This window comes from Limanda limanda, chromosome 10 (assembly GCF_963576545.1).
Source record: "Limanda limanda chromosome 10, fLimLim1.1, whole genome shotgun sequence".
NCBI classification, from domain to species: domain Eukaryota; kingdom Metazoa; phylum Chordata; class Actinopteri; order Pleuronectiformes; family Pleuronectidae; genus Limanda; species Limanda limanda.
This window is the reverse complement of record NC_083645.1, coordinates 15,784,618-15,856,216: the sequence shown is the minus strand read 5'-3', so window position 1 is coordinate 15,856,216 and position 71,599 is coordinate 15,784,618. Positions and strand designations below refer to the sequence as shown.

Here is a 71,599-nt window from a genome sequence, read left to right as displayed (position 1 = left end):
ATATAAAACACCAGAAAAAATTATGTGGGGTTAATGTTACAAATAAATCCACTGTTTCATTCCCAAGATAATTAAGTGATGATTGCCGAATTATGTATAAATGAAGGGTTCCAGCACATGACATATATACACAACATATGTGACGTACTACATTCAAAACAATGTACTGATGTTACAGCATGTTATGATACACTACACAGAGTCGTACCATTCTGAACCTGGCGGGGGACTTTTAGGACAACGCCATCACTTCTCTCTCTCCCCACACCCCCCCATTGTTCTTCCCTTTCAACTGTCGACACTTCTGGTTAAAAAAAAAGTCTAACTACAGTGACATTTCACCGCTTGATGACGGAAAAGGCAGAAGCACAGGAAAACAGACACTGTACAAATTGCTTTTCTCTCAAATAACCAAGAATAAAGTGACAACTCAGAAGGAAACTTAAGGACTGCACAGCACCGAACATAATTTGGATTTTCTGACAAACTTATATCTGTGTCCCTCGAGCCTGAAACTCAACTTAAAAGATTGGATTTCTAGGAAGACATTTCATTTTATGGGAGAGATGAACAGAAACAGAAAATACTCAGGCTTTTGCAATTTAATTGGCTGATGCTTATGTTTGACTCCAGAAAATCTAAAATAATAATCGTAACATTCTAGATTTGTGTTTTAAAATGTGGACAATCTGAGATAATTTTTGACTGTTTTAGGGAATGTTAAATGAGGAATAAGATAATACAAGATTTTGTCAGAGCAATAAACCATGGAGCCCGAGTTTTTCTGATTCGGTTTTTAGTGAAAAGAACATTACATAAGGAAGAAGATATTTCAACATGCTTGTTAGAAGCAAAACATAAGACAGCATTGATATGCTCCTCCACTTGGAGCAGAATGCAAACCCAGCATGAGCATTTAGTTCATTTTGACTGTTGGGTGGGTTGAAACACTGTATGATATTTGGGATTTCTTTGTATCTGAGAAACACTTGTATTTTCCATTTCTATCTGTTCAGTTTTTAAAAAAGGAGTTTCATATCTGAAATAACTGTTCTCACATTCTAACGTTTGCCAAAAGAGACCTAACATTTTTTGCTGTAACATACAATAACCCATTTTAGGTGTGGTTGGATGCGTGGACCGATGGAGGGGGATTACAAAGGGATAGATGGAGTAAGTTGGGGGGAATTAGCATGCTTTCTTGCATTCTACGCCTCAGTGGAGCACTACGGGGCTTGTTGATGCCTCTAAGTGCTATGCAGTATTAAGCAGACAATCTCTAAGGAGGCCCAGTGGCATAGTGTATGTGTGTGCGCGTGTGCATGCGGACTGACCACTAACTGTGTACAGTTAAGTACAAAGCCCTAAATAACCTGTTTGGGGAACACAGAGAGGGAAGGGACTCGGCGAGATTCAGTAGAGAGCCAAACGGTGTCAGAAGAACAAGGCATTAAATTGCTCTCTGTGATGTGTTCCACCCCTCAGAGAGAGACAGACAGGAGCAGAGCAGAATACGATTAAAAAGGCAGCAAAAGGTCTCGGTACCTCCCGTCTTTTCTGACACATACTGTACACCGACAGAGAAAAGGGCACCGGGAACACACATGTTGATCACCTTTCCCTAAGAGCGGAAGCAGCGGCGTCTCCCCTGTGGAGAGCTCCACTGCAATCAGCCGGCAACCCATTAGATGTCACAGTGACCACCGTGACCACCTTCTCTACCCGGCTCTCTCGTTTTACCTTTCCTCACTCCCATGCTATCACATTCGACTTAACTCTCTCTCTCCTCATTTTACCTGCACCTCAATCCCCATCACTCTCGTTGCTTCATGTCTCTTCACCTTTTGATCATTTGTCATCCCTTCATTCCCTCCCTCAGTGCTGCCTTCAATCGTACACAGATCACTCCCTGCCGCCGTTCGTCCTTCTTCTAGCCTCATTCATTTTCTACCTCTCTCCTTCACTCTGCCCTCAATAACACCATCCGTCTTCTCATCTACTGAACCAAGATTAGTCTCCATCCATCTGCGCCTTTGACAATAAGCTCCAGTGCTTTTTTTTTTTCCTTTTCTTCAGTACATGCAGTTTTCCAAAGTCACATTAACGACTAGAACAAACCTGAGGAGAATTTAACACATAAACGGGATCAATACATAGGTGAAATCCTTAATGCTGAACCACACCATTTGCATATGCTGAATACTGATCGACTGGCTTCAGAATGAAAGTGTGAACCTGCCGTAACTGAAGGTTTTTGTTTTTCCTGAAAAACAGTGCACTAGCCTTCATGTTTGTTTCCTTCAACTGGCTTCAATCGAGCAGCATACTTCTTATCATCAATCCAGCGCCCCAAAAATGTGCACTTTGTGGCGGCAAGCTGTTATCTATCTTCGTCTATGCCCACAATCTTGTGAGAAGTTACTTCTTTAAAAAAAAAATGCTTAGAGCAAACCCACATTTTTCAGTCTGGAAAAAAGGGAAAGCAGCATGTTTGGAGTTGGACTGAGAAAGATTTACAGCCCTGAATATCCTTAAAACATAATAGCTAAACTGTTAAATGTAACTTTTTTTATTAAAATGAAATTTGATTGAAAAGAAAATTATTAGTTGGTTAATTATTGAAAAAAAAACTGCACTTTAACGCAAAAAAACCCGACATAAATTTCCTGTTTCATTGTATTATTATGAGTATTTTTTTTCTTTAATGCTGTTATGGTCTATTGCTCCTGCAGTATTAAACTGCAATCTTCTTTGATGCTCACAGCAGTGAGAGGGAGAAAAGCTTCAGAGCAAAAAAAAAAAATCAACATGAAACTTTGAAAGCACAAACTCTCTGGGTACATCAAAAACTTTCCAGAACAGACTTAAAAAGCCATTCTTGGAGAGATCTTTAGATATCTCTGGCATGTCACCCTCTTCACCCAAACAGACGGGAGTTGCTGCTGCATGCACAACAAGTCCTGAAAGGTTCGCTCTGCTCGCTGCACATCTACAGTGTAGCAGCTCCAACAGACAAAGCACTTCTAAGTACAATACACTAAAAACAAAAGGCAGAGACAGTCTCTAAGCCAAACACCTGACTCGCATTAGTTATAGGTACCGTGTGGTTAGTACACTGCAGCTTGTTATAGGTGTAATTTAGTCTTAGGTGAAATGGCTCTGACATCAGGACCGTACTTCTACACTGATGATTCATATTTATGTCCTAATGAAACTCCAACAGGAAGCTTTGGAGTCAGGCTGACGTGGTTTCTGCCTCTAAAAGTGGTCAAGGAAATGATTAAAGAATTCAGTAAGGTATTAGTCACTCCACAGGCTTTGTTCAAGCCAAGATGGAGTTTTTCTGGTGGAGTTGGACTCCAATTTTCTGGCGCAGTCAAGCTCTTCGGCCGCTCGGAAATGGTACAACTCCAAAGCCCACTCACTCAGATCAATACATAAAGTAGTAACTCCATCCGCACAATGACAAATTACTCATCTCCTTTCTTCCCTCTTTCTTTCAGTGTTAGTCCCTGACGCCCTGCAACCATCACCCTGCTTTGCCAGTCTCAGTTTCACCCTGCAGTTAATCTGCTGGGTGGAGTGATGTGCGCTCGGGGAACCGACAAGAGGGAGATGAAGGGGATGAAGGAAGAGGGGAATGAGAGGAGAGGGGAGGCGATGGGGAGATGGCCATGCATTATTGAGCGTACAGAGTGGAGTTTTTAGGGGATAAATGTGAAAGCGTGTTTAGGGACAACCTTTTCCTTTCCGCCTCCCCCGCCTTCTCCCTTCCTTCATTCCTTGCCCTCCCTCCAACTTTCTTTCCCCAAGAGGACAGCCACATGTCTTATTCAGTGGGGAGGTTAAAAATTCAAAACTAGGAGGGAGGAGGCGGAGGGGAGAAGGAAAGAGAGTACCTGGAAATGGTCAAAATGAAGGAATGTCTTTAGGGAGTTTTCTCCAGTGCTAATCTGGAGAGCTCCGTGCATTGATTAGACACGTGCGCGTGTGTGCGTGCGTGCGAGAGGTGGGTGGGTGGGTGTGCGGTGAGGGAAAATGAAGACGGGGGAGGTAGATGAATAGAAAGGGAAAGGAAACGGGCGCAGGAGAGGGAGTAGACACTTTCATGCAGCGCGGTGTAGTGTAGCACACAGCATGGTGAAAAATTAAGGTGCCTGCAGGGCGAAGCAGAGCCCACGTCTCACAGAACACGACACACGCAGATACTGAGTAATGGAGCCAGGGCTTCAGCATGCAAATACGCACAAACAGGCACAAAGACACAGGAGCAAACCAACTGTAATTGACCAGGTAGCATACACACACACAAAACAGAATTGTACTCACATAAACTATGCATACACATCTAAGTTCGTATGCCTACCCTACACATTCCTGACACACAAACACACTTTTTAGTACACACACAGTTACACGGTTACTAGTAGCAGATTAAGGTCAGAAAGTGGAGCATGGCCTGGTCCACCAAGCCCTGTAAATACCATCGGTGTCTGGTGTAAATGCCACTGGGTTATCCATATTACACACACAGCCTCACACACAGTTCGAGACCAGGGGCCTTGTTACACACGAGCAGCAATAAAAGCCAGGCAGGTTCCAAAACACTCACAAAGCTCACACACACACACACACACACTGATATAAACAACATAAAGTGCACCTTGAGAAAGTTGGTGCAAGTGTGTACAAAGTTGGGCTGAAATTGATAGTTTTAATATGTGTGGTTGTGTGAGAACCCTGAAGACACCGTCTGAGCCATCAGCATAATGGGGGAGATAGTCTAATAGCACCCTAATAACTCACTAGCTAGCCAATACAGCATCAGTCGCAGCTTAAGGCTACTGTTAAAAGATGCGAATGAGATAGAAGCTTTTGACTTCAAAAAGGCCACTTTCAGATGCCTCTGTTGCAACCATCTATCTTTCCTTTTCTCATTTCCCAGCATGCTTTATCTTAACCTCTCCACCGTTCTTATGCCCTTTTGCTGGTTCTAGCCCTTGTTCATTGTCTCTTTTCATAACAAGCCCTTTATCAGGGGAAGATAAGAGATGAGAGGTGAGGAAATCAGCAGAGGAGAGGAAGAGGAGAAGAAGGAAGGGGGGATGGGAAGGTTAATGCTCCTATCTTGTCAACTTCATCTTTGAAGTTGTTGCTCTTTAACGCTCCATTTTTTTTATGTATGCTATCAGTGACATCAAAGTGGGATAAGTCTCCTATGTGTGTCTTTGCATCTGTGTGTCTCTGCCCTCCGGGATAGGTAGCTAATATTGCAAAGAATAAACAGAGAGGGATTCGCTGCCTCAGGCATAACAGTCAATCTGCACTTTTAGCGGCACAACACTTCTCTCCTTATCTTTTTCTCCTAATTAACATGCTTTCTATGCATATCATAGACATGGTCTCAGTAGAACAACCCTTCCTCCAGAACAGATCAATAACAAAACTAAAACTGAACCTTCAAGAACACTCACGCTTCAGAAACATAGATCCTGCACATGGTAATACACACATACACACAAAGCATACATATGAAAAAACTGGACGAGGTGGGGGGGGGTATGCTGATGTGACCAAGAGAAGCTAAACGGAAAGGAGGAGTGGGTGTAAGGAGTGTAGGTGTGCAGAGATATATCCCTTCATCCCCTATCTCTCGTCATGTCTTTTCCCCTCATGGCCTGGGTGGAAAGAAAAAAAAAAATCTCACAAACAATGGGAATACTTAGCATCTGTAACAAGCTTTTGAGCTTATCGGCCAATCCCTCAATTAAACACACACAAACTCAAAGATTACGAATGTACTCACAGGCGCACACAGGCGCACACATACACACACCCAGAGGTTCTCTGAGCCCCTGCTCAGCTGTCATATCACTGGGAACATTTTAATGGTTATGGTGTTGGGATGAGAGATTGGAAAGCAGGCTGGCTGGCTGACCGACTGGCTGGCTGGTTGGAAGAGGAGCCAATTGAAGCGAAGAAGGCCTATTCCGTTTAAAAACAGGATAATCTCCGGGAGAGAAAAGGCAGCAAGGAGATTAGGCACACACAGCGGTAATGCTCCAGCATGAGTACACAGCTCATTTGCATGTAAAACAGAGGAGAGAGAGATGTAACGAGGGCGGGATGGAGGGAGAGATGGAATGAAGAGAGTGAGACAAAAGCATCCGTGTGTGTGTGTGTGGTGCTCATATGTACTCACATAAGTGTATGCTTCTGTTTGTGCATATGAGCTATGGCGGTTGGCAGGGAGAGCCACACAGATGTGTTTGAACCTGATAAGGCCTGATGAATGAGCGTCGTTTTGCGGCTGTTCCTCAACCATAAAGAGACTGTGAATGAGGAAACCCTGGCTATTGCTGCACTGAGAATACCCACCGAGGCTTAGAGAGCGAGCAAAGCCAACCTAATGCACCGCTACTGTTAAGGGCTTAAGAGGTATAGTTAGGATTTAAACTTAAGCAGTGGTACACATAAACACTTAAAATTGCACGTAAACACACAACCTATAACCATCAAACCTTCCATTTACAGGTTACTGAAAAGCGGGTCTATATATATGGGCCATAGGTGCTGTTCAGATTCATAGACACCACACACAGTACCACAGTCATCCAATAGTGGGGGGCATTTGTTGGGGGCAAAAGGTGCGGAGAGAAAATGGGGAATAGAGATGTTAGTGGAGAAACGGCTGCATCCAGGAATGAAATGGAAAATGGAGAAAAGAAGGGAAGAATAGCGCAATATTCTTTCCAGCTCTTTCTGCGGCATTAGTGACCCTTGCATTAACCTGCTTCTCCCTCTGCAGCCTGAAAAACTGCATGATTTATTAACAAAGCCGGCCACTGTAGGCTACACAAGTACAAATATACACGCAGGGGTGTACACACGCTCAAGGAGAACTCGACACATTATACACAAGATTTTCAAAGCCAATACTAATTCATCACCACAGCGCAAGCATGCACAAACACTCTTATGGCTTGATAACATGTGCCCATTCCTCATTTAGTCATGTAAGTGCTTTATTAGTGCACATTTTAAACAGTCCCAGGAGATGCCAGCTCTGAGTCTACACATTCCATAAACAGTTATCTGAAACCCTCTAATTATACACACACGCACATTGGAACCCGCAAATGTTTCTTGGCTGTGACCTACAGGGAAAGGGAACTAACAGTAGGAAAATAAACATGCTCTAGATGCGAGTTGTGGAGTAATTATCACACTGGGGTATGCGAGGAGAAGATGAAGAGGGAAGACAAGCTGAGGTAACTGAGGCTGCGTCCATACTACTGTGTTTGCTGTAATGATTGCTGTCCACATGAGCTTTTTTGGCTCTGAATCAGTTAAAATCCCCGTCCAACCTGTCATGCCAGAAAACACATGTCACGTGACCAACCATGTACACTGGGCAAGACTGAACTACATCGGTAGCTGAGGCTGATGCTGTAAAGTGGTCAAGTTACAGGAACCTGACGAAACCAGCGAAGGCTTCATCAAGACTGAAAGGGACACACTCTGCATGCGGTTGAGTCTACCTCACTATTTCAGAACCTCTCTGTATGTGCCTGTACAGACTAAATGCAGTCCTGCAGTTTTCAAACTAAAACACGAACAGGAGTGTTTCCAAACATCTATGTTTTAGGGTCTCTAAAATCCTGCAGTAGTGTGGACACCAGGCGTTTCCTCAGCAGAATAGATGTTTTTTTAAATGAAAGCATAGCAGTGTCTTCCACTTTCTCACCAAAACCAGAGTAAAAAAAGAACAAAACTTGAGGGTCATTTTGTATCAGTCACAGTAAAGAGCTTGAAGAGCAGGACTGGGCCTGATTTAATGCATTTGCATAGAAATTCTCCTTTGAATGGCAGTGACCTTGAATCAGTGCACTGTAACGCAAAGTCAAGACAAACAAGTCAACAAATGTTGTCAGCCCTGTAAAAGAGGTAATGTTAGTTTAACACTGCGCCATCATTCTCGGTGCCCCTTGGTCTTCCATTGGTAATATATTATATCTCATTGCTTTCACTGCGACGACTTGAGAGGCTCCAAGTAAGTGCACACACACACACGCACACACACGCACACAGTAGTTAGATGAAAGTCTGCAGCACAAATACACAAACATCCACGACCACACTCACATAAATACCTACAGAGAAGGAAATTGATTTTTTCAGAACATAGGGAGATCATTATTATAATTGGTTTGTAAATGTGGCTGTGCTCACCCACCCACTCTCCCAAGAACATAAGCAGCAGACAGACAAACATGCATTTATTTGCAATTAATTTGCCTAGATTTTACTGGAATCACGTGTGTTACCAGAGGGTGATGATGCATGTGCAGGTGTGCTACAAAGCGAAGCCCTGTGGCTGGTGTCACAAAATTCCTCCTCGGCATTTTGGGGGGGGGGAAAAAGAGAAACAAGGTCATCTCACTACAACAGACCACAGAAACACAGGAAAGGAGGGGGCTGAAACAGTTGGAGAATTGGGATATGAAAATTATCTTCCCATTATGAGGATTAATAATCATATATGCTCCTGGCAATTTTCTTTCTTTTCTCTCCCGAATCAAATTAATCACAGACGCTCCCTGTAGCCCAGTCTTTCCCTCTGCTCACTCTTGTTTTTTTCCACCTATACCTCCTCCTCCTCTGGCTCTCTCTCTCATTCTTTTGCTAATTGGCCTATCTGAGGTTCCAACTTCAATAGGTACCCGCTAGTCTAAAAAGGGAAAAAATATGAATGAAAAAGGGACAAATTCTAGCCTTGTCATTGCCGTCCTACACTTCCTAAACAACTGAGTAACTTTGAATGAAAACCATTTCTGTCCACCTATTTATATAACTATTATTATGACCAAAAGAAAGAAGAAAACATATCAAAAAGCAGAAAACAAACACACTGACTTAAAAGTGAGGAATTAAGAACCAGTGGCTTGAGAGAAAATGTTAGAATAAGCTTGCCGCCTGAACTACTTTACACCAACACATACTCGCTCATGTCTCTACTCTGTCTGCAATTGCAAGTAGTTATATCACATCGCTGATGCTAAGCCCTTACATTCACAATGATGGGGGGAAAAATAATAGCATGGTTTCTCCAGCACAAACAGTGCAGTGGAATTTGGAGTCACATTAACACATACATTGCTGTGAAGGCTCTGGATGGAGCCTTAAATAGATTTTTTTGTAATCAAATCAAACAGACATTCACAGATGTACAGCTTGCTATAATCTCAGACTGGGCATCAGTTCAACTTCATTCAAAAGCGTAGTTGTGTAATAAAAAGAAAAAAATCCATGCAGTCTTATTAATATATCATCACATATTTTATATTCAAAAGGCAGTGGTTTGGTAAAACTAAAACGCCCACCACCTAAAATGTAAATTAAACCTCAATATGCTTTATCAACATCACACGAATGGATACACTGACATGGAGAAAACTATCAGGCAGCCTGCCCCAACAGTGCATCTAAAATGAATATTTCTAATTTGATATCAGAGTTTTGTAGTTCAATCCGAGTGACTTAGATGTTCAGCAGCGCGGTGCAACTAACAGGGACCTTGACTTCAATGGTTGTTTGCCAGGTTGGTCGAGGAGTTCCAGAGGAGGAAAGGTGAAAAGTTTTGAGGTAAAGAAGGCTCGACTGGAATAAATCAGCAAAGGTGGAGCTTTTCTCCAATAGTTGATGTTATTGCTTTCCCTGACCTCAGAACTGGTAAAAACACGCAGCCAAGTAGGTTCAATGCCGAAATAGCTTAGTTTATTAGGCATGAGGTGAGTGTGTGTGTATGTGTTCACCTGTAGTCATATTTGTGAGGACCATTTTGAGCATAGACCTTATGGAGTGAAGACATTTTGGCCGGTCCTCACTTTTTCAAAGTCTTGTTTGAGGGTAAGAATTGGGCTTAGGTCAGGTTAGGTCCGAAGGGCTCAGGCACACAGGGAGGACTTGGTTCCCGGTACCGTCCAAGGAGCACGGGTAAGGCACTTAGTTGTGATGGTTGAGGTTAAGGTAAGGGGCTGGCAAATGCATAATGCCAATGAGTGTCTTCACTAAGATGTAAGTACAAGAATGTGCATGCGTGTGCATGTGCATGTTTGTGTGTACGAGAGCTAAAATTGTATAGATGTATACATATTAAATGAAGGATAGTAATAAAGAATAATTGACGTGTAAATTAACATAAACCAAATGCTAATAACTGATTGTAAATGTCAGGGGACTCAGGGGGATGTCGACTGTTAAATAGGATTTCACAAGCTCTGCTCGTGTTGTCGCAAAATCCATCCCAACATAAAAAAATATCACTTCAATTAATACAAGCGATAAATGTTATGATTACAATCTCTTCCATTTGATTGGATTGTGGGGAAATTTGACTAAGTAGCTGGAGAGTATCAGCAGCATAAAGGATAACTGGCCTGCGCTTTTTAACAGATACAGAGACTGAAAACGGAAATAACTACAGAGATAAAATGATTGAATATATGTGCAGTCTCTCAGTGTGTGTGTCAGAGTGTGTAATTTTGTCCATGAGAGCCATTTGCAGCCAGAGGGTGTGTCTCCCACCATCAGCTCTCTGCTCTTCCGCCGAGCCTCCGAGGTCAACACCCCTGACCCTGCTCTGAGCGTGCCACCCCTACCCGAAAGTGTGTTTTCTGTGTGGGTGTGTGTGTGTGCGACCCCAGCTGCGCTGCTGGGCAGGCGATGCAGAGGAGGCGGACGGGTCAGGGAGGGTCAGCGGAGACTCGGTTTGGTGTCGATCTGCTTTTGCTGGGTAACAAGGAATGGGAGGCGCAAGAGGAGGAGTAGGATGAGGAAGAGTCAAGCCAGGCTCCCAGAGGTGAGGGATAAGGAGATGATAAGGAGGTCAGAAGGAATGGATTAGGCCTTGAGCAGTGTGTTTAAGCAAGAGAAGGAAGGACGGGGGGTGAAGGGTCAACCTGCAGCTGGTAGCTTATTGGAAATATGCGCATGGGCTGCCACAGACACGCATGCATGTATACACACTATAGACACAGTGTGGATCAAACCACACAAGTATTCACAAACACACACGCACAACTTAAATGCATCCACAACCGCTAAACCAAATCCCAATACTGCTTCAATGTTTTAGTCCGAACTACCAGATTTCAACACATTCATAACACACACAGGAAATCAACCTCACACACACACACAGTAAAAAAACCTCGGCGAATCTCTCTCCCTCTCCTTCTCATTCAGTACAGCCACACGGGCAGACAAACAGACAGGTGTGGGGCTATGAAAAGGCCACAGTGTCTTTATAGTGAGCTCTCAGAAAAGGTTATTAGACATCAACTGCAACAGGCGGCTGTCTCGGCCAATAAAAGGAAAGCGTGGGTGAACAGGCCAAGGGGGCGGAGGGTCAAATTAGGGAGTGACAAGCGGAAGTAAGGACTTGCCATACAGGTGAATGCAGATGGGGCAGCTGCCAACACTGACATTTAGGTGACATCTACAGCTAGCATCAGCCATGTGTGCCTGCGTAGGCTGTTTATGTATATGACACAAGCTGTGTGTGTATGCGCAGGGAGACTAAATCTGAAGGTCAGACGGAATTATATACACACCCACGCGCACTGTCTGTCTGAGGGTTCCCAGCATCCTGGTTATGATATGAATATGGAGAGGTTGGAGCAGAAGGCTCAGTGACACCGGGACAAGGTGATAAGAGTGGACAGGTGTGCGCATGTGAGCGTATGCCCATGTGTCAGCGCTTTGTGCCAGGACAGCAGGTGGCTAGTCAAAGGACATCGGTGACCTTCTCCTTATCCCTCTATCCATCTCTCCCTCCGTCCCCCAAGTCCCAATTTATCTCACCCCGGTTGGGAGCGCACCGTCTCTGCACAACAAGTCATTGGGCACACTCGAGAAGATGAACACAGGTGTGGGTGGTTTATTCATGAACTCACGGGAGTGTCTGGTTTGACACAGAATTGCTGAATAATGTAAATATGCAGCGTGTCCTCCGAGCAGAGAGAGAGAAGGGTGAAAAGGGCTGGAGAAGATGTGTGAAAAAAACAAACTAAATGGAAGTGTGTGTGTGATATTCTTACCTTTAGTGGCTGATGGAAGCAACGGCAGGAGGATTGAAATAGATGTGGAGTTTGGGCGAGATGGGGAGGGAGGTGAGAGACAGAGGAAGACTTTGCTTATTACTGTGAAACTAAACATGAACCATAGAAGGTAAAAAAAAACAAAAAAAAACGCAAGCACTCACTTTTTGTCTGTGAGGAAAAGGTCAAGGTGAGTTTGGCAAAGAGCTCATTGCTTTCATATTTATCCTCTTTCGCGTTGGTCCAGAAACTGTTCTCAGAGAGGTCTTCAGGTCCGATCTGAGAGAGAAGACCAGTATACACAGAGAGGGGGGGGGAGAATGGAGAGGGTTAAAAGGGCAGATGTATTGTTTCTGCGAGGTGGCTGTATCATCAAAAGTGACAAATGTTCCAAAAATGGTGAGCTGTACGGCAAACAATGAGATGAGCAGATAAAGAAGTTGAGAGAACAAAAGAAACAACAGGCTGGTGTATGACGCCAGCAGTGTGGTAGTAGAGGGAGGGGATGAGGATGGAAGGACGTACAAAAGAAAAAAAGCAGGAAACAAGATGTAATTTCCTCTAATCTTCTTCACAGTGTTTCTACCACAAAGCATATTGAGCTTCAGAGCTTCACACACAGAAATGCAAAGATATAGAGGGGTTTCCACTCCCTTTCCTACCCATCTCATTTCTTCCTTCGCCCATTATCGGCTGCTCTCTCTGTAAACCTCTCCATGTCTTGGTGTTGCACTCGTTCTCTATTCTAGTCACAAGTCACAATTAACTTCATCTTCCCCCCCCCCCCTCCGCTTTCTGAGTGTTCTCATCGAAGGGAAAAGACAAAGAGAGAAAGTGAAACCGAGAGAGCGAATGAGAAAGCGGTGGTAGTAAATTTACAGATATCAGGCCTTTCATTATGGACAAAGCCTCAGGGGTGGGGACGTTGGACGGAAAAGACAGAGAGCATGGAAAGGAAATGTGATATTGGGATGAGCTGAAAGAGCAAGAAAGAAAGAAAGAGACCAGGCCATAAAAAAAAGTTAATTTAAATTACAAAAGAACACTGTCCTTTCTAGCAGCAATTTAATTATCTTTCAGTGGTGCAGTTAAAAGAAGAAGGCTTATTAAAAAGCAATTTCTGTGACATCCTCGTCAAACACTCACCAGCAAGAGAGGGAGGGAGAGAGGGGGAGAGAGAGAGAGTGGGAGAGAGAGAGTAAATGCTGATGAAGTCTGCTGAAGCCATTAAACAGTAGCTTTAGGCTAAAGAAAGACAGAGGGCAGTTTTGATGTTTTAACCATCACAGATGAGAGGGAGGGGAAGAACATGAAGCACATTGTCATGAGATACACGTATGCGTGCAAGTCACTTTAGTTCACCATCTCACTGTTAAAGATCCATCTCACACAAAAGCCCACCCTGAGCTATTTCATATTGCATCTTCAAACTTTGCCACGCAAACTTTAAATTAGGTTTGAATTATTTACCATAAAATCCTTATCTGTTTCAATGCGAGAGTTCCATTTGTGTGATAATGAGAAGCTGAAAAACACTATGATAAATCAGCTGAAAATGAGATTCATTTTCAACAATGGTGAGATTTTTGGCATTAAAAACGGACTTCGGGGTTTCTGCACGTTTCAAAATGTTAAATTTATGACTTCTTATGACATTTGTACAACCCTGGTTAATTAACTTTCAGACCTGTTGATAATGATAAATACAAAGGAATATCAGAGTCGCCCAATAATTTATTCTAAACTACCTACCTAAAAAACTTTAAGTGCATAATATTTGAATCCACTTAACCTACCCTATATATACAATTATTATTAAGGCCTAAAATTCATATTATTGAATTTTAGACTTTTTAAGAAACAGTTCGAGGGAGCTAGACACATTCCAAAGCGAAAGGTTAGTTGTATCCTATGACTAGGGTTGCAAAGGGGCGGAAAGTTTCCGGTAAATTTCCGGAAACTTTCCATAGGAGGTTAAGCTCAGGAATTTTGAAAAAAAAAAAAAAAAAAAGCAAATTAAACGCTGAGCAATAAAAACATCATTCAAAACTCTATTTTAATGATGTATGGAATGCAGCACACACTGCACGTTGAATTTCAACCCTCCACTGTGCATTCTTCCATCACATGCACAGATAATTCCCAGCATCCTTCACTCTACAGCAGGGCTATTGAGGCCTGCTGTAGTGTGCAGGACTAGTCAGGTAAGTTTCGATGATATTACTGGGGAAAATATATTAGCATGCTGATTGAGGATTGTTCATCTGTTCATCTAGCCTATTTCCATTCATTTATCCATCAATTGTAAAATATTTTTACAGACGATTCCAATTGTTTGGCTAACTATTTATATCTCTGGCATTGCATTAGTGTCATCTCATGTGTGGAGACATTTCACCCCATCAAATGTAGAAGGAAACGCTGTGTACATTAGCAAATACTGTACAAAGACCTATGTTAAGAATGACACAACGATGCAGAAGCATATTAACTCAAGTGCCCAAAGTTTCCTCCGGGTCTCAAATCAGCCTACGACAAAACAAAATGTTTATATTTATGTCTGTATATGACAAGGTAAATACAGTTAGTATAAATTACCTACAACATTTCCAGTTTATTCACGTTAATTCCCGTTATATTCCCGTTTATTCCCGTATACTCCCGTTAATTCCTGTTAATTCCCATGGAAAGTTTCCAAGCTGGAATATTGCCAGAATTTTGCAACCCTACATATGACCAATCAATACATAGAAGTAATCATGAAAGACCAATACATTTTCTACTTTTCCAATATTGGTGATCTATTCGAGCACTGACCTTGCTCCAGTTGGCTCTCTTCAGCTGAACCTCAGGCTTGTAATCCTTCTTCTGTTGGAGCCCAAAAGGAAGAGGAGGGGGAGCGGGCGCACCCCATCCTCCCATGCCAAATGGTGGTGGTGGAGGCATGCCTGGGCCCGGGGGTGGTGGAGGCATACCAGGAAACCCAGGTGGGGGCGGTGGTGGTGGAGGTCCCATCCCAGGTAAGGGTGGAGGAGGCGGCGGGCCTGCCATGCCAGGAAGGGGCGGGGGTGGTGGCGGTCCTGGCATGCCAGGCAAAGGAGGTGGTGGAGGAATATTGCCTTGACCAGGTAACGGAGGAGCCGGTGGGGGAAAAGGTATGGCTGCATAGCCTGGTAGAGGTGGAGGAGGGGGTGGAGGTGGAGGGGCCATACCGACATTCTGGCCAGGGAGGGGAGGGGCGGGCGGGGGAGGGGGCACACCAGGTGTTGGCACGGGAACGGTCACTGTGATAACTTTAGTCTTGGCCTCTTCCAGATCCTTAGACAGTGTTTCAATCTGTGGGGAAGTAAGGACACAATTAATTATCATAAATAATGATTAAAATCAACTTCTGTTCTACTGTATATGGTGAACAAAATACAATCATTTATCATACTAGCATGTCTTGACTGTTGGTTTCTGTTTATTTTTTGAAATGACATTAATTTTGTTTGGCAATTTCAAGCAGTGAACGGCCGAGCCAGCAGAGTGATTAGGTTTGAGAGGGAAAAAAAAGAACAAAGAGGTGGAAAAGAGGAAACAGTTAGAGGGATTAAAGTCTGGGCACTGGGTTTGGGGAGAGATGGGGAGAGAATGGAGAACAAGGCGTGGAGAGAAAAAAATAAAACACAGCAGGGGGGAATTAAGTCCACAGAGGAAGAAGAAGTTTTAAAGAGGAAGACAAATTTTTACATTAAAAGAGTGAGTGTGAAATAAAAAAATTATTTCAACATTGAAATACTGATTAAAGTATTTATATAAATTGTCGGGAAAACGGTCCAACTCAATTAAGTTAGTCAGCTAATATTTGGCTGTGAGAAAAGACGGAGAGTTGAGGGGGAATATTTTATATGTGATTTAAAGAGGATGTATAGAGAGGATGAAAATGTACCACTGTTCGCTGAAACGACTTCACTGCGAGTTTTATTTCAAGCGACCCACATGTTTGCCCGTATTTTCTTCAATTTTACTCAGCAAACCTAAAGAAGTGACTTCACAGTGAAGTGTGCAGTTGTTTCACTGAAGACGTTCCGACAACCAAACAGCACCTGATCACTAACACTGGTTAGTACGGCGAGTGCAGTGGATGTATGGAGAGGTGTATTTGCTGTATGTGTTCTTAGGTGTGTAACGTGTTGTTGCAAGTGTACACAGCAAAACAAACTGTGCCGCTTCCTCTAACTTTGAAAAAGAAGACAGTAACAGGCATGAAGGGCCTCGGAGGCAGGCTTTCTTAGTGAGGCGGCAGATGAAGAGCTGGGCACAGCATCACACAGCCAAACAGTGAGAGATCTCTACATGTGAAGAAATCTTCGATGGGCAGCGCCTCAAACACACAGAAAGTGAGCCATCTTAGAATGAGAAGCTTGTTTGATGCCTGCCTCGTGATGCTGTTGATGCTTTGGACAACTGCATGTGCATATGTGTCCGTGTGTGTGTGTGTGTGTGTGTGTGTGTGTGTGTGTGTGTGTGTGAAAGTGTGCGAAGATGACTCTGCTGGCATTAGCCACTTTGGATGAAGCTCATTTTGGAGCAGTGTAGTTCTCCTACTGACAGAAACAAATACACACATGTACACACATAGACGGTTCTGGGTCACTTGGTCTGTTTGTGAGTTGGGGTGTCACTGTGAGGCAGAGTCCAGCTGGTGCGGCAGCAGGACACTGACAGCTAAACAATCCTCATCTTTGCCTCCCAACTGTATGTGCCCCCCACACACACACACAAACACTTTTGTACTTCTATCTTAGTGAGGACACTCATCGGCATAATTTATTCCCTAACCCTAAAACCAAGTCTTCACCCTCAAACAGCCCATTGGAAAAGTAAGGAACGGTCAAAATCTGTCCTTGCTCTGTAGGGTCTATGTTAAAGATGGTCCTCACAAAGATACATGTACAGCAACACACACAAACACAGTATGTGTGTCTTGGCCTTAAAAACATTCTGTTTGTCCCGTCTCCATCCCCTCCCTTTCTTCTTCTTTCTTTTCGACTCCCATTTCCCCACTTTCCATGTTTTTATTGAGTTTCTTAATCTCTCAAGGATTTGGCCTCTTCTCACAATATTTTTTCCAGACTTTTTTCTCCTCTCCTTCTTTTCATTGCCATGCTAGAATTTAAAGCCAGGAGCCTTCTGCATTTGTGTGGGTGTGTGCATAGATGTTGGACAGTTTTTGGTGTAACTGGTTTTGTCTCGGCATCTCATATGGTTATTCTGACTTTAATTTCTCCGAGGAGACTGCTATCGACTTGAAGACTAGTAACCTTTTTATTTTGGGTGCATTACTTTCAGACTCAGGCAAAAAAATTGGCAAGTCAAGATTGATTTACACATCGAGACTTTCTATAAATAAGTTTTCCAATTAACCTTGTTGACTTGAAAAAAAGCCCAAAATTGTAAACTCTATAAGATTTTGAGTTATTTGAATTAAAAAGGCATTAAGGCTCACACAGCCAGGTGGGTGTGTGTACGTGCTTGTTTGTACCTGCTGTTTCAGAGTGCCTAGCTCTTGTTGTAGACCCTGATTCTCCTTCTCTCGCTCCTGCTTAGAAGAGGCCAGCTGTTCCTTCTCTTGGCTCAGGTCCCGCAGCTTCTGCTCGTAGTCGCCCTCCAGTTTTTTCAGCTCCACCTGCAACTCGTGGCGCGCCGTCAACTCTGAATCCAGCTGATGCACATGATAAGAGTCATGGAGAGAGAAATAGACTTAGGTTCAGTAAGTTCCTAAAAAAGTGCTGGGAACAGTTTCTGGTGAAAGTTCTGTGTGGAAGTCAAGTCCAATTGGCATGATGTTGTGGGCAGAACACAATGTTGTTGTTTCTTTTTAGATTTCACGGAGTGCTAAAAAATAGATACTGTGTCACTTTGTTGAAAGTGGCATGTCTGGTATGTTTGTGTCCTGAATATTCAATTAATTGTGTGCAACATTTGCTGATGCAGTTCCACAAGTGACAGCCACATGGTAAACAAATCTCTTCCCCTTCGTTGTAAGGAACTCAGGATGGGCGACAGGCAGAACTGAGTAAATAAAACATCGTAAGGGAGTGTGCATAGAAAAATATAATCAAAATGTTGTTTTGGAGTGGCTAGTCAATTTAAAATGATTTTAAGTATGAATTCAACACTGAAGAATAATAACGTCATAAATTACAATAGCAATGTTTTAAAAAGACAATTCTCTGCTTGACATCAGCCATAATGTGAAAGAATAAAACTGACAAACAAAATAAATTTCCCCGCATATGATTTTCTGTCAACCAAGCCTAGTTATAAAATAAAGGCTGAATAAAATGAGATACGAATGAAAGTAGTGAAGCTGCAAATCAGAGGGGGCACTACCAAAAGAATAAGGTTGAGCTAAGAAGTTGTAAAAGGCTAAGTCGTTTCATAAACAAGTCATTTAAAGGATGATTGTGAAGTAAACCACATAACAACACAACGTAAATACATTAGAATCCTGAAGCTATACCAGATCACTGGTTCTCTGGTGAGATATTGTGCATGCACAAGCCTTCAGCCTCCCTTTTGAAACTGCAGCAGTTTCCCTATCTCAAAGACCTGTGGAAGCCATTTCCTGCAGTCTGATGCTTTCAATTTCATTGTATAATTTACACTGCAAATTAGTGTCAATTATTGAGTTAGACTGCTTCAGTGCACTTGTATGAGCTCACTTCTCACTTTCTTTTTTTAACGACTTCACTTCCAAAATGAAAAAAGGAGCAGGAGAAACATTTTCATCTCAGTGTTTCATTTTCGAACTTTCATTAAATGTCCGTGGGTTTTTTCCTTGACAAACACGCTAGGAGCATTTAAACGGATGAATACATGAACACACAGACACACACATGGCTGTTTAATTTGCAGACAGCAGATCCGTTACTCTCGCTGTCAGCGCCCTGACAGCCTCATCCTTAATTCCTGCCAAAGAGACTGCCTGCAATTACCCCATCATGCACAACTAGCACTATGGTGTGCGTGTGGTCAACAAAAATGAATCCAAGTGTGTTCATGCGATGTGTATTTGTGTGGATATGATCCTGTCTGAGTGTGCGTGTCTTCATGTGTGCCAGGATGAACGCTAGTTTTACCTCCCTCTTGGCAATTATCCTGTCACTCGGACAGAAACATCAGAGTAGCAGCATGCCGCAATCAAGGCATTTACCCCCTTGTGTGAATGTGTGTGTGAATGTGTGTGCGTGTGTTTTGCGAGCCAGTAAAATGTGTCTGCTGGTTGGCTATCAGATATGTGTATGCTCATTCTCTCACCCCCAGCTTCTCCTTTTTTTCTCATCCCATGTCAGCCAGACACTGGTTCCATAGAATTTCATTATGATCCTAGTCTGTCAGTGTGTATCAAGGAGAAATGTACGTTTTTTCCCCCTTTTGTGTCCATATGATTGTAATAGCTTGCGTGCTTCTGGATTGACACGTAAATAGGTCTGTGTGTATGTCCTGCCATTGTTGTGTGTGAGTGCGTATGTTATTCATTTCATTGTGAATAACTGTATTTCACCTTCTTCCCCAACTCACTGGCCTTGGCCTCACTGGTTTCCACCTTGGTCTGGTCAACCATGTTGTCTGTGGACAAAAGACAGGAGGAAGAAAAAGAAAAAGAGGAAAAAAAGGGATGTGGGTAAGATAAGGGTTTCAGACGCCGCAGCTGCGCACGTCTGGCTGTGAAGACATTGTACCCTTCGGTCTGGCACATGCTGTGTGCACACACACACACACATTCACAAACAGACACATACACACAGAGAAGGCATCCTTTCTCCCTCTTCTTCCTTATCTCATGACTCAAAGTCAAGGACTGTGGGAGCCCTGTGGAGGCATCTCGTTACAATAGGATGCTATCTGGTGGATGCTTCTTCTTCACATCATTACCTTTAAAGACCTTTGTCTGAATAAATGTATGTGGAGGAGATGAGGGAGCGAAATTCATCTGACACCACTTTTTCAAAGTCTTATATCCCCCACAATCTTTTTCAGAAAGAAAATACACGAACGACTATACAACAGTCTGCGAGTAATCCCATTATCAGAGATTCTGCCTGACAGAGGACAGGGTGATAAGGACACAGGCTGACCAATGGGATACTTTTCCAGAATAAATGTGGGGTCTACAGGTGGTTCAGAGCCAGAGGGCTTAGCGAGCATGTGCAGTAAAGGAGCTAATTAACATGAAGATGAATAGCACAAAGTCAGTGGATCAAAGACGGCTAATCATGCTGCCCAGGAGGGGGATCAAGCAGATAGATCGCAGAGACAGGAGAGCTGTGAAAAGCTTAAACCGAAAAATAAAGAAGCCGCATTAACTCATAGAAAAGTGAATCATACAGATAGTGAGATAAAGTGCGAGTCTTCAGCTGCAATTAAAATATGGCTAGTGGAAAAAGGGAGTTGAAACTCTGCCAGGTTTTGTGCATCTAGAAGAGTTTGTAAGCAAGCCAGAGCGAAAGGAGAACTCTATTTTGTGAAAGAGGAGGTTTTGCCGGATGAAAGCACCTCACAATAAAACGCCAACCCACATACAATTTCAGAGCGTGCATTTTGTGTATGAGTAGATGGCACATGGTTATTGGACGCGTAATGGTGGGGGGGGGGGCGGTGTTACTTCTGTCATGGTGGTTGGGCTAAATGGGACAAACTTCGAAGAGAGAGAGCACTAAGGGAGACAGAATGTGGGGAAAAACTGTGCTGAATTTCAGAGTTCAAAGAAAAACACTAAATAATGCATGCGGGGCAGAATTGGGCTGCTTTCCACCGATAATAACTCTGGCAGTCTTAAAGGAGGCCAGCCAGCCTGTGTGTGTGTGTGTGTGTGTCAGGACACATTTAGAAGCAGTGCAATTAGAGCCTCCTGCGGTGAGCAACGGAGACCTGCCATAAAGGAGTATTGAACTCCTGAGACGTGGCCTATACACCTCAAACTCTGCTCTGGTTTAGTTTTATAGTCCGCAGGTGTTTGCTAGTCAACATTTAGAGATGTCACTCATGCTCCCAAGATCTATGTGTTTTCACCGAGACACTTGATGAAGATGAAACATTTGGTGTTTGTATTCAACAGAGAGGGACAGGGGTCGACATGGCGCGGTGAAGTAAAGTCTGTGTCACTACTGCTGTTTGGATTTTGTGTCTTCCACACAGGAACTCAAACATAGGAGAGTCGCAGATGCACGCGCATGGGAAGCACAGCTGATTAATGGTATACAGATACAATCACCACCAGTCACTGAAAGTTACCATCTCACCAATATAGCATTATGTTTCTGTCAGGGCTCAAACAATAGAAAAGGACAAAGAAATATTACCCAATGTATTTTGAAATCAGATTATGGGATTTCTAAATTTGGCAAATCTTTTGTCCTTGTGATAAGCAGAATATAGCCCGCGTGAGGTGTGTTCCCTCTCTGGCACCACCCTGTGGTGATTCTTGGTGACTGCACCTGTATTATGACCAAATTTACTTTAATGAAATCACGCAGAGGCATGTTTATTGCAATTGACAGCAACACAGTAGTGTGCCAGTGATTGGAGCGGGGTAATGAAATATGGTGTGAATGTCACAGTACTGCTGGGTATTGTTTGATTTTCCCAGCCCATGTGTATTCCATGTATACACATATATATATATATATATATATATATATACAAATACACACACACCCACACACATACACACAGGTGATGGACACATAGACAGAGGAAAGTAAAGACTTGATCACGCATGTGTTTGTTCTGGTCACAACAACTCACCTATCAAGCCTTCAATGTTGAGGCTAAGGTTACGGCACTTAAAGTCAGGGTCAGCTCCATTCCTGTGAAGCACGATCTGAGCGATACACTCGTCTATCAACTTGTAGTACTGAGGCCTGTGGGGAGGAGGGTGTGACAGAGGGATGGAGTGGGAGATGGAGAGAGAGACATGCGGGAGAAAGGAGGGAGGGAAATGGTAGAGAATGAGAACTTTTATGTGGTGCTTGGGGGGAAAAAGCAAGTGTTACTAGTGGCACAATAGCAAATAGGTATTTCACAATACCAGTATATTGTACACATTAACACGAAACCTGGCTCTTGTGTGAGTAGAGTATGGGACTGACTGAAAGAGCAAGTAGGGTCATTTGTTCAGATAAATGTGTGAACACTCATGCTCTGTCACTCCGTCTTTGTAACTGAGATTGGCTGTCCGTGCCAGCATGACAGTTTGAGTTTCTTGTCACAAAGATTGATTGTGTGCAACTGTGCTCGTGAGAGTGTGTTGGTGTGTGCCCTGCGCCCCGTCTGATCAAGCTGGCTTCACACAGACACTCAATTTTGGAGGTGTCTTATTCCCTGACCCCATTAGATGCAGCCAGAGTCACAAACTCAATACTTTATTTATTCTGTCTGCCCCCCCTCCCCCTCCTGTTTCCCTCATCTCTCTTAGTCACCCTGTCTCTGTCTAACACTTATTCCTATCCTTCACTAGGATTCAAGAGATTTATTGGTGGAGCAAGAGAGACATCTAGTGGTCAAAGTGAAATGTATTATTTGACTAAATCCTACATTTGACACTCATGAAAACACATAAAATCCTGATTGACTCAAATTTAGACAGTTAGATTTTTGAAAAATCTTAAACTACATATACAAAGTCAAATTTTCTTCATCAATAAAGCCCTTTATCATAGCCTGTGATAATCCATAGTCTGCACATGGCTCCAAGTTTGATCATTTAGATGAATGCATTAGTTACTCCATCTCAACTTGAGATTGAAATAGAGCAAATATGAAAAAGCCCCACGCAGCAGGTAGTCGATCATTCATTCTGACGCATATGCCAACTCTTCCATTCCGTGTCGGTACCTCCCTCATTCTCTCAGCATCTACCTAGCAATTTACCTCAACTCTCAATTTCTTTCTCATTATTGTCTCACCCTCCGCCTCCCTTCTCTTTTCATCTCTGTAATTACCAAGCAGTATTTTCTGCCATTCTGCAGCTCTCACTCCCACCCCTACTTCCTGTCTCTCTCGGCGGAGTCCATTACAGACAACCTCTATTGTGTTCCACTGGATCACCTGGATGGAAAAAGTAGGATTAGAGAAAGGGAAGGACTGAAGCGATAGAGAGGGGGACGAGGGGGATACTTCAGCTGGGACCGGTTGTTTAGGCAAGCCTACCTTTTTCCATCCTCACAATTTGTTCCCCAAACAATGCTAAAAATACACCAGTTTCCTGCCTGTGTGAAACCACCAAGACAACAGCGGACAACATTACTAACACAATCCAAATATGTGCACGTCTGCACATATTGTCGCGCTGTTCTGTTATTTACATCAAGAAAACTATTAGTCCTTTCAATGTTATGTGTTAAAGTGGACCGACAGTGTGTAAATGTGCAAACATCATCTACTCTCATCTTGTCATTCAATCATTCTCTTTTCCTTTCCCTATATTTTTCCACAACCAAACCACCAAGGGCGGTGGAAGACACAGAGAGAGACATTAGCATTTCTCTGGTGATAAGAGGTGATTGTGCTCATTTCTATTAAAATGGAATTGGACTTCTTTGCATGTATTAATTTCACGGCTCAGAACCGGGGGTCTAGACAACAAGCAGCAAATGAAGGGAAGGGGATGAGCACAGGGAGAGGTGGATGAAGAGCGGCAACAAATAAATGGAGAACATTTTTGCCTTCTTGCCTTTGTCATGGTTATTTTGGTTTTATTTCTACAACTGCACAACCACTATGCAGGAGCTGCGTGGCTCTTTTGCATTGTGCCTTATGCAGTTGTCCTCTGTCCAACTCTATAGTGATTGTTATTTGTGTGATATGTGCTGTCTTCATAGAGGCTGTGAAAAAAAAGTATATAGTATTTCTGGGTTTGTGTTCCAATAAAGTGTGAAGTAATAAGATGAACAAACACAGCCATTCTTTTTTTCATTTGGCTTAAGCATAAAAAAATCGAACAATCATACATGTTTATTACCCCAAAAAAGGAAAACTCCATCACAATAATGGGACAGCAATATATCCCAGATGATACAGTATCAACCCTGTTGTCGCGAAACAGAATTACATCAACTCAACTGTGTGAGGATCTGAATAATTGAGCAGAGTGAGTGTGAGAGAGTATCATCATGCGAGACTGTGTACTGTGTATGTCACCTGGCCAGATAGTCGTTGCGGATCAGCAGCAGATGTTGCATCACGGACAGGAAGTGGCTTTCCCCTTTGGAGTCCTTCACAGTGTTGACCAGGATCTCAAACACTTCCCTCACATCGGTGAAGCAAAAGAAGTTAAGGTCCAATTATTAACACACAATATCACTAACAGTTACTTCACTGACAAAGCTGACTAGTCTTGCAACATTTTCCTGTATAAATTACTTATACTCAACACTGTCATTTGTGCATTGCAGGATATCAGAGACATGGAAATGTGAGTGATGCTGGACTTGTCATCTATTTGATAATCTCTTTCATTTGGTTTGTTTATGTTTTCAAAGTTATCTCTTAGTTTTAGTTATAGCCAGAGCCAGACAGACTCAGGACTGCTTGAACACTGGGTTGTGAAGGTCTGGGAGACATCTTGTGTTGGAAAATGTAACTGCACGTCAGAAGTAACAGAAGGCATTACAGCAGCTTTTACTGACAACCTGTCAATCCTGGATGTCATAAGACATTAAAGAGATGAAAACAGTAAATGCTGTGTGATAAATATGAAACAACATCCTTAGCATCCGTCTATTTAAATAAGACATCATCATTATGAATGTGGTTCTACTGTAATAAACTGTATAGCATGAGGCTTTTGAGGCATTTTAGGTCCAGGTTTTCATAAAGTAGTCTTCTATCAAAGTAGTATGCATGTGTTCACAATGATATCAAAGTGTAGTAGCATGAATAAGAAACCTGTTTACAATAGAAATAAATAATCAATACTTAGATAATTAGCTTACAATGTTGTTGTGTACATATCTGGACTGACACTTGTATGTATTTATAGTGGATGGGGATCATTTAGAGATCAAACAGAGCAGTGTTGAATTTTAGTTGGGTGTTTTGCCGTCTTAACAGCGCTACAGTAGCTAATAGCTTTGAGATACTAATTGGCCAGGATTAATTTTGAATGTGAAACGGCTACAGAGGACTGCAGTGTCCCCAGGGCCTGCAGGCTTATGCTTATTAAGTATGCAAATATTACATTTTCTTCTGTCTGTGAAGAAAAGTGGTCAGGCTGATTATAGAGGGAAAGAGAGGAGCAAACTTTTGTGTCTCATTTTTATAGATTCTACACACTATCTGTCTGAATCATGCATATTTGTTTTCAGTGTGAAAAACTAATTGGGTGGTGGGTATTCCTCTCACTTATCAAGCTTGCAATGTAATTTAAACAAAAAATGATGAGTCCGCAAAAATATCAAAAATATGATGCACCCAGGTTATAGATTTTGTCAGGCTGATGCCTTTCACTTTCAAGAGTCAGAAAGTAGACCTTGAATTTCTACAGAGGGACAATTTTTCCCAGTGGAAGGATATTCCATCTCGATGCGGATGTCATCAAGACGTGCTTTGAGGTCCTCAGAGTCATCCTCAGCCTGCTCATCAAACACTGTAAGTTGCACCCTCAGCTCTTCATTTTCTATCGTCCGCACCTCCTGCGGGGAGAGGGATGGGATGCAGGCAGAGGGATAAAAAGGCAAGAGGGAGAATAACAGGAAGAGTGTGACAATCAAACACCGAGTTTGGATAGTTGAGAGAAAGTTTCTTACAGCGTACGTGTGTTCAGCCAGTCAGCAAGACACAGGCATCGGGAGTGGGGGGGTTATAAGAACAACGCTGGGCAAATGTGTGTTGTTGGAGAGTCACTTTGAGAGAAAGATCAAAGAGTGTTTTCTGTACCGTCAGCAGGTCTCTGAGTCCCAGTCTCTGCAGCTCTGAGCGAATATGGATCCTGAAGTCCAACTCCTCTCCTCGGCTGATCAAAGCATTTATCAGCTGCATGCAGCCACCCTGTCCGACAAAAATCATTAAGTCAGTTTTGCAAATCATGCTCACTGGTGAGAAGATAACTGAAATAGAACATAACATACCAGTTGACACCTGACAACACTTTTATGCAGGAAATAGCATCAACTAGTGCTGCCACATCGGAGTATTTATAATTAATAAAGTAAGTGGGTGCATATGTGTCTGGTATATACCTTAAGAGCAATGTTCTGAATGGTCATGCCGGCGATGAGAGGCTGAAACCTCTCAATATCCCGTTTCTCAGCCTCTTCTGTAATGGCTTCCAAAACACGTTCATGGCTGTAAAAATAGACAGTAATTTAAACAAAATGTTACTTCATGTAGCTACATTTAAAAAATACATTTGTAGAATATTTGTCAGGGAAATGTCTTTTTTTTTCCCATAATGATTTAATATGGAAAGCTTGTCATAGAACCTGACAGGTGAAAGAGAAAAGAAACTCAGTTACTAACACCAATTCTAAGTTGTTATCCAACAGAGCGGGTCAGGACTGTAAATTGGGGCAACCCTTCATATTTGATTTGTGTGGGGAGGGTTTGGGCATCATTTCTGTGGGCTACGTATTACATGGCATTGCATCAACCTGTCACTAATGCTTACATGTTCTCAGGATGTTCCAAAATGGAGATGGCAGAGAGCAGCTTGACAGCATCCACCATCATGTGAGGCACCGTGGGGTTGATGGCTCGGACCAGCAGAGGAATTCCCTCCTCTGACTCCAGCATGGATTTCAAACCATGCTAAGGAAGAGAGAAAGGGAAGGAGGAGGAGAGTAAGCACAATATCTGCAGGCAGGGCTTTCATGCTTCAAATCACAGTGTTTATATCAGAAGAATGAGTCTCTCTTGGTCTGGATCAAATGTACTACAACAACAACAACTCGTAAATACATGACATGAATATATATTTACTGATATTATATTGGTGTAATGATAAGCGCTAGCACTTTTAAAATGGTACATAAAGGAGCACAGATTACATAACTATCTACAGTAAGCATTTTTACTTTAAGCTGTTAATGTGGAACATGATTGGCACAGACTATGACAATCTGTTTTTAAATAAATGTGTACTTATACAAATCCAAAATATCATATTGTTAATTTACAATTATCTGTCTAATATCCATTTCTAAAAGAAAGACTGACTTCTGTCAATTCTGATTAAACCAAATTTGAAAGATAAATTATATTTTTGTAATGTAATTGAAATAGCTTCGTAACGGTTACCTAAGGTTATTGCACAAAAGCATTTCATATTTTTTTACTGCCTGCATCAGATGCATTGAGTGGACCTTCTGTCATTACATTAATGACGCCCTCTACTGGAGAAATTGTTACACTACAACAAGGAGCTGAAGGTTGTATTACAAGTTCTACTAAAGAAAGGATTACGTATTTTGATGTATGTAAGGTAACAGTCTTACCTTGTTGTTCATATAGGCTTTCAGACATCGAATGATTTCATGTTGGCATTTCACTCCCATCATTCTAGTTTGAAGAAGACAGCACAGACAGATGGAAATTTATTACAAACAAACTGATAGAAAGTAATGTTGAGCACTATGTGGTGCAAGTATCTTACGGGTACTCGTCTTTCTCTTCCTGTAGTTTTCTCAGCAGATTCAGCAGCAGGGCCAGACCCTCAGCTCCAAAGTTCTGCAACCAACTGGAGTGGAAAAGTCCACATGATTAGTATAGGTTTTTTTATATTCAGATTTCCTTGCACACTTTTTCATTCGGTAATCTCCATCCCCAACAAGAATATATGTTAACAATTGAATTTTGTTAAATTTATTTCTTTTTTGAATGCTTGTGTCTTCTGGATACACTATTTTACATACTTGTTAAAAGGTATAATACATGAAATTAATGGCAACAATGTTCCCCGTGCTTCCAGGGTCTGTTCGGCCCAAATTACAAGTAGATCGTTTAAGCTTGGTTTCCATTTTTCCGATTATGACTTACTTGTACTCCTTGACAAAACAAGAATTTGCTGATTGCGTTATCAAAATTAAAAACGTCTTTAATCTGTCTTTTAAATTATGATAGTTGATGTGGTATTTATATAAATGTCAAAAAAGGAAATAATGAATAATAAAAATTATGAACTCACTTAAATTAGTTTGAACAGTAATTGCATATTGCACTGCAAAAATTTGAATCCCAGTGATTAATGGCACGCCTTACCACTGGTCAACAAAGACTAATGTTAAAACTAAATAAATCGATTGAAATATATGTGAAAATATAAAACAGAAAATACACTCTAAAGCTGCCAGCATATATCACATAATGGTGTGTTTGCATTAATCTCACCTGTGTGAGAGCAACGCTTGACCTGATATGCAACACTGCATTGTTGTGTGTTAATGCCAGTTTTTAGGAGGCTTCTTTAGGAGCAAGTGACGCCTTTATGAATACATCTGAATCATCTTTATCACCTGTTTGTCTGAACACTGCGCGGAAAGATGAGCAAATTTATGTCCTTCTGAAGCTCTCAGCTGACCTGTGATCTTAACTCTGACTTGGCTGCACCAGGAGATATTTTAAAGCAATTCCTGCATTTATTAGGCTTAATGCAGCAGTTTGACATGCAGTGTGTGTATCTGCAGCAGACGTGTGTGTATTACCTGACAGGGTTGTTGCTGAGGGAGACTCGGAGAGATTCCAGGCAGCTCAGCAGTTGTGTGTCTCGGTAGTCTGACTTTAACTCTTGGATATACACCCTGGCTGATTTAGAGCTCTCTCTCTGGTTTTGGCTCTGATGGACAAACACAACAAGCACTTATTTTATATTCCTTTTATTTTCGACAAGAAAGCACATCAGGAGGGCACAGAGGGCAACTCTCAAGCATAATTTGAAAAGTTGATAGTCTAATAGGAATATTTCACAGTCAAATTAACTGTGCGAGCAGCCATCTGTGCCTGCTCTTAAGGGACCTTTGAGCTATTTGATTTCTGCATTGTTGATTATATTTCATTTGCTGCTTTTGAAAGTACAATAAAATGCAAATACTCCAAACCTTGAAATAAACCGTGAAGAAAGGACCCTTGTGTGCACAGGTGCATGAATATAAATTCCTAAATAGTAGAGTTTTACTGGCGAAAAGAACAGATCCATATGTAGCACTATGCATTTGTATTTAAAATAGAATGATATGAAATGCTAAGGTCTAAATGCAAGGTAACTGATTTTGGTCAAAACAGAAAACAACAACAACATGAATTCAGCTTCCTGCAAAATTCCCTTCAGCACAATGTGTTGGCAAATTCTTATTTTGGTACTAACGGCTTTGGACGTGTGGAGGTACTGGGAGACCATCTCTCGCTTGATCATAATGTCTTTTGCTCTCAGAGGTTGCTGCTTCTCCCCATTCAGATTCATATCCACCTGGAGGAAGACAGGAGGAGGAAGAAAAGGAGTAGGATGGAGAGATAAACCATGGACTGTGAGACAAGGATATGTAGCTCAATGAAAAAACTGTAGACTGAATAAACAGCAAATCATAAAAATGTAACCAATATCATATTGGTGTATTTGAAGAATTACATGTCAACTCATCTTTCCTACATCGGACAAAGACGGTAGATTAGGCCAAAAACAGATGATAACAGATGCTCAGTTTTAAAATTTGAGCAGAGGTGGTTTAGCTATACTTAGATAAAGCAGCATTACTTAAAAAAACTTTCAATATAATATTTCAAACGTTGCACTTTGACTCAAGAAATTTATCGTTGGTGCTGTAAAGCAGTCCTTCACATGTGTGTCAACATTTATTTAGAGTAAACACACAAAGAATTAATTCTGTCACACTGATGGCTTCTGTAGAATCTCGTACAGAAATCACTAAATGTCAAAATTCATTGACCAGTATCAGGATAAATCAATATGAAGGCTTATTATTTAGTGAGTTATTCAATATTTGTGACTTTTCCTATCTTTCTCACCAACATCTTTTCAAAGAGCTCCAGGACATATTCATCAGAATGTTCGTGCATCATGGCGGCCTGAGGATTGATCTCATAGTTGGCGGCTGAAGAGTGACGCTGACTTGGCACATGGCCAGGCTTCTCCTTGTCCTTTTTTATTCTCATGCTGGTGAAACGCTCCAACTGGATAAACAAACAACAAGACAGGTTAGAGGACAGAGGTCTGAGCAGAAAAACAACAACAAATAAGAAACTACGTTTACATGGACAGCGATATTACAATATTAACAAGATTAAAACTGTAACCTGAATAAGACACTGCCATGTAAACAGCATTTCATGATTTCATGATTCCCTTAATCAGAATAAGGTCATAAATGGAATAAGCAATACTTGAATTAAGACGTGAAGTATTCCGACCTTAGTCACAAAGGGTTTTTTTGCAGCATTTTGCAATATTAATATTGCTTGAAATAATAAACCGACTAGGTTCTGAAAAATGAACATGAAACATGATTCCAATATACTATTGGTGACTCACATAAACATCAAATCCAAGTATTGTCTTATTCAGAATAAGGTCAACAACATGCATCATACAAGCCCTATGCAATACTACTGTCCATGTAAATGTAGTCACTGTAGGGACACACAAATGAGGGTGCAATCCCTGATCAAGTCGCAGTTTAAAAATGGGCCCACTGTCTTAATATCATTTTATATTTTTTTAATAATTGAGCAATAGCAAAATACCCATGGGTTATTTCTGTTTCACTTCTATTTGTTTTGGGTAGTTACATGTTTAACAAAAGAAACCTTTTACCAATGTGAGACAAAGATTAGGGATTACACAACAAAGGGTCCTGCCAACAAACCACCACACAAAGTCAACATGCATTTGAAACTGTGAGATATGTGACAGTTTTAACAAATGAGGGGGAACTTCCTTCCCTTTGGATCGAATGACTTTGTCTGGTAATTTGCCAATATTTGAGAGCAATGTGTTTATTATTTATTGCCAAAACACTTAAACAAAACAACATTGAAGAACATACATTTATGGGTGAAGGTGACCTTGGCACATACTGACATAGTGGCCCTGTACAACAACTGATTAAAAATAATTTGTCAATAAATAGGATCTTGGCAACTTGCTGTTGCCTGCACATAGAGGCGTCACTTGTCTATGTGCCAAGGCTTTCATGCTGTCAGTGTGCATCTTGAAAACCATGCACATCCAACGTGAGTACAGAACAGGACAAAACACAGATGATGGATTAGGTTTGAGACAGACGGTGACATGACATTAAATGGATATTGGTGAGATAATTTATCAGAGAACACGGTGAAAGACTGACGGGTCAAGCACAGGGGGTGATGGTGGTAAGCCGTAACAAACCTACCTCGTCGGGAATCAGCCGTTTGAGTGTCTGTAGAGAAGAATATGACACGGAAGGGTCCGAAAAATAACAAACGACAGGGAAAAGCAGTGAAGAGAAGGGAGATAGTTGGAGGGAGAGAAAAAAATGGAAGAATCAATTAGACCGGAAATTATTTACGACAGGAAATGGATCCAGGAAGATGTCCAGGAAGTTCATGAGTGATTCACAGCGGAACAGAGAGAAAATCTGTGAGTAAATCACTGTGGCAAACCTTATTCATGCACATCTCTACAGGATACATGCATCTATGTTAAATTGAAGACATTTGGGATTATTGAGGACATTTGAAAGGCAGTAATCAGTAGTTGGGTCCAAAAGTTTCCTAAAAATGTTTTAAGACGAACTAGCAGGTTATGACCACTAGATGTCACGCTACACCCAATAATGTTGCTGCAGGGAACTGAAGCACGAATGGCTATTACAACCCTGACCAGCATATGCCCTGCCATTATCCATGTCGGACACAGTACACCATACTATCTAACACACGAAAATGTTGAGATACTACCCGCAGTACTACCACAAAGGGAAAAGGTACCATCAGAGCACAAAGGGAACAATTGTGTTTCAATGAATCCAAACATTTGGTTCTCATCTGCAAATTTAGCTTATATTCAAATTTATGGGTCGTCTGTTTTTCATGCATTTTGATAGCGACTCTACATCAGCAACCTACAAGAGGAATTAGTTTGGACCTCACACCCTGGCCCTTGTTTTGACACCTGAGAGGACACAACCTGAGAGGGGGTCTGAGCCACATGGGTCTGAAGGTCAAAGGGTCACAAGGTCAAATGTAGTCAATTAGACTGAACGCGGTGCTCTTTACAGATGTTTTCTCTTCACCTGCTGTCTGCTGTGTCTGAGAAGAGAGATGCACCAGCCTCTCTGTGGTACAGCTTATAAATACATATCGAATTGCACAACTTTCAAAATCAGATCCGAGGTAAAAGGAAAAACCAAGTGTATAAATCAACTATTACACTATTGTTCTTAAGAGAAGACGTACATATCAAAGACTAAACAAAGGCACATTATAAAATCATAAAGAATCACGTTAAGAAACATAGTAAGCTGCAGCTCAGACAGGTTAATCATGTTATTAAGTTTGACATTGACACTGTGACGACTGAGGTTTACACGACAGAATTATTGGACTTTATTGCAGCATAGTATTCACCTTCTGAATTGAAGTCATCTTGACAAAAACAACTAAAAAAGGCACTGATATGTAAATTAATCAAACGAAACATCAGCAGCATATAAAAATCTGCAGGCTTCTTTTTTTTACCTCATTGAGGATTCTGTGCTGGGCCTTCGGTGTCAATTTAGCTGGCCTCACACCAGGGAGGGTAACCACAGAATTTAATTGTCTCCATATAGACAGTTTGTCAGAGTGTGGACTGTTGAAAAAAGCACTTTCTCTAATATTTGATGATCACACTTTTAAATGTGTTTGTCTAAATTACATTTACTGATAACAACTAAGATTGTCTTTTATAAACAAATAATTTAGAACCTGTTTTGTTGCCAAATCAGTTTACACCTTCAGCAGTTTTCCCTGAATCCAGATGTGCACGTATACGTGAGAGCATATTGTTCGCCAACAGCCAAAAATAAATCACATCAAATTAATGAGGCTGACAAATTAATAGAAAATAGAAGCTGTAGATGAAAATTCACTTTTGTTGCATTTTGTTTTATTAAAAATGTAAATGGTTGATTATAGAGCAAATTTTGTGAATAATTTAGTTGTTATAATTCAGGTTTCATATTTGAGCCACTACCTACTAGAGTTATGTGTATAATTTAAACGGATGACCTCACTAACAAAAAACCTATTGAAATGGGTATGCCTTATTGTTGAAAGGGTTTACTTTATAGAGTTTGCAACAACATTAGTTTAGTTACAGTGACTACCTGTGTCCTTGTGTTCGCACACCCATAATAACGTAGGTCATCCCTTTACGACAACTGTCCCAGCTGGACAAGTTAATGGGACATTCTTCACTTGCAGGAGAACAAGGGGTAGAGAGAAGGGACAAAGAAAGAGGGAGACTGTAAGAAGACTCTCTGATTATGGGGACAACATTCAAGATAGGGATGTTTCCGCTTACACAGCTGCTATTAAATAACAGACCCTGAATCCATGCAAAGACACACACAACAGCCGCAGACACATGAAAACAAATGTAGTGGTGCTCTTCAGCCCACAGAACAAAAACTACGCAGCTGACAGTGAAGTGTTTGGAGTGTGTCAGGAGGAGACGGAGAACGTTCTTGAATTAAAACAACCTGTACATTTCCGCCTTTTAAAACCACAAGTACAATCAACAGTCTACGCAAACATAGATTTTCTCAGCTGCAGTGTTTGACTCAAGATAGTCACTGAGGGCTTTAGGTACAGTCCTTTGTCTGAAGGGAACTGTACAACAAATCCACACCCAGAGACGCTTTGATAACAAGGCCTCCATTAAACGGACGAGCCAATGATGCAAGTATTAATTAGTTATTCACATGGCAGGGAGATGGAGCTGAGTTTAATATACAATAAAGATAAGAATATAATTTAGCCAAAGCAGTGAATGCAACGTTGTGTATCAGATAACCGTTTTCTTCTAATAAGCACAGCATCAAAGAAGAGCTTCACTTACTTGCCGTTGTGTTTTAATTAATTTACAGGAATCATCTTATTGAAACCACTGCATGAAACAACTGCGCGTGATGATCATAATGATCCACTGGCAGCCACGAAGATATTGAATTATTCTACGATATAAGATATTTATGCTAATGTGATTGAGAAATAGGAAGATAGAAATCTGAGCTACACTGATCCTCAACACAACAGTGAAGTAATCCACTCAGCCTGTGGTGTGAAAGGCTCGACATCCACAAACTGAACAGAAGGACATAATCCGGCTGAGATTAAAGGAATGGACTGAATTTACTAACGTCTGGATTTTCTTTTTTTTTTTTACAGAAGTGACCGGACCTTTTCTCAGTTTTGCCCAAACCAATCCAGCTCTGAAATGATTTTTTATTTGATTTAACAGTTGATGAACCAAACCGTAAATCAATAATTACTTTGGTGATGAATCAGATCACTGCACAAAAATGCCAAATGTAAGCTGCAGTTGCAGGTTCTCAAATCTGTCAAATGGCAACTTTTGAATATTTATTGTCTTTATATATTGAATACCTTCCATTTCTTAAATGATGGTTGGACAATACATTTGGGATCTGAGAAATTGTGATGGGCCTCTTTTATACGTTTGCTACACTATATAGACTAAATTATTTATTGAATGAAGTAGTGAATTTGACAGGTTCCTTTTTTAGATGAATGTTAAGACACCAACACTTTACCGAGGTATTGCAATGTCTACATAGTGGCCACATCATAATATGGACACTAACCAAAGAAAAACAAGCGATGCAGAATTCATTTTACTGAAGACAAATTCAGGGGATTAAAGATTTATTCAAGTCTGTTCCTTCAGGCTTGCGGGTGTGTTAAACTTTAGTGACAGAGTGAAGATTTCTCTGGCTAATGCTGTGAGACAACTATGCAAATGTACTAACTTGTTTGCTAACGATAGTCCCACCCCTCCTTTGGGTTTGACTTTTCTGAAGTTTGTGTTCTCTTTTAATAGAGAAGTATTTTAACAAGACATTTGTTCAGATAATAAAAAGGAACTTGAATAACCACTTCGAGGTTGTATGCCTCCAACAACCAGTAAAAATTCAGGAAATGATGCCGCAATCTCTCCATTTTGAGTAAGGGTGTTGAATAAAGGCCATTGTGTTTTTGCAGTTCATTGTGATGCCAGAGTGAATTTTTGAGTTATTACCAAAAACAAATTTTGCGAGGTCACAGTCACCTTGACCTTTGACCACCAAAAACAACCAAACAAGTCTGGCTTCGAGGCAAGAACATGTTTTGTGAGGTCACAGTAACCATGACCTTTGACTTTTGAAAACTAATCTGTTTAACATCAAGTCCAGATAAACATTGGATGCTGGAAAAGATGTTTCATCCACCTCCGATGGGGACTGAGAAAGTATTCAATAGTATTTGAATTGAAAAAAAAGTGAGCATAGAAAATGAATGTGCACGAGTTTTGCAGGGTCCCACATAACCGATTGCCTGATGGCCTGAGGCCTGTAAATATGTATGCAAGTCGACTAACCAGCCACTGGTTTGTCTAGGCAGTGACCATATACTTTTTCCTTCCCCTGTAGCTATTGTTGCTTTCTGGTTCCCAGTTGGTTTTCATAATGTGCCAATAGATATATTTTCAGCAAGACAACCCATTTGTTTTTTAGGTGAACATAGTAAACAAACTCCTTATAAATTGCTTGTGCTGAGTTCCTGTGTGTTTTTGCCTATAGCACAGAATTTTGTGATTGAGCTGTTGACTGCTCAATGACTGTACTAAGATACTGTTGAATGTGGTGTTTTTTTTAGCAGGCAGTCGTTTCTTGCACAAGTTTCTCAAGTAGAGGAAAATATATCTTGATTCATCGTGTGAACTTTTATATTTTGTTATGCAGTTATTCCACAGTAAAACTATAATCTACTGGCCACGTGAGCCAATGGGTAAAAATGGTGCATCGGATATTGCTCAACAAAGACTACAGTACAGTTATAAATTATTAAAACCAAAATTGCTGCAATTGTACAACAATAAGTAAGAAATCAAAAGATGATGCACTGATTGTTGCTTTGCAAAGCTTTGTGCTGTGCAAATCCCCTGAACTACCCCAAAGCATGTCCCTTACTAAAAATCCACACAAATTCCCAGACACATCCAGAACATTTAAGTGTTTCAAAGGGAACATAATTACACAGCCGTGATGGCAGCAGCAAAAATAAGGAGGATGGAGATTAGGCTGCGTCTGCCTCTCTCTGGTTGGAGACCAGACAGCTGAAGAGAACTCAAATCAGCTGAAGCATTCGGCTCGTGACAGTGATATAATGAGCCGGTCACACGTGGTTGCTGATGTTTCTGGGTGTGTGCGCGCGTACCTACACTTATCTATGCATACAAATTTAAGTAGCAGGCCATGAGAGTGATGAGAGATACTATGTAAATCAGAGCTGCAATGAAAACTGTGTTTTTTACAGGCAAATGTGTGCAGCAACACAGTTTTGTCAGATGATCAGTGCAAATTGAGGCACACTGGGTAAACAGTTGGGCTGCGTAATCTGGAAAAAAATATAATTTTCAGACAGATATTACAAATAAACAAAAAAGAATGTATGAATTCCAACTGTCCCTAGAGCTCACAGCATTACACTAATGGAACAACGATTCCAAATGTATTAAGTGAATTTAACAGATCAGCCATGATGCCAACTTCTTAAAATCTGCGAGGCACAAACTAGGATGATATAAAATGGATGATACCTTATACCATATCCTAACCTACCGTACTGTAAAATACCTTCACAGGGCATTTACAGAAATGGAAAGGTATCAAAACTACATTATCAATCAGAAAAGCGCATGCCTCCATTAAAGCCCTACAGTCCCCATAAATTAAATTACACTGCACTAATCTATAAGCACACACTTGTAGATTTCAGTCCCCAACTAGAGCTACGCATTATCCTCTGGGAAATTGTTGACATCAAAAAACGCTTTTTTTTGCAATGTCAATAAAACATTCCGGCATCTGCATCAAAGTTTAATGGGTTCTTCCCTGAGCTATACCACATCCCTCCACCCAGCTAATGCACCCTGTTGTTTTTGTGTAATGCTGCCAACAAACAGACACACAGATCAAAACATGATGTCCTTGGCTGAGGTAATGACCTATCTCTGTATTATTGCTGCACTCTTCTGGATATTCATACTGTGTGAATAGGTCTGGGAGACTGACATGAATGTGTGAAGAGTGTATGGCGTGTGGCAGTAGGGATTCGAAGTAGGCTGGAGATGGAGGGTAAAGGAAATGTGGGACAATAAATGTTATTCCTGCCGGAAACCTTTTGAACCAATGTGGGTGTAACATCTGGATTTTACTAGTGAAAAAGTGTGACCACTTTATATGAGGTTGGGGGAAAAGATGGTTGTGGAGATGCAGTGCATTACGTGTGTGTGTCTGTCATCTTGTTAATACTGCTTATGATGTTGCCATGGCTACATACTTATGATATCATACTAGGAAGCAGCACGAAGGCAGGCACACCCAGACCCAGCTGAAGAGTTCCATATACATAGAGAAAAAGCAGGAAATGACACAGTCAAAAAAGCTGCAAGGCGAGAAGTGTAAAAACCCCTTTACTCCTTCCGCAATAACACTCAGCATTCGAGCATTATACAGAGAGAGCAGGTTGTGATGATGTTGTGGTCATTGTTTGAGATACCCCGCCTGTTGATAGTCAGTTACACCTCCTAAGCAACATGTGACAAACACCAACACTGAAACAGGTAGGCAAAAACGACGAGTCATCAAAACAGCTAAGGCCACATTTTCCCCGGTGCTGAGGTTAGAGGTCACACCTCCAAGCTGCACTGTTTAACGCCCCTGCACGCCTCGCTGACCTAGCGATCCAAGGTCCATTTGAGTGCACTGACTGTGTGAGATATTATGATTGTATGCCAGTCCAAGTGGGACATGTTTGCTGCATGACTGCTCCTGGTCCTTGAGCAACTGTTAATGGAGAGACAAAGCCCGATCACCCCCGCCCACCTCCACCTAAAACAAAGGAGCCCTATGTTGCCATCTCTACTTTGGCAACTCTCACTTGCAGTCTTCTGAAATTTATAAACTTTAGCTTTTTCAACAACTGACTGAAATGAAAAACATCACTTTGCATGATTCCACTGACTAATTATTAGGGATGGGGGAAAAAAATCGATTCTGTTACAAATCGTGATTCTTGTGAATGACGATTTAAAATCGCCATGCTGCCTCCCAAATCGATTTAAAAAAAAAAAAAAAAAAAAAATAATAATTATTTTTCAAAAACATATTTATTGGTTTATACCGGGGGGATATATGGGGGGAGCAACATCACCCCAGAGCATGTTGACCAGCTCTTGTTTTTGCACAAGAATCTAAACATACCCAAGCACTAGCTTTGCATCGGCTAAATGCAAACAACAATAGCCTACTTTTTGTTTATTTCAAAGTTTATATTTTAAGTAAACTTTTATTCATTCTATTTAATTTACCTTTTATTTATTGTTTAAAAGAAGCCTAAGTGGCATACATTTCTTAATCTGTCAGTTTGTGTGTAGTTGACAGGGGTTATACAATAATAGGGCACATCTTATTTATTTTCTTTATTGGCTGCCAGGCAGTCATTAAGTTAATGTTAATATTTGAAATAAAACTTGTAAAGCTCTAAATGAATTTGACTGTGTTGTATTTGAAGGTATGATTCAACATTTTTCCATGGTCCAGTATTTAAAAAAAAAAAATAACCAAAAGAAATCCCAGGAAATCGTAATATCGAATCGCAATACTTACAGAATCGTAATACCCACAGAAATAATATATATCACAATAATATATCGTATCGCCACCTTGGTATCGTGATAGTATCGGGAGGTCCCTGCCGATTCCTGTCCCTACTAATTATACGATACTTCAAGTATTCTACTCAACGAAAGTTCCCTATACAATTTTGTTTGTCACTGTCACGCTTCACACACAAACAGACAATAACACATATTTAGTTGTTAGTTGATAGTAGATGGTGTCTGATCATGAATCCAGATCGTCCTGGTGACTTTAACACCGGATTATACCGGCACACACACGGTTAACTTAGACTGATCGGCAGGTTAGCGATCCTGGCCAATTAGGCTGAAAATCCTCCAATTCAGTCACTGGCCGATCCATCAATGAGAGTGGCTTTGTCTCCCTTGGATTTATTCCTTTGACCAATTTTTGTTTCATTTATTGAAAGACTTGGTATTAAGCTTGTAAAATTATATTTCACTCTCTGGTTAATATTGGCACAGAGTTATGATGTACCAGTGACAAAGTTGTTTTGAAGCGGACATGAAGGATGAAGCTTTACCGTTGTTCTCGTTATACCCACAACCTCAAAGTATTTAAATTCACTAAGAGTAGTACCAGCACACTGCTGCTGACGCATGACGTGGCACACACACACACACACACACGTCACTGTAAGCGAAGGCCAGCATAGAATTGAACTAAATACTAAAGTGATATTGTATTGCTATATTTGAGTCAGTATCTAACCAAAATCTGATATCAGTCTCTGATAAGTGTATTTTATTGAGATTTACAATTATCAGTAAATCTCAATAAAATAAACAAGACAGTTGCTAGTTTAATTACACAATCCCCTGTCCCTACAAACATTTTGCCTCCCTTGCTGACCCCAATTGGCCTCCAAACTAAACAATACTTTCGAAGAATCTCCTTGTGAAATGTCTTGTTTAGAGAAAGTGGTGCAAGTCTGTCCACAATTAGTTGTCAGACCACATTGCTGGCAAATGACGTTCCTGTCATACAGCGCTCACTGTAAAAGACTTATTCACTAGATTCCACACATTACAAAACATACTGTACCCCTCTAGGTGTGTTTAAGATCAGTTCAAGATCCTTGTCGCCGAACATGGTCGATAAGAGCATTGGCTGTTAAAATTGTTTTTACTTTTATATCCGCAAAATGGTCTTCAACTCTTAGTTACTAAACAGAAAATGTTAAGTATTTTTTATATTTACAATAAGTACCATGTGAACAGATGAGATGGGTGTTTATTGTCCATGTCGGGCCCAGCGAAACATTCAGAACTTGAAAAGCAACAAATTACAGCTCATTAATTTGAATGAGATCACAATGTGCTAAAAAATAAAAAGCATAAAGACAGACACCAGTATCACACTGATGGACAGGACTTCTCCATCCTAGAGGGGGGTTAAAAGAGGTGTGTCATGTCCACGTCATATTCATATTCATCCCAAATATGCTTATACTCAATTTGAACTTCAGCACATATTTCCAGAGTTCTGGTTATTATATTTCACAGTAACTCAGACATAAGTGGAATATTAGAAGAAAATTGGAAAAACGCTCACTGTTGAAGTGAGCTAATCTCTTGGTAAGACTAAGTGCCATTTCCTGGAGCACATTTCTTTACTGGGTGAGGTTGGGGATTGATGATGTCATCATGTCATCATTCATTGTGATGTTTAACTGGAGATATTGTCATACAGCAAAAATGTACACCCCATGAGAAATCTTGTCCATGTTTCATACTGATGTTTTTTTTATGCACAATCCATAGAAGTGATCCACCTAATAGTCACTAATTGTTCTGTATGCAGGAAAAACAGGACTTCTACCTCAAGGACCCCGGACAATCTCGAAAATGACCTCAAAAGAATCAAGTTGAGGATATGTCAAAGGAAACAGAAATATAGTAAATCTAGTATGGCTCAAAGATATTTTGCACAATATCCTAATAATCCTTGATTTGACTAATATGTAAGACCACTCACCCCTAAAATGAGTGCTTGAGGAAGCGCAAAAAACAAGACAGCCAAACAAATACATGTGCATGCATGAACAAACACAACAACAACAACAATTAAACGTCACACATCAACTACCACACAGAGCCTCATGTAGGAAACAATGAGGGGATGGGATATTTAAAAACAAGTCCAGGACTAAGCCTATAATTTGGAGAGGAGTCGGATTTTACGAATGGGTTTCAAAGAAACACACAGAGGTATTTAAAGGTGGTGCATCTGAGTCACCAACACTAATAGTACACAATTGAATTATACCCAAAGAAGCCAAGAGAAAGAGCGGGCAGGGGGAGTCTATGTTCATAAAAAAACAAAGTAGCACTAAAGTAATACAGTCAACAGCAGCACCAGGCCGGCAGTCTGAAATGCAGTTCAAAAATCATTTACTGAATAATTTCCCATTTCAAATTCACAAACCATAATCTATGGGCTATTTCCAGATTCAAAGGCAGTGATGATGGCAAAAAGCACTGTTAAAGTAATGGGTTATTCATTCGCCTGAAATGTCACCACAGAATACAAAATGAAGAAGCCATCATGATTATTAGACTGGGTGCAGTGCAGGTATTCTTTAAGTATCAATTTACGTGATGGAACTTTTACTTTCTTTCTTTAATGTAATTCCTGAATGGCTAATGTGCATCCGTCATCAACTGCTACCGCTGATGACTTCATCCTTCTGAATCAGAGACAGAGGAAGGGTTTGTTCCTATGGTGGCTTTGAGACCTAATAGCTAATTCTTTACCTATGACTCAAGGAAGATGAGGGAGTAAGGACCAAGGAACAAGGAAGCTCCTGCTGGGTTTTACCGACTCGGTCCACTAGCCCGATATGAACTCTCTCTTGGTAATTATGGGAAACATTGCAACTACATTGAAAAGCAATACTGGCACGCACATTAAACATAAATAAGAAGTTATATCACATGCAATGATGTATACAAAGATAGTGTATGATATTGGATGATTCTGAGAGGACCTGTTTGCACAGTAAGAAACACCAGACCAGGAGGAGAAGGAGGCCTGGTGTCTTGGCAGTTTGAACCTTACATCACTGTTGACGACTGATCACTTATCGTCACATGTTGTGATAAGATGTAACAACACTGCAACTATTGATACACAGATCATCTGCTTTGTCAAATATGTCAGAGCATTATTACCCGACTCAAGTGAAAATATTCACTGGTACCGCTATTAAAAGTGTGCAGTCGTAGCCATAGCTGCAAGAGAAATCACAATTTTATTCTACAAATTGATTTTTTGCAGGAAATGCTAGACCATTGTTTCACCTTTTCTGTTATATTTTTTTATCACACTTTACTTCACTACATTTTAATTATTGTGTTTGCCGTTGCCTCTGAAGAAATATATAAATATAAATATATAAAAAGGTCAGACAGAGTGGTGCTGATGTGTTTAGAATAAAACCTGTGTTATTTGGATATTAAAATGTGTAAACCCAACCACAGGACTCATGACTAAAAGTATGAACCTGTAAATCAGCATAATGTCTCCATTTTTAATAACAGATCGACACTACAACCCCTCCACACACTCAGATGTGATAGCGGCACGCAGGCCCGTGCTTTTAACAGGCGTCTTGAGATACACAGAGCAGTCTGAGATTAGCTGTAATCTGTCAGGGGGACACTAAGGACAGTCGCAGAGGAGGAATGACACTGTAATCCCAACTAAGCACCCCCCATAGACAACACAGATAACAGTCAAGAGTATTCATATCTGTGATGATCAGCCTTACAGGTCTATTCAGCTCTCTACTGCTTCGTGAAATGACTAGAGAGAACACTTGTGCATATACACTGGGAAACTCCCCAAAACAATATGTGGTTATCATTCAGTCCTCAACATGCAAAAGGAGGAAAGACTGAGTGCAGCAATGTTATGATGCATGAAGTTGGGACTGCAGCATAGGGGGAAATAGCATAGTTTGTCATGCAAACTGAAGTGTCAGAGACTGTCACAAAAACGCATGTTGTTTTGCTAATGTCATGTGTCCACAGACTAATCACACAAATATTACATAACATAGTTTGGTGACCCAAAGCTTATTAAATCAACATAAGACCCTAACTCAGCTTTCACAAAATACCTGCAAGTCAAAACATGAGTCTTTAAAATATATTTTTATATATTTTGAGTATAATCAAAGGCAAAATTAATTGAATATAATGATAAAATGTTTACGAAAATGCTCAAAAACTTTGGAAATACTTTTCCAGCAGTTTCACAAGACAACAGAGAAAAGTACAAATTAGAGATGCTGCATTTCGAAAACAAGTTCTTATTCTGTTGCACGCTTCACTGTTATAAAATCGGAGATTTTAATTACAATGTGTCTACCGATGATATGGAAACCTCTTCGCTTAGAAATAGGCAATTTATACAATATTTCTTCTATCAAAAATGCAAATAGTTTCCTAGCTTCAATTTCTCAAATGTGAAAATTGTTGCCTTTTGTTGATCAGTTCACTTTTGATGTGCATGTTTTAACTATTTCTTTTGGGCCACACTAGTCGAGGGGGAACAGGGCCCTGGCTTGCTGCAGCTTTCACAAAAGAAACGCCTCCACATTTTGCTTCATCTGAGTTTTAAAACGGTTTTCTCCATGAGATTTCACAACCAATGCCTAAAAAATGATTCCCTGATAACTGAGGGTCATACAGTTTCAATCACTCTCTGGAATATTTCCAACATGTCCATTAGGTTCTAATGATACAACTCTGCTCTATGTTTTTTCATCATCCAGGCCTTGTAAGTCCTGAGAGAGGACTGGGTGTATGTTCTTAAACATATTAACGTTCCCACTGGTACCTCCATGCACAATGGATGGAAGGGAGTGAATGAGAGAGATAAGGGTAAGCAATAATGCGGACGAAAAGGGACGCATCCTGTGCTATTTTTGCACAACTTCCTGTCACAGCTCAACCGAATTTGAGAAATATTATTGTGTGGTAACACTAACATATCTGTTTGAGTCTGTGTGTGTATATGCACAGGCGCATGCACACACAAACACGCACACAGAGCTAGAAAGAGTAAGAAGGAGAAGTAAGATTTAACAGTCGACAGAAAGTGTGACCAACAGCCAGGAGGTCAGAGTAGTTTGTACACAAAATTCCTATTGCTTAACATTTTCTGAAGTTTCCCCTTCAAGAAAGACAAAGACTGTTTAAAAGGGAAGCCATCTGTCCCACTCTGCAAATTATTCCAAAACATGCACAGAGGTGACTGTTTGTTTGACTAAAGGACACGAGAGTGAACAGAGTAAGGGAAACACTGTATGGACTTTACACAGAGTGAAGGCTTTCAAAAAACATCTATAAGCAAGAGAAATTGACTTTGGTAAATACTACAATAACTCAGAGAAACATATGCTCAAAGGAATTTGCTTAAAGTATTTCTGAGTCGGGGGAAAACAGAAGAAGACTGAAATGCAGAGGAAACACAGACTCCCACATCTAACAAACAGTCCAGGAGACGATACTTTCGAGCAGGAACTGAGGGCTCGACAGTTACCTCACATTTGTGTAGAGTTGAATCAGTCTGAAAACCTAAGCACATTGAAACCTGGCACTTATATGCAATATGAGCCTACATGACAGTATCTACAGCTGAAAGAGAGAGTATAACAGCTTCCTGTGCACAAGTGAAGGTCATTGTCTTTCTATATCACCACAGCCTTAATTTTGGCTTGTAAAAATGTTATTACGGATGTTGCCAAGTGGCTTGATGAAATGGGTTTCCTTCTCCGGCCAGTGTTGATAGCGTCCAATCAAAGGTGTGTAGATGTCAATCCCTGTGCAAAAGGGATTGCTCGATTGCAAAGCACAGGGCTATAATGAGCGCTAGCCCGAGCCACCCTCCGCCAACTGCCCCCTTGTTTAGATGACTTTTGCACAGGAATTGACATCTACACACCTTTGATTGGCCACTGTCAACACTCACACTCTCCGGCCTGGAGAGAGGAACCCATTTCATCAAGCCACTTGGCAACATCCGTAATAACATTTTTACAAGCCAAAATTAAGGCTGTGGTAATATATAAAGACAATGACCATTTCATTAAGAAAATATATTGATAGTGTGAATAATAAACATAACACTACCAGAAACCAGCTGGATGAAAAATAAAGCCAGTGAGATCAAAGGAGAGAGACCAGTTTGAAAATAAATTCTGATAATGGCAAAGATGATGTATCTATAAATGTGTTGTTTGGAATTGAGGTTCACATTTCAAGAGGTATACCTGGAAAAAAATTGATTGAATTATTGTTATGTTAAGAGTTAGGTTCATGAAGCTTCTGCATTAAAGCTAAAAACAAGTGTTCTTTCTGAGGTCTAAGGTTGATGTCCTGTATCAGGAGCCTTGCATTTCCAATGATAAAATAAAAAAATTGGTGTTACTGGTAGATGAGTGAGGAAAAGAAGTAAGCAAGAAAAGCAGGAAAATTGTGATTCTCTTTTTACCCAGAATTGTGCAGCTCCAACATCATCATGTATACAATTTGAAGCAAATAATTAGAAACATAGTGTAGTATTGTATTGAAATAAATGTAATCATTTTTCTTCTATGCATTTCCAATCATTCATCATCTTGCCTCAGTGCAGTGTCAAACCCAACAACTGTAAGACCTCACATCCCTGCTGGCCCGGCAGGCTGAATATAATGCATCAGTTATCTTATGAAGTGACAGTAACATTGTGCCAGAGGCAGCAGCAAAAAAGAAATTAAAAGTGCTTTCACCCTTCAGCGTGCAGAGTATAGTGTCACTGGGGATTTGGACGAGACGCAACATCAACTCTGCCCTTTGTGAATTTATTCATGGTGGCACAAAACCGACGGGTTACATATTTTACTCAGCTGTATGTCGGCTCCTTTTGACAGGCTGTCAGGAGAGCAACTACTTACATCAACATATTATAGTTACTAAAATGGACAATTATTTTGATTAATTTCCTGATGTCTTTTCCCCTGAATGGACTTTTTATCTTTTGAATGTCATTTCATAAAATTCCTTTAAATTTATTCCGACATTCAGAAGGCTATAATGAGACTCTAAAGCTGTCTGAGTTCATCAAATAAAGTGAGTGTTGTGTAACAGCTTTGTAACCAAGAAGTCCCCGGGTCATTTTTGCTGCGGTGGAAGAACAATCTTGCTCATCTGCACTTCTTTTCAAACAACTGTCACATGCAGTGAGAATAAGTAAAGCAGAGCAAACCAAACACAGCCCTGGGCTGAGCCGACAGCTGCTCCTCTTCGATCGGTAAAGTCCAGTAAGAGCAGTTCAAACAGACGCCACTGTGCACTTTAATCAGCCAGCTCAAACATGGAGATTATTGCATCAAGTTTCATTATTACATCCAACTTCTGATGCCTGAACAGGATATTAGTTAACTTGAGGGTGACTGACAACTTGCTGTAAGCTGAAGTCTTAAAAGTGCTGCAAAAAATCTGCAGCCATATTTAAACAGAAATGTTCAAACAATTGGATCCATCCTGGTCTGAAATCTCCAGAGACTTCAGGCAAGAGGTGGCCCAGCATGCAGTGGCAGGTCGCAACATATACCTCAGCCCTTACCACCAAAAACACTTGAATCTCGTTTTCTTGAGTTGATATCTGTGTCTTTTACATACGGCACCTCATTTTCATCCTGAGATACTTCTTTATGTTTTATTTCTATGTTAAAAAAACGTGTTAGAAACATCATCAACGCACTCGCTCGCTCGCAGTGAATCCTCTGGATAATCTCCTGCTGCAGCTTATTACAAGGGGCTGGCAGGAAAAACTGGAGATTGTCTGCATCAACTGACTCAGAAATACGCGTTCTGACAAACAAACCGTCCAGAGAATTTCAGAAAATCCTCTGGTCAATGCAGGTCTGAAACCATCTGTCATACTTGTCATGAAGTAAACAACATTAGGGGTCATTTTGATCCACAAAGGGAGAAATCCTCCATGTGCTTTTCTCTGCTACTCCATTCCACACCAGCTGTGTCACACAAGGAGTTTCAGCTTTGCTATTTTGTTCAATACAACTCCTGCCTTCAAATCATTGACTTGGGGGGTGATCAACATGCTGCAAATTTTAAACCATAGAGTAGTGCTGCAGAGGTTTTCTGCCTCGTATGATTCCACACCTATTTACCCGCTTACGGGTTTTTTAGAATCAACTCAGTAATTTAAGCTTTCCATGCCCATCACACCACCCGTAACTTGTTAATATCGCTGACTGCACCCCCACTCCCTGACTTCTTTAATCACCTTATCTGCATTTCCTTTTTTTTAATTCTTTCCCACTCCCCTCTCCCTGTGTACCTGCTCAGTGCTCACTGGTGGCTCACTTTCATCCCCTTGCTCTGAGCCAAGAGGCCCCTGACACTAGCAGTCCATTAACCACTCTAGTTTCATGCCGATAGTAAGTCATCCTATTCTTCAGTTCACAGCATGCTTCTCTTCCTCTGAGACGTAAAGAGCCGGAAACTGTGTGTCAGTGTGTGCCTAGGTGTGTATGTGTTGGGGGAACAGAAGAGGCACATAAATATGAAAGAAACCGGTGCAAAGGGAGTGACTGAGCATCGAAACAAACTTCTCGACTTGACTCAGACTACTCGAGGCAGACTGTGTGACTAAAGAGTCGTGACCTGACTGGCTTAATTCATGGCGTTATCTTAAATGAAGCATTTGCTGAGGTGGTTCCCCCAGGAAGTAGGTGCACCGTTGCACAAAAGCATATGCAGGCCCGAGATTGCATGCTGATCGTGCCAGTGTGGCGTGGTTTTCCGCTGAAGCTGCTACACAACTGCATTACTTTTAATAAGTAGGTGGGACAAAAGAAATAGATTTAGTTATTTATTGCTAAATATGTTCTGTATCATGACACATGCAAGAAAATATCATTGGACATGAAGTGTTTTTTGGTGTTTCACATTCACAATTTCAAATTTTTAAAGTCAAAACAAATTCCTTCTGTTACAATCGTTTAACATGACAGCAGTGATCCAACTGGTAGGCTGGGGTTGCATGCATGAGCTAGTCAGCATATTATTCCACTCTGCATATATTTTAAAAGAGAGTATATTGACACTTGCTCTAGGGCTCGATGAAAGACATCTACTAGAACAGGTCGGTCTTGTGCATCTATGCGTTAGATTTCCTCCTGGAAGTCATATGAGAAGTTTGATAATTATAAGTTGTCCTATCATCAGAATGGGCAATATAATTTCCTCTTTATGTAATGCAATATATCAACTAACACAGCCCTAAAAGGAAAGATCTGCCTCAAAATAACAGGAGAATAATCGATCAATCAAAAAGAAATACAAGGATGACCCCCAACAAAATAAGATGAAGTTGTAAAGCTCACTCCAAATATTTGTACTGGTCTCCTTCATAACCAATAGCTATTTTCTGGGCATGAAAAAAGTCAGCGCATTCTAACAAGAACTCAGCAAAACCTTTCACCTAGAAAAAAAAATCTGATAAAACGGCATTAAAAATACTCTACAAGATATCCCAGAGCAAGAATCTGTGATCCACAAAAGTTCGCCTTGTATCCCAAATAACTGTTCATGCAGTGATCCCTAGCTAATCCGCCCTGTGCCTGCCTGCTGGGTTCAGCAAGCATGTTTATGTCAACAGGGATCTTGGATGCAGATCCTCTCCGTCTCTGGGTCTGAGGATAGTGCTTCAGGGGGAGCACAGCACAAACTGCAAAATACCTGAGTCATACTCGGCTGCAGATGTACTTCTAGATGCAGTGAATCACGCCAAGCATTCCTGTTAAACATAACTATAGGTTACCTGAGTTGCTTGATGTTCCACGTGAAAAAAGGGACCAATCAGCAAATGTTTGTGTTGAACAGACAATTCTGATTTAACCGACCCTGACACTGACTCAAACTTATATTAAACATACAAGCAATCCAAGGTAGAGCTTGAGTAAACATAACAGGGGTTGATATTGAGGTGAGTCCAAATTAGATTTTAAAATTATAAATGATGATTGGGCAGAATACACCTATTTTGACAAAATAACGATAGAAAAAAAACAAGTCTTTAATTATAAATGCTGCATTCAAGCCCTCCCATCCATTCGTTTTAATGCCAATCCCTGCTCAAGTCAGTGGTATTATTCCATCAACATACGTTATTTAAAAAAATGAATCCAGCCAGACTAATCCAAAAACTGTGACCATGTCTAGGAAAATAAATGATTAAAACTGGATAACCCACCCACACCGCTTCAGTCAGTCCCAGACAACACAACAGAGACACATTCACACAAGGGTGATGTTAGCTTGGAATACCACAGAGTAAGCCGAGTTGAGATCACACACACACACACACACACACAAAAATCCAGACAAACACGTCACTAAGTCACACATTATCACATCATGTTGTCTGAACAGAGGCAAAAGCAGCGAGTGATGACGTCATAGATAGTGGACTGATAGCAGGGCACTGTAGATCGGGTGCACACCCACGCATAACTCTACACTGCTTTACCTCTGTCTGAACTCTGACTTGAGCTGTAATACAAATTCGGCCAGATCACTTTTCTGAGTCTGTGTTGTACTTAAGTCGAGGACCTGCCGCACTGAGTCGAACACACAGACACTCACACTTTCAGGTGTCTCTCCCTCAAAACTCACGACTGGTGTGTGCATGTGTGTTCTCAGGACATTGCAAAATGACTTCTGTCGCTGACTCATGTTTACTTACAGCCCAACCTTAACTTGTGGGTACATTAACGGAGCGGTACTGAATCACTTCAGTATTTTCATAAATGTCTGTCTCTGGAACTGAAATTAGTTTTCAAGAGTGAAAACGCCCTAGAGCAGCATGGACAGGTTTTCACTGTACCAGGTTGTGATTGCATGCTTGTGTGAACTGACTTAATGTCTCGTCATCAAAAAAATGTATTTAACTTGCACAAGCTACAAACTTATATCTCTGTGCTTGGCATAGCTGCAATAAGGTCCATGCCCAAGTGGAACTAGTTCCGTGAAAAAGCCTGAACAAACTGATTTCTGTACAGTCCTGTCAGCAGGAATTGCTGGTGGTTAAATCGAGGGAGTGTCTGAGTGGGACCAATAAAGAGGAGGGAAACCTCCATCACTGAAAGGTAGTGAGCATGAGTGTGTATGTGTGTGTGGCGGAGCAGTTTACTAGGCGACCACATGTCCTCTGTGAGCATCCTCTATGGTTACCGTGTGTCTGAGTATCAGTTTTCACCTGTTGCTAGACATGGCCATGAGGTCAAGTTACACAACAGTTCGCTGCGGCCCGACGACAGACATCTCTACGAGTGACTCCTACTCTGCTCCCCCCCCTCAAAGACACCACGCTGAGTCACACATGATGCAGGCGCGACCAGGTTCACGAAATGATGTCATCGAGATTATGTCAGCTTTAAGGCATTCGAGCCACGCCATTCCACAGAATGTTTGCTCATTCTTTTGAAACAACTCTATTGATTATCTTTCAGTTTCAATCATTAACAAAGTTCACGCGGTGCTCTCTGTGAAACATATTAAACGCGATGATAACTTATTAAGCTGTTAGATAAATGTCAAAAGGTTGTTTAAAAATAAAATGGCCTGGGCACTCAAATTGATTACGATAACTATCGCTGTATAACTTTCATCAATAGCAATATAACAAAAGTTCATTATGTATCCATATATCGCTTATGCAACGTGAAAGCATGGTGAGGAGAAGTAATACAGAACAGGTTTTAATGGCGTGTGGCAGGTTTGGGGAATATTTGGCTGGTTATCAAGTGTCAACTTTCACAAGCAAAATAATCAGTCTGTCATCTTAAAATAAAGCGGGACATTTATCCTGATAGTCATCAATATTATTTGAAAATGTTTATCTAGAAGACATTCTTGGCCACATTGCCAAGCCCACATATTAAAACATGAGTCATGTGTTGTGACTTGTTGCACTTTTACTGCACAACTTGCACAGTACACGTCTTCAGGGTTGGAGGCACCAGCTCCTTCCTCCTCTGATGATACTTACAATGACCTGGAACGGTGAATTCTGCACACAGGGTAATATTTCAAGCTGTACTGATCACAGCTTTAGGTGGTGAAAGTAATTACAGGGTTTGGTCACAGTTTGTTGCTTCACTTGAAATGTGAGAAGAAGAAACAAGTAACCATCTGCCGAGTGAGGTGCAGAGGGAAACCTTTGAGCCCTCGCAACCAAAACAGATCGTAAAAAGTAGTGCAGCGGAGTTCAACATGTGGGATACTCACAAACTTCTTCTTCCCTTCTCCATCCTCGTAGTTCTTCTTCGACTTCTTGTCCTTCTTGGGTCCAGATGCTGAGGCGGAGCTGCCCGAGTGTGGATCCATACTGAGAGATTAATCCTCGATGCGGTTGTCAAAATAAACCCCTTGTGGTGGTGATCTCCACACACACACACACAACACAACACAAAGACACAGTTGCCCCACACGGATGTATCTTCACCGTTGGTTAGGCTTGCCCCCCCCTGGCTAACTTACTAGCCACAATTAGCACAGCGCTGCTAAGGACTTGGTCGAGAGCCAACGACACCGAGGGAGCCCCTCCGCTGAAGCCGCCTGTCCGTCTCCCTGAAGGAGGGAAATTCAAAGCTCAGCTCCGGAGCTTCGAGACGACAAGTACACAAACGACCTGTGGCTTCTACTCAACAAACACCGAGGACATTCCCGCACCGGTGTCCTCAGTGTAACACAACGTGGAGCTTCCACTATGTGACTTTTAAATCCTTAAAAAGTATCCGACGCTATGTGGGCTAACGTTAGCTTTAGCTACGCTAGCTCGGTGGAGTAACCGTGGGCTGAGACAAAAAAAAGACAAAACCCTCCGCTCTTCTTCCTTCCGCGAGTTGTTTCGCTGCGTACAACGCGAGGAGCGAGTCGGTGTTAATGGTAACCAGTCTCCACGGTGTCTCCCAAGTTAGTTTCCATGATTGAGACAAGTTTAGTTAACTTTTTTATCCTCTGAGTGACAGAGTGTGGTCGGCGGAGTCTTCCTGTTCCTCTGTGACAGACACAGGGGGGCGGAGCCAGGAGCCCTGCCGCTTCACCTGAGAGGAGCTGCTCCAGGAAGCTGCTGCTCGACGTCCACATAACAACAAGTTCCTTTTCTAACATCTTACCCGTGTGAGAAAGGTTTTTTTTTGCATTTTACGAATACAGATCAGACATGGACATTGAGCATTAACTCTGCAGCTTCACTTGAGAGGATTTAACTCCAGGGAAGCAGCATCCCAGCCAGAGTAGTGCAACTGCTCATCGTACCAGAGAGTTAACTGTAAAACAACAACAGAAGAAGACTGTAGCCTGAGTGGATGTGTCCAAGGATAACTGATCCAAAGATAGTTGGGGAGTTAAAGGGAGGAGAGCCCTGACCACACTCCTTTCCTTTGCCACATCGTGCCTCAGTGAGATTCTGTCAAAACAAAATGCAGATCAAAGCTGCACATTGAAATTGAGCCAAGAGTCTCACAGCTGCTGAGATCTGACGCACAAAGAAAGTGCACACCGCTCACTGGAAAGATTATTGGACTAGAACTGTTGTTCATGTGGAGAGAATGTTCTGTTTTTGTGTTTTTTTCTCAGGGACTTGATACACTTTTTTGTGCAGAGAGGTAATTCTGCTAAAAACAAGTGATGCGGAGAAAAAAATGTAAGAAGCATCCTGTAGAGTGCATCTTCCACTCCAAAGTGACTTTTTCCTTTTTTCAGTAAGATGTCATGTTTAACTTGAAGTTAAATACAACTTTAGAAGTCGCATAATTCACATAGTCACTTCAAATGCTTCCTCTCTGATGTGACTGGGTTTTTTTCAGTGACATTACATACATTAAAGTTGGATTCCTGCATTAATTATTACCGACAATGTTTCAAATAAAATCTGTCAGAGATTACAAGCAGAACATGTCTGTGTTTATTGATGTTTATGTTATACATGATTGTCCGACGTCTCCGACTAGGACATTTGCGTTCTCCCATGCAGCCCCTTTGGATAATTAGGAGCTTATGTAGGTGATGGTTGAGGTTTTGGAAATCGTTCTACTTGCCAAGGAGGAGCCCTGCAGAAAAAAAGTTTGGGGAACCACTGACTTAGAACATCACAGGGAATGATGCAAGTTTATATTGTGTCACAATCTAGAATCCAAAATCTAGAAGATGAGATGAAGAGGAACAGACCTGTAAACTAAATGTCAGTTGATCATTGCAATGGATAAAGCCACCAGCAGCAGGCAGCACAGGCCAGTATCAGGGATCACTAACTGGTCTTAGGTGACTGGTCTCAGGCTTTTGGTTGATGATGCGATGGAATTATCCACTTCAGTGACCTCTACGTGTTTGAGTACAGGAGAAAGTTTAAGCAGTGACTTAGGTACTTTCCCAGTTCTGCGTTTAATCAGTTCAAGGAAGAAAACAGCAACACATAAAGTTCTGCTTATTCAAAGTATTTCATGTGTTCAAGAAGCTCCATAAGAGAGAAAGTGTAGCTTTTATACTATAGTGTAATGTCATGTGTTGCCTTTGCCACTCTTTCTCTGGCCGTAATATAACCAAGTTGCACAAAGCCTCTCTGTGTGACTCAACTTTCTGTGTCCTTGACCTTTAGGTTCTGATATGAGATTGACCAGAAGACCTTTACTCAGGTATTTAAGGCTGCACATTCCAAGACCTTACACAACTCATCTCTTATTTCCGGAAATGAATCACACATTTGGGTGTAGGTGAGACCTCAATCGTGCAAGTGTTATAATGGTTATTATAAAGAATGTAGATCGATATAAGTATTTTTCCCCTCCTTATTTAACTATTAATACCAGTGACAGAAGTAAGTTTGGTCTCTGTTTAGTGCAGGTGAGTTTTGGGGAAATTATTAATGGTTATCTTTTAAATTGTACTTTGGACGGTGGTAATGAGGTGTGTATAGAAATAATCAGCGTTCAGGCGCCACCGTGCGGTTAGATTATGAACGGCAGGTTCTGCAGTTTAAGCGGAGTTGAGACAGCGCGTCAACCAAAGTAAATGTACACATATTGGCGTGTGTTTTTTGTAGACTACTTTATAATGTTCTCTAAAAGGAATTGTTGGCATTTTAGTGTAAGCCATTGACATTGGGTGGCAGTTATATCTGTTCAGAGGAATATTGAACTTGCCTATAAATAGCATTCGCAGCTATTGACTGAATGAAGAAGCCACATGGAGCTTTTTTTCTGAATGTGAGGAATTATCGATCCAGAATGTCAAAATAAGCGCTTGTAGTTTGTCTCAGTCCTTATGCGCAAAACACCCCGGGACACCGTGTCCTTCTGTCACCAGCCTCCAATCTGTGCAATGTTCCCAAATCCAGAAATTACGCACCACAGACATTTTATATTTCTCTCTTTAGTGGGATTGTTCCTCTCTTTATAAATGATCTCAAGAATTGTTGTGTCCATGATCCTCGGACATGAATTATATTCTGTGAAAGGCAGACACACACACACACACACACACACACACACACACACACACACACACACACACACACACACACACACACACAGGATTACAGAGATTTGCTCATCTTTCTGTCCTGGCAATGTGAGAAGTGTTTTCCAACAACAAGATTGTGGAGGATATGCGCATCACCGGTGGCAGCAGACAACAGTTCGGTTTAACGCACAGGACTCGTCATAGGTGGTGATTTTTTTTACAGCCTCGGGTCATTCTCCCGATATTGGTGCAGTAAATTGTGCGAGAGGTTAATTAAAATCGAAAGTGCAAGATAAGGCCGACAGGCCTCGTATAAACACCTCTGTGGACGCAGACCTATTAAATGATTACCAGTTGGCCCTTCCCACCAGCAGCTGCAGCATCACCATCCACATAAAGACCAAAAAGACGTCAAAAGTATACATTGAAATACCTTTATGTGACGATATAGGCCTACAGTCTGTCATTTAATCCATTTAATCACCAGTGTACAATATGGGAGATTGCGGGTTGATTGCATAATTTCACAAGACAAGACAGGTAAGTTACAGTCATACAAAGTGCAGGTTTATACAAACTACTGAAGATTCTCTCTGCGCTGACGTAGCCTGTCACTCTGCTCTGGGAAATAAAAGTGATTTGGTTTGCCAGGGCCAGTGGGAAATTCCGTGGATCTGCACTCAATCTGCAGGAGACAGGTCAGATTGGTAAGAGCCACTATACAGATGAATGAGGAGAAGCTTTGGAGTGGAGGCTACATTAGGGACTAAACTGTTTATTTCCGAAGTGCTTTGCGGGGGTTGCAGTGGATGATGGATGGTTTCACAATTCCTTCATTAATTACCAGAAAATATAAGAGTCAGAAATTTAATCAGGAGTTAAATTGTTAGCTTCCCACCGGCAGCAGGCCAACGCACACACAAGTGGTCTTCAGAGACGCCCCCTGTGGTCTGAAGGGGGTCCGGGGGTCTCGAAGTGGAAAACATTTGGGCAACATTTGACACAGTGGAGTCCCTCGCTGCACCGTGTTAGGTCTGGTTGGGGATTCCTGTATATTTAGAGCATCAAATGTGTCCAAGACAACTCGTGAAGGCAGCCACCCCACGCAGGCACACAAGTCAGTCCTGAACCCCCCACCTCTCCTCCTCCTCCAAAGGGCCACGGGTCACAGGGGGTCCATCCCAGCGGGTCCAGCCTTACTTGTAGGTGGTCCGGGCCTCTCTCAGCGACCTGTCATATGGCATGGAGGCGAAGAAGGAGTTCCTCAGCTGGCAGTTGATGAAGAACACAATGAGCAGCACCAGCAGGAAGAGCAGCAGGCACATGACCAGGTAGGTGATCAGGTCCGGTTTGTGGAGCTCGCCCTCCCGCAGACCCCCGCCTCGCCCCGCGGTGGGTCGCAGCAGGGCGGCCACGCTCACCGAGCCGCCGTGCGAGGCGTTCAGGGACGAGGGGTCCTGCGTGGAGGACTGGCCCAGGAGCACCAGGTCGAAGTCCGGGCTGTCGGTGGAGTTGAGGAGGATCTGCCTCAGCATGGTGCTCTGCGGCGGGCTCCCCGGCTGCGTCTGACGGCTGCAGGGTGACAAGACAAGGAGGAGGTTATGAAGCCACCTGAGCCTGTGTGTGTGTTCAGTTTGTGCGTCCTTTGTCACGGATTAAAATGCAGCAGAGGTGATAAAGGTGTGAGGATTAAAGAAACATCCACAGGACTATTATGTCATTAAAAGAAGGAACACCTTAAATGTCTCGCAAGGTCACTGATAAACTCCCTCCAGTGACGCAACATAATAATCTCCACTCAAAAAGACGAACCTGGATTGATCTGTCCAAAAATCCAAGAGGATTCTCCCTACCCTGTCTAGTGCCCCTGAGCAAGGCACCCCCTCAACATCTGCTCCCCGGGCGCCGTACATGGCTGCTCACTGCTCTGTGTGTCCTGCACCAGATGGGTTAAAAGCAGAGGTTAAATTTCCCTACAATTGCATGAGTGTGCTTGTGCATGTCTGTGCATGTGTTTGGGACAAATAAATGTATCTTAATCTTATCTGCACCACAAAGTATCTGGCTGGAGTCACTGCAAACTACAGATTCCTCTAAAGTACTACATGTTCTCGTTAGGTTATCTCAATCCCCATGCGTAAAAGGCACCGGAGCGCATGGATCTGTTCGGGGAACGACTTACTCTGGTGTTGGCTGCGAAGAGTTCCGCAGGTGAGCTGGTAAAGACTGAAGTCCCGGCTCCGCATTCCTCAGTGTTCCTGGCTCGTTCCGCTCCAGCTCCGCCGGTGATGCGCCGTGGAGAAGCAGCGGGTCGATGGCTTCAGACGTGCGCTCGCAGACCATGTGTCGCTGGGTCCGTGGGTTACTGAATCCCAAGCTCAACGCGTCACATTTAATTGAACTGGTCAAATCCACGTGTCAGGGTCCCCAGCATAAGGATAGGCTACATTACCAGATTCCACTTGTTGGCGTTCCCATTCAAAACCCGTGCTGCCACGCGTGGATTTACGCGCAAACTGCGTTGTGGCTATCGGGTCGACATCCAGGGTCTGTCACGGAGGAGAGGGAAGTTCAACTGCGGCGCACGGAGCGCACACACGTCCCTACGGTGGCCGAGGACAAGATCGGCGCTGCTGGTGCGCACAGGGCGCAGAGGAGGGACATGCCGAACTCCCCCGAATCCCCCCAAAACCTGCGCGCTTTTATCCAGTCAAGGGTCGATGCGTGTTGGATAGATGCCACCGATGGTCTGCCCTGAAGGGATTAACGATCCAGTATGACTAATCAGACCAAAGGAGACATCAGTGGAGGACAGAACGCAGCGCACCGGGTCGTGAGCAGCCTCTCGTCTTCGCCCTGGGTTGCGTGTGTTTGAGGGAGAAACAGAGGGAGAGAGACAGAGTGAGAGGGAGGGAGGGAGGGAGGGAGGGAGGGAGGGAGGGAGGGAGGGAGGGAGGGAGGGAGGGAGGGAGGGAGGGAGGGAGGGAGGGAGAGAGAGAGAGAGAGAGAGAGAGAAAATTGCAGATCAGGAGTGAGGGAGGAGGGTGGAGGGTGGAGGAGGCACATCACTGGACAGGGATGTGTAACTCTAAAGATAGAGTCACACAGAAGTAAGTTCTATCTATCTATCTATCTATCTATCTATCTATCTATCTATCTATCTATCTATCTATCTATCTATCTATCTATCTATCTATCTATCTATCTATCTATCTATCTATCTATCTATCTATCTATCTATCTATCTATCTATCTATCTATCTATCTATCTATCTATCTATCTATCTATCTATCTATCTATCTATCTATCTATCTATCTATCTATCTATCTATCTATCTATCTATCTATCTATCTATCTATCTATCTATCTATCTATCTATCTATACATTTGGACTTCTATATACATCCATAACTCCATCTATACAGCTATGCATCTATTCATCCATTCATCTATATATCTGCATCTGTATCCATACATCTCTCGCTCTATCTATCTATCTCTACAGTCCCTTCCTCATATTATTAACAAAGTGATGAGAGAGAGTTGAGGGAGAGCAGTTTCTGGGCCGGCGTGAGGAATGTCTCACACAGGAGGGATGAGAGAACAGAACAGGAAAGGGTGTGAGATTGGCGAGTGTGTGTAACATTCATAGGGGTGATTACATTTTGGAAAAGATCTCCCAGGTTGTCCATTGTTTGCTTCTTAGCGCCGGACTCATCTGAAGCGTTGGATATCAGAGCACTTTCCATTACAAAGCCCTGCCCTCTGCCTCTCTGCTGTGCGCCCTGATCTGTGAGTCCGCCACAAAAAGAAATGTGTTTGCCCTCTGTGAAATAGATTTTGCATCGGTGCACGACACTAAAAAGAAGGTGCTGAAGATGGAGATTTGGAGCCCGTTTGCTCTCACATGATGTTTCGAACATGAGCGTGCATACAAAGGGCCAGACCGTATAAGCTCTGAAGGTCTGTTTCATATTCATCTGCACCTGTTCTGTCACAACACAATGGCTGGCAGGCAGAGACCAAGCACAGAGGGGAACACACACACATACACAAATACAGACACACACAAATGCGCAAGCACACACCAGAGCAAAACTACTAAAACATCCGTAAACTGGAAATAAAAAAAATGATGCCGCATGCACATTTGCACAGACCGTAAAAAGTTTGAGTCAAACTTGTCTATAATAACAGATAAATACCTGGCAGCATCCTGGTGTCCCACAGCAACTTTGTATTCAGCAACAAAAGAGGATTACAGTGGACCAGAGTTTGGTGGAATGTGCATCTCCCATGGGAAATCTAAATACAGCCTCAAGCCTTGTTTACATACGTGCAGGGACAGCAAGAATTGTGACGACTAAGGAGATTACCGGTTATAATTCTTTTTTTTGGAATGTGGCACTTGCACGCTGCTTTGCTATGGGCTTGCTGCTATCCTCATCCCCATCACTCACATACACACGCATGTACACACACACACACACACACACGTACGCAAACACACACAGTCATGTCCCCTTGACTTCTGAGGACATGACACTGGCTTACAAGGTGCATAGACTCCCTGGAGACTTACTCTAAACTTAACCATAATTAGAACTTGCCTAACCCTTGAGCTTTACCTTAACCTTACCTTTAACCTTAACTTTAACCTAAACCTAAACCTAAACCTAAACCTAAACCTAAACATAAACCTTAAAACATATCTTGACTTTGAAATATAATGATCTAAGTTATGGGGACTTGCTTCTGTGCCCATAAAGAAGACAAGTCCCCAAAATGTGATTGTGTTAACAGATTTTGAACCCCACAACATAAATCACACAGACCACACACTTTCCCAAAATGTCCTAAATCCATGACGCCTATATAACTCAAACTGATGCTCGAAATAGGCTTAATAAAGATATCTGTACAAGTACACACACGTACACACACAATACACACACAGGCACAATATGAGGCATTTTGCCAAAATCTGCTTGTGTCTTTAAGAGGTGATCAGCGTCACATTAGTAAAATTCCTCAGGCGGCGTGGTTCAGTTGAAAGGAGGGAAAGAACGAGAGGAAGAGGAGGGTGGTGATATAGCATGACACATATGTTGACTGACGCCCTGCTCTGTGACTAATTGTAAGAGTTATCAGATGCTGCTCATTAGCTGTGACTCATTAAAGGGGAATTTTGATTAGGAGGGGTGAATTGTAATTCTCTGCCACTATTGATAATTCATTATGGGTGTTATCCAATCTGAGCCGAGCTCCCTCCTCTACCTCCTCCACTCTGTCAGGCCTCACCTATGGGCATCACACAAAGCAATGGCCTATCTCCTTGTATGTGTTTGTTCACGTGCACTGCGTGTGTCATACATGTACAGGAACTAGGGTTGCAAAATTCCGGGAATTTTCAAAGATGGAAACTTTCCATGGGAATTAACGGGAATTAACGGGAATAAACGGGAATATACGGGAATTAACGGGAATTAACGGGAATAAACTTGAAATGTTGTGGGTAATTTATACTAACTGTATTTACCTTGTCATATACAGACATAAATATAAACATTTTGTTGTGTCATAGGCTGATTTGAGCCCTGAGGAAACTCTGGGCACTTGACTATATGCTTCTGCATCGTTGTGTCATTCTTAACATAGGTCTTTGCACAGTATTTGCAAATGCACACAGCCTTTCCTTCTACATTGGATGGGGTGAAATGTCTCCACACATGAGATAGTGCACGTGGCATTGTTCTGTAGAATAAGATGAGAAGAAAGTTTGTAAAAAAACACTAATGCAATGCCAGAGATATTAATAGTTAGCCAAACAATTGGAATCATCTGTAAACATATTTTACAATTGATGGATAAATCAATGGAAATAGGCTAGATGAACAGATGAACAATCTTCAATCAGCATGCTAATATTTTCCCGAGTAATATCATTGAAACTTACCTGACTAGTCCTGCACACTACAGCAGGCCTCAATAGCCCTGCTGTAGAGTGAAGGATGCTGGGAGTTATCTGTGCATGTGATGGAAGAATGCACAGTGGAGGGTTGAAACTCAACGTGCAGCGTGTGCTGCATTCCATATATCTTTAAAATAGAGTTTTGAATGATGTTTTTATTGCTCAGCCTTTAATTTGCATAGTTTTGTTTTTTTCAAAATTCCCAAAATTCCCGAGCTTAATATTCCCGTGGAAAGTTTCCGGAAAGTTTCCGGAAATTTACCGGAAACTTTCCGCCCCTTTGCAACCCTAACAGGAACACACACACAGACCGTGAACACCTCTGGCTTCTTGCTCTTCCACCTTTCAAGTCTGGCTTTTTGAACCATATTCGTCTTCCGTAAGTCTCTTTCTTATGTCCCTTTTCCATTTCTTTGTGTGGTCTGTTTTGTCTTCTTCTTCCATCCCTCCCTCTCTCTCATTTTCTCTTTCTCTACAACGCCGCTTTCCAACTCTGTTTTTCTAATCCTATTAATCCTTAAAAACAGGGGGAAAGACAAGTCATCCATGAAGCACTGAAGAGCTCAAGAAGGAGATAAAACAAGTAAACTAAAAGTTTATTTTCCAGAGTTTAATAATGTCGTTTTACAAGATGGAGAAAAAGAGACAGAGAAGTGCTTAAAAGAAGCTTAATGTTCCTGCTGATGAGACATAACCAAACCCAACGGCGGGCTATGTGAGTCAACAGGGATTATATGTGTATGTGTGCGTGTTATGTTCACACACAAACAAACACAAACACACACACACACACACACACACACACACAAACAACACACAGACACACACACGCTCCTCTGCCCTGTCAGCGAAGTGGAGAATTGGGTCTACTCAGGGGCTAGTCATTATTTTATAACTCTTATTTTTCATTATTACCACGAGGGAGAGAACAACGTTTATAGAAAATCCTCCCTTAGAGCTTTCTGCCACTGTTTTACATCATTAGGTTTCAGTCACCTCAAATTATGCCGTGTCAAATGAGGGCGAAGTAAAGAGCCCAGACAAAAAAGGCACCGGTAATCTGTACCCACAGCAGCGCTCTCCGGAGCTGTTCTCCCTATGTCCTTCCAGACAGAAATAGCTGGAGTCCATTGGGTTTTATTTATTTTTTGCCTCATGAAAGAGTAATATTGTTTTGTTGCTTTCCTCAGCAGGAGCTGCTCTGTGCAGCGGAGCTCTACTCGCCGCCCAGGCAGGAACCCAACAGCCACCCATAATCACAGAGTGTGGAGCCGATCTATTCGTGCTTTTCACTGCTTCTCTGGCAGGCGGTCGAAGAACAACAAAAGACGCTCTTACATTTAGCATTCCTTTGTCCCGTAAACTAACCTCAACCATGCAACTCAAGGCTCAACGGATGCTAACCTGGTTCACAGCCTTTCTAACGTTTTCCAAGGAGTGATCAAAGAGCTTCACTTTCCTCACAAGGTCTATTACTCAAACTGTAACAGTAAACATCCAAGGCAAGCACACAAACACACACACACACACACACACACACACACACACACACACACACACACACACACACACACACACATATGGCATCAGACAACAGTGATGCGTACAGACAGACTCTCTAGACAGATTATGAGAACCTGGATGGACACACTCAAGCATATGCACACACTAACACACACACACACACACACACACACACACACACACACACACACACACACACACACACACACACACACACACACACACACACACTAACACACACACACACACACACACACACAAAGGAGCCATCTGACGTGTATAAATCACATGCAGCCATTCACACACATACACACACACACACACACACACACACACACACACACACACGAAAACACGCACACACCTACACACATAAGAGAGAAATACAGAGAGGAGACACACAGAGCCACAAACACAGACAAAATGATCCCTAATAGCTACACAAGCAGCCGGGGCGCCATTATCTCCGATGTCAATACAGTTACGTTCTCTGACTGACTGATTTCCAACAAAAACCTTTAACAAACAAAAACATGTGACACAAAAATGTCTCCCTCTCTCATCTTCTATAATTGCCTACATTTTCGCCTCGCCTTCTCCTTTTTAACCTTTCAGGAAAAATCAGCTGGCAAAACAGGATTTTCTTGCTGCCAGCGCATCAAACGCCCCCATCGGCAGAAATAAGACGCTCTACAATTAGTCACTTGATTATCTCGCCAGAACACCAACTGCTGCCTCTCATCTCAGGGAGGCATAAAGGGACAGCCATTGACTTTCTTGGAGACAGAAAAAAAAATTTGCTTGAAATGAGCAGGAGCCGCCGCAGCCTCCAAAACAAACAAGCAACACAAACAATAACACGCATTTTAATCTGATCGTATATGGAATGTGGTCGTGAGAAAATGTATAGAAAAATAACACGTCCCTTCCAAAGTCACAGACAAATGTACATTCATTTAATTGCAATATTACATAAATCAAAGATAAAATTCACATTTTTCTGAAATTTGACAATCATTTTTTAATAACGATTATTTATTAGGGCCCAAGCACTGACATCAAAGGTCAGGTGAGGCCCTATTGAAATTGTAAGGATTATTATTATTATTATTGGGGCAAATGAATTGGCTTTTTGAGGGCTCTAATATGCTCAAATTCTTACCAACATTTGCAGAAAGTTAGAAAGTGGTAAAAATGTACGTATTCTGGAGGAATTTTCATTGTTATAATGTTCTGTTGCAGTGTGTCCTTAAGACAACTTCTATCTTGAATATGTAGCGTATACTGGAGTGTATAGGCCCAGATGTGAGGGCAGGTCAAGTGGCCTCTCAGCTCTGTGACACAGCACACTCAGACTGTATCAGCCTCCGATGGGTTTCACAGTGTGATCTCGAGTAAGTAAACAAACAACGAGTGAAGAGCAGAAACGCCGAGGCTCCGCCAGCTTAAACAGTTTATTTTTTCCATCTGCATCTAACAAGTGAATCATTTTGTGACGTTTGTGTTCAGGATCAGTGGAGCGGCTTTTGGAAGAGGGAAGGAGGGAGGGATGGAGAGGGAGGGAGCACCCCAGGTAAACGGGTGCTTGCCTGAGTGTGAGGGGAGGGTCCCTGGTTCATTGGTCACCCAAGGAGCTGGGGAGAAGAAAAGGGAATCTAAACAGATCATGTGTGTGTGTGTGTGTGTGTGTGTGTGTGTGTGTGTGTGTGTGTGTGTGTGTGTGTGTGTGTGTGTGTGTGTGTGATCCAGGTATTACTCATGTTGTGGGGAACAAAATCTGTTTACACAATCATGTCATAGGTTTAGACATGTTTTAGGTTTAGGTTTTGAGGTTTTGAGGTCATGAGGTTTTGAGGTTTAGGTTAGGTGAAGGTGAAGGTGAAGGTGAAGGTGAAGGTGAAGGTGAAGGTGAAGGTGAAGGTGAAGGTGAAGGTGAAGGTGAAGGTTAAGTCAGGGTTAGGGTTAGGATAAGGTTACAGTTAGGTTTAGGTTTGGCTATAGGTTAAAGTAGCTAGGTTAAAATTAAGGTTAAGGTTAAGGTTACATTAGGGTAAGGTTAGGTTTAGGTAAGCGTTAGGCAAGTAGCAACTGTCGTATGTTTTGAGTAAGTCTCCAGAGAATCAATGCAAGTCAATATAATGTTGTTTAAAATCAAGGAGACAGACAAATCCAGAGCCAGACAGACGAAGAGTCAAAAACATGTGGAAGAAAAACATGAAAAGAACAACAACGCAACGAAGAGGTAAAAGAAACAAACTGAAAGTGACAGAGAATAAAAGAGATGCTGTGAAGCAGAATGTTCTTTTAAGAGATGGAGAAACAAACGGAAAACAAAAGGATGAATTAGTGAGTGAGAGGAGGTGGAAGTAAACAAAACAAAATAAAAAACAGAACCAAAGACAGAGCAGAACAAAGGGAAAGAAAGCCAACGTGAGTCAGAAGACAGATGGAGGTACAACAGCTATGGCTAGCCCATAAAAGGGAAACTATGCTGTACGCACATAAATATACTGAGGGGAAATGTAGCTGTATATTACGAGCAGCGGTGCTTGGATTATTATAAACATAACTTCCTCTCCATGCCTCAGTCACTCTCCTTTCATACTCACACACGGTGAATGGGGGAATGTTCACAATCCAGGAAATGTTGGAACACTTTCTGTGAAGCTTTATTCACTGTTCTCAGGGATACTGAGAGGGATTCACAAGTGGAAGACAATGGTCATGGTGGTATGATGATCATATACAGATTAAAGTTATTAAGTAATATTACTGCCTTGTGGTTGTATCCCTCGATAAACCAGTGCAGTTTCAGTCTTCATAAATTATTTAGTCTGGTTTATCTGAGGACAACATGACCTTTGACAAGGACAACTAATCAGTTCATCTCTGAGTGATAGCTGGACAACATTTTAAATTATGGTTTGTTAGCCCACCGTGACGGTAAGCTTGACCACCTTAATCTAATCAGTTTATCTGCGAGTCTAAATGAACATTTGACAGGATTTTCTCAAGGCTTTTTTCAGAAAACAAGGCAAAAAAAGGGTTCTATAAGGTCCAGGTGACCTTTAACCTCCAACTTGTATATATTCATCCTTGAGTCCAAGTGTACTAGATTTAATACAATTTACACGGTGTTCCTGATATATCACATTGACCAGAACATTATGGCACTATGACATTGACCTTTGACCTTCAACTGCAAAAATGTGATCAGCTCATCCACGTGTCCAATTGAATGTTTGTAACGAATTGGAAATTATTCCCTGGAGGTGTTCTACACAGATTGAAGTCACAAGGCAACTGAACCATTGTACCAAATTTGATGAAATTCCCTCAAGGTGTTCTTGCGATAGCGTGTGCACAAGAACGGGTCGAACGGACAAACCAAAACAACACAATGCTTCTGGCCACCGGATGTCACTGGTGTGGAGGCGTGAAAAAAAGTATCTCTGCCGTGATTCTCTGCACTTGCACCGATGTTCTGGGCTTTGGAGGAGTTTTACAGCCCTGTATTCTGACTCCTGTACTAAATCCTTGTTGTTTTTGCAAGTTTTCTATGAAACTCAGAGATTGTTTTCCAGACACATTTGTTACAATGTTAGTAACAGTGTGAAGATGTTGCCTCATGTCTCAGCTTATGACATGAGGATAAATAGCCCTCAGTCAGAGTCGGTAGTATTGAAAGTAGAACTCTCCAAAACCTGTAACTTTTCCTTTTGTCATAGCGGTCATACAGGAAGGAGTTACTCACATCGGATGATTTATTTATTGATGTGCCAGGTGGAAGATAGTGGTGGCATGTTTTGAAGAAACTGCAAGGCATCCCACACGGCAGGAGAATCAAAGGCAGAATAAACATTGAAGAAAACCTATCTTTTCATGGAGGCACATGAAAAAAGAGAGTTCCTCTCACAGTCAGAGCAGGAGTTGGGCTGAGTTGGGCCAAATCAGGCAGGCGTATTCACAGGAGAATTCAGATAAGTTAAATTGGATTAGGTTAAACAGCAGGTCAATGACTGCACGCCTGATCGAGCTCCCTCACACACCAACAAGCATCTGCTTTACCGCATAATCAGGCGAGTTCTGAACCTGACACAGGGCGAACACACAAACCATCCTGGGACGTCTGCTGTGGAAGTCGTGACGGTCGTGATGACACTGATGAGGATTTGTGGATATCAAATGTATCCTGTGAGACAGATGCACATCCGACACATTTATTTTGTGTGCCCGTGCCGGAGCCTTCAATGAGTGCTGCGAGTGGCTGCTTTCCACTCTCTTTCCTCAACACACACACACATACACACACACACACACACACACACACACACACCCACACTCTCTTCAGGGCCGGGACTGGAGGGCTCGTCGGGGAGTCGTCACACGGGTCCCTCTATCCGTCTGGAATCAGAGCGCCGCGGCTCAGAAGAATTGGTAAACACTCAACAAGTCTTTTGTTCTGATACAGCCCCCCCCCCCGATATCCCCCTTTCTCCGCCACTCCATCAGCCTCCTCTGACTGCTCCGGAAATTAGATATTGGCGTTTCACCGAAAAAAAGTCTCAGACCTATAGATTTATGATTTTGTTTGTTTATTTTGTTTATTTAGAAGGATCCCCATTAGCTCTACCCTAAGACAGAGCTACTTTTAGTGGGGTCCACATTTAAAACATACATACAGATGTCAAACATTTAAAAACATATGTAACAATACCAATATCAAACATTTAAAACATTTTCACGTCGTTGAATTAAAAAATGACTCAGAGCAGGTTGGATGATATTCCTTATGATGGTAATAAAGGGTGTATCTTTGGTGATAAATGGCTGTGGTTGTGTGATGGTGACAGCTTTATCCTCTGCAATCGGGCTTTGGTTTGTTTTAGAGGTTTGCCTTGATGAGGTCCTCTCCGGGGGGGCTTTTGTTCTAATGAGATACTGAGAGCAGAGACTCAGATGGCTTAAGGGGGGGGGGGGGGGGGGTTTGAATGATGGGGTCTGCGTCTGTGAGCTTGCGTGCAAAAATAATGACTGACACGCAATCGTCTATGAGCGAGCACATGCTGGACTGAGAGCCACAGAGAGACTTCTGAGCTTAAGCCTTTCTGGGTTTTTAATGCCTTCATTGATATGTGAGCTTAAACAGGTTTGTTTGCTTGTTTGTGTGTTTGTTTGTGTACATGAAAGTTTAATTGTGAGTAGGGTTGCAAAGGGGCGGAAAGTTTCCGGTAAATTTCCAGAAACTTTCCAAATTAAGCTCGGGAATTTTGAAAAAAAAAAAAACTACGCAAATGAAACGCTGAGCAATAAATACACCATTCATAACTCTATTTTAAAGATGTATGGAATGCAGCACACACTGCACATTGAATTTCAACCCTCCAATGTGCATTCTTCCATCACATGCACAGATAACTCCCAGCATCCTGCACACTACAGCAGGGATATATTGAGGCCTGCTGTAGTGTGCAGGACTAGTCAGGTAAGTTTCGATGATATTACTGGGAAAACATATTAGCATGCTGATTGAGGATTGTTCATCTGTTCATCTAGCCTATTTCCATACATTTATCCATCAATTGAAAAATATTTTCACTGATGATTCCAATTGTTTGGCTAACTATTTATATCTCTGGCATTGCATATGTGTTTTTTTACAAACTTTTTTCTCATCTTATTCTACAGAACAATGCCACGTGCACTATCTCATGTGTGGAGACATTTCACCCCATCCAATGTAGAAGGAAAGGCTGTATACATTTGCAAATACTGTGCAAAGACAGTATTAAGAATGACACAACGATGCAGAAGCATATAGTCAAGTGCCCAAAGTTTCCTCAGGGCTCAAATCAGCCTATGACAAAACAAAATGTTTATATTTATGTCTGTATATGACAAGGTAAATACAGTTAGTATAAATTACCCACAACATTTCCAGTTTATTCCCTTTAATTCCTGTTAATTCTCGTATATTCCCGTATATTCCCGTTAATTCCCATGTTTCCAGCTTTGAATATTCCCGGAATTTTGCAACCCTAATTGTGAGTAGCTACGACACAATCTGGTGTGTGAGCGGGCCTGCATATGTGTGAGTATTGAGTATGTGAAGTGTGTGTGTCAGTGTTGGGCCAAAAAGGGAGCCCACCCACGTGTGAATTCGAGCTTCTAATAATATACAAGGAAGGGAAAGCTGCTATGTGTATATATAAATATACATATGTTTATACGAGCAAGAAAGCAGTTTTTTTTGGTGCACATGCTCATGCTGCTAAGTTCGTCTCCTCGGGGGCTTCCGGGCAGTAGGCGGGAGGAACGTTGGAGAGTCTAATCTCTCCTCCAAATCCCTGGAATCTCTGTCTCTCAGAGGCAGGAGGTCACATCGCTCACTGCTGCGCCCGGGAGAGACAGAAACCGAGAGAGACAGATGGAGGAGGCGAGAGGGATGGAGAGTGGACGCGAGGGAGGATGAAGAGGAGGAGAAAAGAAGGGGAAAAGGAAAGGAGGGAGGGATGGAAACACTTCCTCGCCCTGGGCCTCTGGGACAAATTACACCAGAGGAGGGGGGGGGGCAGTTTTACACACACACACAAATACACACACACACGCAGACTCATGCACACACACACAAAGTCACACACATAAAAACGAGACTTCAAGGTCTTCCTTGCATGCACGAGGGGCGAATGTCAATTTACAATTCATTCACAATCGAGCATGAACAGATGCTTCCTTAAACATTTTATCTCATCCTAAAAACAAGACAGGATGCAAATATATATGACACACACACACACACACCGTTATAGAGTAACACCCTAAAGGCCAGAACTCATGAAAAGTTTGAGGCAAAGCACAGGAGGAAATTAGATAATAGAATTTCCTGTGCACTTTCAAAACCACATATCCCTTGGACTGACATGGTTGCTATGGTGATTGGCCAGCACGGGTCTCGGCAGCTGTTCACGTGTGTGTGTGTGTGTGTGTGTGTGCGAGTGTGCGTGCGTGCCCTCTACACAACGTTTCATGGGTCAAATTAAGTGCTCTGTTTTGAGACAATGTTTTGGCATTTCTGCTTTATTGGTCTGCATATATAGTGAGTGAAAAGAGGGGGGGAGAGGAAGAGCGAAGGAACCAGAGAGAGGATATGACAAAGGTTAGAAAGCAGACTCGCAACATGACGTGTGAAAAACGCTCCCCTGAGTGTAACCAAGCCTGTAATTGTGGTTGTGGCGGAGTTTTTCCAGCATGATTAAATCTGCTTCGATCCAGAAACAGACACAACATCTTGGAACTTAGGTTGTGATTAGTGGGATTATCTTCTCATAATAAAGATGGCTGCAATGTGTGTCTTTTTTGTCCTCATGCAGTTATGGTTCTGTCAAGAATTATATTTATTTCATCAGCTACTTCTTCAGCCCTGCATCAATGTTTAAAGCTGCCTACTGCAGGTTAAAATGCAAAACCCTGTTGATGGCAAACATAATTCACAAAAATATTTCTTTCTTTCTACCAGAAACAAACATCTTCTAAAGTACCTTGCCCTGAAAGCAAAGACCCCAATGTGTGGACCCCTCGACTCAGAGCTGACCATGTAAGGTACATTTCATAACGTGTTCCGTCGGCTTGGTGTGATGACAGAATGACAGATGAGACAATAAAGGAAGTCCGTCGGTGACAGGCTGAGAAAATGCAGAGAAGCCTCAGTGAGAACTGTGAATGAACGGTGTGGTGTAAACGGAGCTCTGATAAACATCTGGACGCACTGTGTGTCCAGATGTGTGGACTGTTTACTGAGCTGCTGTGGACGGGCAGCCTTCAGGATGTCACTGACACGCAAAGTGTGATGGTGAGGTTAAAACACAATGTCTCAGTCAAGGAAGGATCTGTGGTCTTTAAGAGCATCTTCAACGAACAGTTAAATCTGGATTAGCTAAATGTAACAGTAAATAATTAGGCAGTGTGGCTTTGCTGCGTTATAACATGAGCAGTAGTGGAATGTTAGAGGGAGTTGTGAGACGTAATATTTGTTTAAACTACAGGAGCAGTTATTGTTTTGGGCCAATAAATCCTGCTGAGACATTAAATAAACTGGGCTAAAGGATTTTGTTATGATACCTGCTGATGTTATTCGGACAATGTGCCAAGAGTGACTTTCATGCTACTATTATTAATCACAAAGGGATTTTGATTTAGGGAAATTTAAAAAACAAAATACGGACATGAACTGAAAAACAACCAGGAAACAGAAGGACAATTAATTCACCATAAAAACTGTTCAGTGTTGAGCTAAAAGTGCAATTTCTTAAAAAAATCGTATAAATTATAAATAATAAAATACTTCAGATGTCAGGTTGAACTTTCTATTGTTATTGTGTGTTGTCATGTATTGTTTTATGTATTGTATGTATTAAATATATATGTGTTTGGTTCATGTTCCTGCATTTTGTCTGTGAGTTTATGCAGTTGTTTAAAGCTGCGTATTGGAGTAACACTCAGTGGAGCATATAACTCTTCTTCAATTCCTCCAAGCTGCAGCAAATCTTACTCATAGATATCATTTCCTTCACTGAGGCAGATTTTTTTCCATCTAGATCCATGAAATATTCCCTGGGAAATCAGTGACAAAATTGAATTTGATGTATAAATTGATTTCTCTGGGGGACAAAAACAAGAAGGTACCCTATCTCACAATATGGAAGAAAGAAAAAGTAATATACCTGGATCTTCCCCCTGATCCGGATTCACACCAAAACCTAATGGTCTCTTCCCTGACCCACACCACATCCTTCAACCCAGTTTCATGATTATCTGAAAAGAAGGTTTTTTGTTATTCTGCAAACTAACAGAGAAACAAACGCAGATGAAAATATAGACTCCTCAGCTGAGTTAACAAAAAAAGAATAAATAAAACATTAGGTTTCTCCTGGTGGACGATTAAATAAACATGGCACGGTGTGGATTGTGTAGATGAAAGGAAATGTGCATTATGTGTGTGTGTACATTTTGCCAGTTGCTCCCAGCTGGTCAAATGTTTGCTTCACGAGCCCTTTGTTCCGAGTGTGTACACTGAACTCCGACCATCAGCACAGGCACACAAAGACACGGAGAGTCGACCAGTTTAGAGCTCAGTCTCTTTAATTCAAGGATCAAAAATATGACAATATACAGTAAAAGATTTTGCTTTAATCAACAATTCTCGCGTACAAGTTAAAAATACAGTATTTCTTGATAATTGGTCTTCCTGGCAGTGGGAATCGTTTAAAAACCGTCTCCGGGCGTCTTAGTTTCGTCTGGTTGTGCACACAGAAAAAGAGATAGCTGCTCTTTCACTCTCAGACACACACGGTATAAATAAATATAGACACAAGTTCAATCCATTGACAACTGATTTTAATGAGAACTGTACCTGAAAATGTCTCTAAAAGCTTTTTGATTTAAAAACCTTCACTCAGCGTTGATGGTGTAAAGAAGTCTTCATGGCTCTACACAAAACCCAGGAGTGAGTTTGAGCTTT

General features: G+C 41.7%; 1 protein-coding gene across 1 annotated transcript; it reads right to left on the bottom strand.

The window, feature by feature from the left end:
• Positions 1-11,861: 11,861 nt before the first annotated feature.
• On the bottom strand, positions 11,862-52,124 carry LOC133011408 (protein diaphanous homolog 1). Its single transcript, XM_061079139.1, has 18 exons — positions 51,352-52,124; positions 31,493-31,519; positions 30,108-30,272; positions 29,449-29,550; positions 28,790-28,920; positions 27,742-27,825; positions 27,584-27,647; positions 26,758-26,897; positions 26,330-26,435; positions 26,028-26,138; positions 25,665-25,783; positions 24,291-24,407; positions 21,897-22,012; positions 19,654-19,718; positions 17,629-17,808; positions 14,919-15,437; positions 12,266-12,380; positions 11,862-11,887 (listed from the first exon to the last, which is right to left on the bottom strand). The coding sequence occupies exons 1-18, from the start codon at positions 51,448-51,450 to the stop codon at positions 11,862-11,864; spliced, it is 2,286 nt and encodes a 761-aa protein (XP_060935122.1). The 5' UTR covers positions 51,451-52,124.
• Between the last annotated feature and the right edge of the window lie 19,475 nt (positions 52,125-71,599).

What these genes read in the sequence shown, in the direction of transcription:
- LOC133011408 (XM_061079139.1), bottom strand. Translation starts at nt 51,450, where the DNA reads ATGGATCCACACTCGGGCAGCTCCGCCTCAGCATCTGGACCCAAGAAG. An exon ending in GAAGAGAAAGACGAGTACCC is followed by an intron (nt 27,648 to 27,741) that starts GTAAGATACTTG and finishes TCTTCAAACTAG; the next exon opens with AATGATGGGAGTGAAATGCC. An exon ending in CTTTTCCTCACAGACAAAAA is followed by an intron (nt 11,888 to 12,265) that starts GTGAGTGCTTGC and finishes CTTGTTGTGCAG; the next exon opens with AGACGGTGCGCTCCCAACCG.